Genomic DNA, 72089 nt, shown 5'->3' with positions numbered 1-72089 from the left:
GTCACAGTAGACCAGGTCTTTTAATACCATTTATATTTAAGGGATCAATCACAGGGCAAAACAAGGCAGTGGAATAAAATGAGGTTTATTTTGGATAAATCCTCAGAAACACACAAGAACACAAAATACAAAAATATACACACTTACGGGGGTCTGGGGAATGAGATTTACCTTTCCTAGGTGCAGGGACCCACTTCAAATAGGTTTACCCTGTCAATTCCTCTGCGTCAGGATATCAGAGTGCTGCACACAGCTGCCACTCTGACATGAACCTCCAGATGGTCACAGTCCAACTCCACACTCATTCCCAGAGTGGACTAGTGTTCTGATCAGCAGCGTTCCTTATATACCACCATGGCAGCTATCCTTTAACATTGAACAAGGGTAGCCAGCCAAGAGAAACAGTGCCTGGAGCTCAGACCTGGTAACTGATTCTATTAACTGGTGCCCTTCCTTTGTTCTGATCATATATTTTCTATAGAACAGTTCAGCTAAAAGGATTTACAGAAACTCCCTCCATAGAAATGACAGGCACATAACAATTTACATTTGCAGGGCTAACATGTTAATTCCATACATGCACATACACAGAGTCCGATCCCCAGTGTCAGTGTCACCACACAATAACAAACTTCAGTATCTAGCTGTGGGGAATTGCTAACACAGGCATAAATACAGACATAAGGTAGCATTCCTCGAGTTAAAGCGGCAATGCCGCATAAGCCGCCTAAGTTCTGTTACGCATCGCCCAGAGTTTATTCCAGTCCAGTTTTACAGTGCACACAGAGAGTTCAGTGGTGGATTAAAGCGAGGCAACGGCTGACAGAGATGGAGACAGAAGAATCGGAGATAGAGGGGTTTTGCATGGGGATTACCGGGACAGAGGAACCAGCGCACGAAGAGGAATGAAGGAAGACAAAGAAGTTCCGCTAGTCAAGAGGTTGGTGCAGCAACCGGAGAGAGCAGGAAGTAAAGGCCCTTTTTCTTCGTCCGCTATCATTGGCTGCTTTTGCCACCATTATTCATGTTTTGGCGGCAAGGGAGGCCGGTGACATTGGAGACCAGGAAGGATGATAAAAGGTAGCCTCAACCCCAAATTAAGCAACGGAGAATCGGGTAAGTGCCAGGCGTAGGGGGGAGGTAGAGCTGCCTGGTTCCTGGATGGTTTTAATGGAGACATGAAGAGACATTTGTGGTGTCCCTTTTGCCTAACAGAAGAGAGGTTCTCAGCCTAGTAGGGGAAACCGACTTATCACTAAATAGCTCTAGAGCTCAAAGGGGGAGGTACAGACATGAACGTTACGAGTTGGATTGGGGACTCAATGTCTAAATAGATTTAAGCGGTACCCCTGGGACTTAGCATGCAGATTTATGCAGGGATACCGGCTAGTCTTAAGCGAGGAGTTGGAGCTAAATAGGAAAGGAACAATGAATAACACGTAACAAAACTCAAATAGTTTTAGTTTAGGATTGAGAGATCAGTTAGATAATTTGAGGACATGAGAGGAATGTTGTTCAGGGTGAAAAGATATATGGGTGTGTAGCACTCCAAAAAATTGCAAATAAATGCAAATAAATGCAATACTTGCGCAATGCCGGAGCTCCTAGTTCAGGGATGGCAATCTGCAGCAATCCAGGTCTACAGCAACAAGAAAGATGATCCAGGGCTCCACGGGTTTCTTTAGGAAAGAATTTATTCAAAATACACAACGTTTCGGCCTCACTTAGGGCTTTGTCAAGTGACTTGACAAAGGCCTAAGTGAGGCCGAAACGTTGTGTATCTTGAATAAATTCTTTCCTAAAGAAACCCGTGGAGCCCTGGATCATCTTTCTTGTTCAGGGTGAAAACACAGGATAGTAGGTATTAAGCCCTAGGTAAACAAAACAAGAAGAAAGCGCAAGACCCTCATAGTGTAGTATATACAAATAGACAATTTATGATTAAGGTAATGAATGCACGTACAGAAAAAAAAAGAAGATAAAATGAGCACGTAGGTATAGTAACCAATGAAAGGACAGGCGCTCCCACTGCTGCTGCACCAGGGGTTTCCTCCTCGGATCGGGATCTCCTGGGCACTGCTTGTCTCCACTCCAGGTCACTCGATAACCAGCTAGGCACTGCACCGTCAAGGGAGAAAGGGTAGATCTCCCGCCGGCGAAACAGCGCTCTGTCGGAACATCAAGTGGTCAGGTGAGGAGACAAGCAGCCTTCCCAGCGGGAGATCTACCCTTTGTCCCTTGACGGTGCAGTGCCTAGCTGCGGTACTTCCCTTATACCCCACCACATGCGTCTCACTCTGTTAGAATTTTAAAAAAAAGGAGGAGGGCTGGTCTGGGTTGTGCAAAAATCACCACTGTGTAGTCAGCATTAAACTACACTGAGAGCAAGACTCTGTCACTCGAAAACTCTGCGGACTTAACAGTATATGCAGAAAACCAACCACTTAATTTCTATCAAGCAAAATAACTACTTAGCTACAAAAACACCTCACTATCTGGAGAAAACACAGGAGAAAAACGAGGAACCAGCTCCAGGCATCACAGACTGGCCTGCCGGCACTACAAGGAATAATACACAGAGAATAATACACTGCTGAGTGCACATTCAGAGTCCGACCCCCAGTGTCAGGGACATACATGTACATACTGTACAGAGTCCGATCCCCAGTGTCAGGGACATACATGTACATATAGAGTCCGATCTCCAGTGTCAGGGACATACATGTACATATAGAGTCCGATCCCCCGTGTCAGGGACATACATGTACATACACAAAGTCAGATCCCCAGTGTCAGGGACATACATGTACATACAGAGACCGATTCCCAGTGTCAGGGACATACATAGAGTCCGATCCCCATGTGTCAGGGACATACATGTACATACAGTGTCCGATGCCCAGTGTCAGGGACATACATGTACATACACAAAGTCCGATCCCCAGTGTCAGGGACATACATGTACATACAGAGACCGATCCCCAGTGTCTGGGACATACATGTACATACAGTGTCCGATGCCCAGTGTCAGGGACATACATGTACATACAGAGACTGATCCCCAGTGTCAGGGACATACATGTACATACAGAGACCGATCCCCAGTGTCTGGGACATACATGTACATACGCAAAGTCCAATCCCCAGTGTTAGGGACATACATGTACATACACAGAGTCCGATCCCCAGTGTCAGGACATAAATGTACATACACACAGGCCGATCCCCATGTGTCAAGGACATACATGTACATACAGAGACCGATCCCCAGTGTCAGGGACATACATGTACATACGCAAAGTCCAATCCCCAGTGTTAGGGACATACATGTACATACACAGAGTCCGATCCCCAGTGTCAGGACATAAATGTACATACACACAGGCCGATCCCCATGTGTCAGGGACATACATGTACACATACAGAGACCGATCCCCATGTGTCAGGGACATACATGTACATACAGAGACTGATCCCCAGTGTCAGGGACATACATGTACATACAGAGACCGATCCCCAGTGTCTGGGACATACATAGAGTCCGATCCCCATGTGTCAAGGACATACATGTACATACAGAGACCGATCCCCAGTGTCTGGGACATACATAGAGTCCGATCCCCATGTGTCAGGGACATACATGTACACACGGAGATCAATCCCCAGGGTCAGGGACATACACAAAGTCCGATCCCCAGTGTCAGAACATACATGTACATACACAGAGTCCGATCCCCATGTGTCAGGGACATACATGTACATACACAGAGTCCGATCCCCAGTGTCAGAACATACATGTACATACACAGGGTCCGATCCCCAGTGTCAGGGACATACATGTACATACACACAGGCCGATCCCCATGTGTCAGGGACATACATGTACATACAGAGACCGATCCCCATGTGTCAGGGACATACATGTACATACACAAAGTCCGATCCCCAGTGTCAGGGACATACATGTACATACAGAGACTGATCCCCAGTGTCAGGGACATACACAAAGTCCGATCCCCAGTGTCAGGGACATACATGTACATATAGAGTCCTATCCCCAGTGTCAGGGACATACATGTACATACAGAGACTGATCCCCAGTGTCAGGGACATACATGTACATACACAGAGTATTCTTAATCTAAAGCCACGTAAATGTGTAAGGAAATAATGCTATGTGTCCCTAAAATGGTGGGTCCTTGTTTTGCCTGTCGGAGGCACATACATTTTTGACACAAGCAAATCTCTCTGCAGTGACACAATAGCAAAACAATGCAGAAAAGTAACGTCTGAAGCATGAAATGTCCACTGATCAAAGGATCAAACGGACACTTAGATTGTAAGCTCTCCGGGGCAGGGATCTCCTCTCCTGTGTGATTCTGTTTGTTGCACTTGTATAACAATTCCTTATATTGTCTCTTCAGTAAAGCACAGCGTAGCTTGTATGCACTATACAAATAATAATATACATACACATAAACACTGTGTTTATGGGCTGCCCCAGATAACAGTCCCATTAATTCACATTTACAATAAAGACGAGACAGCCCCTCACACAATGGCAGTCACTCCAAGTATGTCACAAAGCAGCCCTGTCTGTACCTGGGAAAGGGGGGGGGGACGTCTCCTTTGTGGGGATCTCACTTCCACACCACAAGCCGTGTCCTCTCTACCTCACCTCCCTCCCACCGTGTCCTCTACCTCCCCCCTCCCTCCCACCGTGTCCTCTCTCCCTCACCTCCCTCCCACCGTGTCCTCTCTACCTCACCTCCCTCCCACCGTGTCCTCTCTACCTCACCTCCCTCCCACCGTGTCCTCTCCCTCACCTCCCCCCCCAACGTCCTCTCCCTCACCTCCCCCCCCCCAACGTCCTCTCTACCACCTTCCTCCCACCGTGTCCTCTCCCTCACCTCTCTCCCACCGTGTCCTCTCCCTCACCCCCCTCCCACTAGCCGTGTCCTCTCCCTCACCCCCCTCCCACTAGCCGTGTCCTCTCCCTCACCCCCCTCCCACTAGCCGTGTCCTCTCCCTCCCCCCCTCCCACTAGCCGTGTCCTCACCTCACTTGTGTCCCCTCCCCCTGCTAGCTGTGATCTTCTCTCTGTGCTCACGCCTCCCCCGCTTGCTCTGTGCAGACCACTTCTATCCCAAACTTTAGGTTATGTATCATTTCTTGTCATATTTAGAGCTGAGATTATCTGGGTCACGTAACAAGAAATGTCTAAGCAACTTCCCACCCGGCAAAGGTTATCCCATAAATAAGTGTCTGTAATGTAACCCAGCTAAACACACTATTCTTATGGTCACTATAACACTGCCATAGGAAGCGTGTTCACAGGAGAACCAAATGTGCAGCTCTGTCTTGTCTGATTTAACCCTACAGTGAGAGTTCAGCTGGTATTGAAGAGGTTAATCCAAGCCTAATGATGAATAAATATAATGTGCTTCAGCACTATATATAACTATGAGGCATCGGCGCCCACACTGAAACCACAACGTTCATCTTGTTCCCTGGCAGTCCTGTACTCCCGCCCACACTGAGACTGCAGGGGCCATCTTGGTGACTCCTGCCTATAAGGAGGCAGGACTTCCTCCAGGATGTTGCCAGAGCACAGTTCCTGTTGATCTTCACCCTGCCTTGTTTCCTGCCTGTGAGCCTGACCTTGCGCCTCCTCCTGGATCATTGTCTGTGACCCACAACCCAGCACTGGAAACCCTCAAAGATATTATCACAGATCTCCAACCGAGACTCAACGAGGACGACCTCCTGACACAGACTCTTCCTACACCACCTCTCCTTTCATACAAACAGCCTCCTAATCTCTCTATAGTCCAATAACCAGAAACCAACTCCCCCCGGGAGAGCAACACAACACAAGGCACATATCCTTGCAACAGTCCATGAGGCAAAATATGTAACAATATCTCCACAGTGGACACTACCCACACCCCACAAAATAACCAAATCTAAAGGACATACACGTGCCAATCCTCCAACGTAGTCTCCTCCATTCAATGCAGGAAATGTCCCAATACAGGATATGTAGGAGAAACGCTGACATTGCACAGCAGGATGAACACACACACACACACACACACACACACACACACACCCCCCCCTCCCCCCCCCCCAATAGAACATTTCTCACAGCCAGGTCACTCCATCTCTGACCTTGCTGTGCTGGTCATGAAAGGACAACTCAGAAATACACTAGAAAGAAGAACTTGGGATCTGAAATTCAGGCACTGTTTTGATTCCAATAATAATGGTTTGAATTGAGATTTGAGTTTTATGACACATTACAGCTAACATGCTCTCATATTTGAGACATGTATGTACTATTATCTGTACTCACATTGCTTCCATGTCCCAGTCATTGTGCATAGGTATGCATGTGTATATATGTACGTGTATCCCTACGTGTTTATGTATAGATAGATGGATAGCGATTTACACACACTTGTACTTTCTTTTATGTGCACTCACATGTTCATACTCTTCTAGCATATCACATGTACATACTGTAATAGCTTGTGTACAGTATACGTTTGCATATTTGTATGTTTTATGTATGTACAAGTTTACATGCATGTATGGTATATAGCTGTGTGTAAATATGTAAGTGCCTATGTGTGTACTGTACACATGCACATTTGCACTGTTCCCTGTTAACATTCTTTATAAAGATCAAACACGAATAATATACATAGAAAGGTGCCCTACCGAATGCAGTCGTGGTGTGAGAATGTGAAATGGGTATAGTGCAAGTAAAACCCTTTTATTATTAATTAAAAATATTTATATATAAAGGGATCAGGTATAGAGGTCCATAACCTGTCCCAAATAAATAAACCACACCCTGTTAAAGCTTCTGATTTAAATATGCATTAGCGGAGAATATGGCTCCTGAGTCTATCCAAGTATCCCCTGTAGTGTTATGGGGGTAGCTCCCCTCTAGAACCTACTCATAGCATAATTATTTACCCGCAGTTGAGTTGGTGTAATGGTATATTAATCCAAATGATTTTAACTAAAAAAATCAGAGTCTGCTCATATATAGTAATGAACAGTCTGACGCACTATATACACCAACATTTTACCACTGTATCGGGGAGGGGTGTGTAGAAGCAGCCATACCTCATTGTGTACAGGTCAATGGTAGTCTACGGACCTATTATCCCGCCTATGCAATCAGTAGAGACGAACATCACGGGCATTAGCTCATAATCATTAGGATACCGTGAAGTGTGATACCCGTCTGTATGAACATTTGGCATACAACATATATATGCACAACACAAATCCGGGGAGATAAATATATTCTGGACTATATCAAAAAATATTCTGTGGAGTCGAGGTACACTCTAAATGTGTTTTTACCCTCGAGGCGTGGTTCAAATGACCACATCAATTTATAGCCTCAGAGTGGATGTACAATGATATACTACTGGTCAATGTATAGTTGGTAAGCTCCTAATGTTAATATATCCCACTTAAGATCCACAGTATACAAATATATAGTTATTTGAGGAACACTCAAGGCGCGGTTCTACTGCCCACATCAATTTATCGTCTGAGAGTTAATATGGATCTGTTACATACTAATAGGGACCCTAGTGCACATCGTCCCTGCTAGTCACAGTATGTGGGAATGGTAGCAAGATATCATAGATATCACTGCAGTGCTTAATAAAGCAGTGTTGTTGCTTATTGTCCACTTAGTGTGTATGTGGATATCAAAAGGAAATCAACCTGCCTTATGAATAGATAGATAGTATGTCGCAAAGGCTTCCCTAACATATGGTTGTAATAAAACTATCAGCAGTTAGTTAGTTGGAACATAAATAGTTCAATTGTATGTTGCAGATATACTGTGTGCAATTGCTGTACGCATCTATGCAATTCTGTCACATTGCAAACAATTTGTTGCCAATACCAGCGTATATCAATTGTACCAAGAGTCAAGGTATATCTGCATCGTATAGTCTTAGACTGCACATAAACAGAGAGGTTTATACTTGTCTCGAGGCGCGGTTGAAGTAAAGCCGCATTTAGAAAAAAAGCCTCAAATATTCTGCCGTTTAAAGCGGGTGGCTGACCAACTTGCCTAATGCAAATAATGGTCGCTGTGCAGGAGAAACGGTTTATGCAGTGAATTTGGTATTTATTTAGCAACTAAATACCATATAGGGTCCCACAAATCTATCAAGTTAATACTCATTTCAACTTATCTTATAATTCACTCTGCCAGCGTTCATGCCGTCACTCAGCCAGCGTTCATGCCGTCTCTCAGCCAGCGTTCATGCCGTCTCTCTGCCAGCGTTCATGCCGTCACTCAGCCAGCGTTCATGCCGTCACTCAGCCAGCGTTCATGCCGTCACTCAGCCAGCGTTCATGCCGTCTCTCAGCCAGTGTTCATGCCATCTCTCTGCCAGCGTTCATGCCGTCTCAGCCAGCGTTCACGCCGTCACTCAGCCAGCGTTCACGCCGTCTCTCTGCCAGCGTTCATGCCGTCTCAGCCAGCGTTCATGCCGTCACTCAGCCAGCGTTCATGCCGTCTCTCAGCCAGCGTTCATGCCGTCTCTCTGCCAGCGTTCATGCCGTCACTCAGCCAGCGTTCATGCCGTCTCTCAGCCAGCGTTCATGCCATCTCTCTGCCAGCGTTCATGCCGTCTCAGCCAGCGTTCACGCCGTCACTCAGCCAGCGTTCACGCCGTCTCTCAGCCAGCGTTCATGCCGTCACTCAGCCAGCGTTCATGCCGTCACTCAGCCAGCGTTCATGCCGTCTCTCAGCCAGCGTTCATGCCGTCTCTCAGCCAGCGTTCATGCCGTCTCTCAGCCAGCGTTCATGCCGTCTCTCAGCCAGCGTTCATGCCGTCTCTCAGCCAGCGTTCATGCCGTCTCTCAGCCAGCGTTCCGGCCGTCTCTCAGCCAGCGTTCATGCCGTCACTCAGCCAGCGTTCATGCCGTCTCTCTGCCAGCGTTCATGCCGTCTCTCAGCCAGCGTTCATGCCGTCTCTCAGCCAGCGTTCATGCCGTCACTCAGCCAGCGTTCCGGCCGTCTCTCAGCCGGCGTTCATGCCGTCTCTCAGCCGGCGTTCATGCCGTCTCTCAGCCGGCGTTCATGCCGTCTCTCTGCCAGCGTTCATGCCGTCACTCAGCCAGCGTTCATGCCGTCTCTCTGCCAGCGTTCATGCCGTCTCTCAGCCAGCGTTCATGCCGTCTCTCTGCCAGCGTTCATGCCGTCACTCAGCCAGCGTTCATGCCGTCTCTCTGCCAGCGTTCATGCCGTCTCTCAGCCAGCGTTCATGCCGTCACTCAGCCAGCGTTCATGCCGTCTCTCAGCCAGAGTTCATGCCGTCTCTCAGCCAGCGTTCATGCCGTCTCTCTGCCAGCGTTCATGCCGTCTCTCTGCCAGCGTTCATGCCGTCTCTCAGCCAGCGTTCATGCCGTCTCTCAGCCAGCGTTCATGCCGTCTCTCAGCCAGCGTTCATGCCGTCTCTCAGCCAGCGTTCATGCCGTCACTCAGCCAGCGTTCATGCCGTCTCTCAGCCAGCGTTCATGCCGTCTCTCAGCCAGCGTTCATGCCGTCTCTCAGCCAGCGTTCATGCCGTCTCTCAGCCAGCGTTCATGCCGTCTCTCTGCCAGCGTTCATGCCGTCTCTCAGCCAGCGTTCATGCCGTCACTCAGCCAGCGTTCATGCCGTCTCTCAGCCAGCGTTCATTCCGTCTCTCAGCCAGCGTTCATGCCGTCACTCAGCCAGCGTTCATGCCGTCTCTCAGCCAGCGTTCATGCCGTCTCTCAGCCAGCGTTCATGCCGTCTCTCAGCCAGCGTTCATGCCGTCTCTCAGCCAGCGTTCATGCCGTCTCTCAGCCAGCGTTCATGCCGTCTCTCAGCCAGCGTTCCGGCCGTCTCTCAGCCAGCGTTCATGCCGTCACTCAGCCAGCGTTCATGCCGTCTCTCTGCCAGCGTTCATGCCGTCTCTCAGCCAGCGTTCATGCCGTCTCTCAGCCAGCGTTCATGCCGTCACTCAGCCAGCGTTCCGGCCGTCTCTCAGCCGGCGTTCATGCCGTCTCTCAGCCGGCGTTCATGCCGTCTCTCAGCCGGCGTTCATGCCGTCTCTCTGCCAGCGTTCATGCCGTCACTCAGCCAGCGTTCATGCCGTCTCTCTGCCAGCGTTCATGCCGTCTCTCAGCCAGCGTTCATGCCGTCTCTCTGCCAGCGTTCATGCCGTCACTCAGCCAGCGTTCATGCCGTCTCTCTGCCAGCGTTCATGCCGTCTCTCAGCCAGCGTTCATGCCGTCACTCAGCCAGCGTTCATGCCGTCTCTCAGCCAGAGTTCATGCCGTCTCTCAGCCAGCGTTCATGCCGTCTCTCTGCCAGCGTTCATGCCGTCTCTCTGCCAGCGTTCATGCCGTCTCTCAGCCAGCGTTCATGCCGTCTCTCAGCCAGCGTTCATGCCGTCTCTCAGCCAGCGTTCATGCCGTCTCTCAGCCAGCGTTCATGCCGTCACTCAGCCAGCGTTCATGCCGTCTCTCAGCCAGCGTTCATGCCGTCTCTCAGCCAGCGTTCATGCCGTCTCTCAGCCAGCGTTCATGCCGTCTCTCAGCCAGCGTTCATGCCGTCTCTCTGCCAGCGTTCATGCCGTCTCTCAGCCAGCGTTCATGCCGTCACTCAGCCAGCGTTCATGCCGTCTCTCAGCCAGCGTTCATGCCGTCTCTCAGCCAGCGTTCATGCCGTCTCTCAGCCAGCGTTCATGCCGTCTCTCAGCCAGCGTTCATGCCGTCTCTCAGCCAGCGTTCATGCCGTCTCTCAGCCAGCGTTCATGCCGTCTCTCAGCCAGCGTTCATGCCGTCTCTCAGCCAGCGTTCATGCCTTCTCTCAGCCAGCGTTCATGCCGTCTCTCAGCCAGCGTTCATTCCGTCTCTCAGCCAGCGTTCCGGCCGTCTCTCAGCCAGCGTTCATTCCGTCTCTCAGCCAGCGTTCATGCCGTCTCTCAGCCAGCGTTCATGCCGTCTCTCAGCCAGCGTTCATGCCGTCTCTCAGCCAGCGTTCATGCCGTCACTCAGCCAGCGTTCATGCCGTCTCTCAGCCAGTGTTCATGCCGTCTCTCAGCCAGCGTTCATGCCGTCACTCAGCCAGCGTTCATGCCGTCTCTCAGCCAGCGTTCATGCCGTCTCTCAGCCAGCGTTCATGCCGTCTCTCAGCCAGCGTTCATGCCGTCTCTCAGCCAGCGTTCATGCCGTCTCTCAGCCAGCGTTCATGCCGTCTCTCAGCCAGCGTTCATGCCGTCTCTCAGCCAGCGTTCATTCCGTCTCTCAGCCAGCGTTCCGGCCGTCTCTCAGCCAGCGTTCCTGACGTCTCTCTGCCAGCGTTCATGCCGTCTCTCAGCCAGCGTTCATGCCGTCTCTCTGCCAGCGTTCCGGCCGTCTCTCTGCCAGTGTTCATGCCGTCTCTCTGCCAGTGTTCATGCCGTCTCTCAGCCAGCGTTCATTCCGTCTCTCAGCCAGCGTTCCGGCCGTCTCTCAGCCAGCGTTCCTGACGTCTCTCTGCCAGCGTTCATGCCGTCTCTCAGCCAGCGTTCATGCCGTCTCTCTGCCAGCGTTCCGGCCGTCTCTCTGCCAGTGTTCATGCCGTCTCTCTGCCAGTGTTCATGCCGTCTCTCTGCCAGTGTTCATGCCGTCTCTCTGCCACTGCTTGAATCTCTCACAGGTGTCGCCACGTGATGACGTCACCACATCACTACCACCTGACGTACGTTTCACACCCACTCACGCTTTATATAGATCACCAGACATAAAATAGTTATAGTGGTTTTTAAATTGATAGATATTTTAAAGACACTCCCTGCCTTGTCCCCCTCACATCTCCTTAATGTCTAGCCTGCCTTTGATTATCAAAGAGAACAGTCTCCTACATAGGGGTGCCAGGTGGCTTGTCCAAAAATACTGGACAGAAAGGTGAAAGGTGCGACGTGCGAGAGAATCGTTGGCGAGGAAAAGTGTTATTTGTAAATGACCTGACTGTTACGTAATTTTTTTCTAAATTATTCACCAATTTATATTCTGTTTCGTAAAATGTCTGGGGAGGGGTATTGGGAGGGAGCGCCCTCCCGAGGATTTTTTTTTTTTAGGAAATAGAATATGAAATGGTGCAAATTGGTGCAGGCTGAGTGAAATTTAGAACAAATGATGTAATGGTCAGATTATTTATAAATAACTGACCTGCAGTCATACTGTACATGGCGAGCAATACTGATCTTACTGCTGCTCCCACAAATTCCAAGGTTGTTGCACCCCTCCTCATCCTCTCTCCCCTTATCTGCTCACCCTCCAACCACCTCGTCCTCTCACTCCCCTCCTCTCTATCTGGCCTTATCCTCTCACCCTTCCACACCCCTCGTCCTCTCACCACCTACCACCATCCTCATGCATGCGCATACATGTCCAGAGAGGTAATGCACCGGCATGCACATACATGTCCAGAGAGGTAATGCACCGGCATGCACATACATGTCCGGAGAGGTAATGAGCCGGCATGCACATACATGTCCGGAGAGGTAATGCGCCGGCATGCACATACGTGTCCAGAGAGGTAATGCACCGGCATGCACATACATGTCCGGAGAGGTAATGCGCTGGCATGCACATACATGTCCGGAGAGGTAATGCACCGGCATGCACATACATGTCCGGAGAGGTAATGCACCGGCATGCACATACATGTCCAGAGAGGTAATGCACCGGCATGCACATACATGTCCGGAGAGGTAATGCGCCGGCATGCACATACATGTCCGGAGAGGTAATGCGCCAGCATGCACATACATGTCCGGAGAGATAATGCGCCGGCATGCACATACATGTCCGGAGAGATAATGCACCGGCATGCACATACATGTCCGGAGAGGTAATGCGCCGGCATGCACATACATGTCCGGAGATGTAATGCGCCGGCATGCACATACATGTCCGGAGAGGTAATGCTCCGGCATGCACATACATGTCCGGAGAGATAATGCACCGGCATGCACATACATGTCCGGAGAGGTAATGCGCTGGCATGCACATACATGTCCGGAGAGGTAATGCACCGGCATGCACATACATGTCCGGAGAGGTAATGCACCGGCATGCACATACATGTCCGGAGAGATAATGCACCGGCATGCACATACATGTCCAGAGAGGTAATGCACCGGCATGCACATACATGTCCGGAGAGGTAATGCACCGGCATGCACATACATGTCCGGAGAGGTAATGCACCGGCATGCACATACATGTCCGGAGAGATAATGCACCGGCATGCACATACATGTACAGAGAAGTAATACCGGCATGCACATACATGTACAGAGAAGTAATACCGGCATACATGCATGTACAGAGACGTAATACCGGTATACACACACATGATCCCCCTCCCCCCGCACACATACATACATGTCCGGTATTAATCTCTCTTTTTACCGGACAGAGTAACCAAATACCAGGCGATCCGGTTCAATACCGGACGCCTGGCAATCCTACTTCTATAGTCTGTCTCTGCTGTTTGTTTTCTCACCGGCATACCTGCTTCTACCTCCTTATCTCACACTTCCTATCTACAGCCATAGTAACCAAATATCCCCCTTACATATTGTACATTATATTGTGTCTCTGTATTTCTGCCCGACCTGATGAAGGATCCGAGAGGTTAGAAAGCTTGTAACATTTCAACTACTTGTTGGTCCAATAAAAGGCATCATATCCCCTCCTCCCTCTCCCTCCTGTTACTACAAGCAATGTGTCATGGGTTCCTACAGCTAATAGGTATCACCGGATCTTGTATCTTTCTGTTATCTCTGTATATTTGCACCATTTAGAAAATGAGGGGTTAACCCCTTGTATGCTACAGACGTGAGGCACCACATGCTTGGGTTTCTGTATGGCGGAGCATGCACAGAGACCCAGACACAGCACCCACCTCTATGCCTGGGGTCACCCTGCTCTCTCTCAGCTGTAGTTCTGCACTGCAGATTGGGGGAGGGAAGAGGGCTCTGTGTCTCACTTCTATATCACACAGTGTGCCTCTAAAACTAGGACATTTGTATGGAGAATGAAAAATGTGTCTTGCTTCTGATGGACTAGGCATGTAAGGGGTTAATTTGTCTCTTAGTAAAAATATCTCTTATTGCGGTAATTATGCTTACATAGTCTGAAACTTCCAGTATATATCTCTCAATGTATTACTTCCTGGTAAAATATTTTATAAATAAATAATATAGTTTATTGTGCGTTTCAGCTTATTTCCTCTTTCTGCTTCAGCTCGGAAGACACTTCCTCTTTTACATGTCAGCCTCACACAGAGAAGCTATAGCCCATAACACACACAGGATGCTGCCCCTGTGGTAATGAAGGAGTTAAACTCCAACCAATACTCCCTCAATCTAATTACTTTCTAACTCTATTTAATAACTTTCCCAATCTTATCCTCACTGATTCCTAATGTTAATTCCCAATGTAAAATAACCCCCATTATCTCCCAGTCCCTGTGATACCAGGAGGAGTAACCCCCCCAGTGCCAGAGGCTCCCCCTCACTATCAGAGGCTCAGCCTCTCAGGCTCCTGTGTGTAAGGAAGCTCAGAGCAGCACTGGGATAATGTGCACAGGTCACACAAGGGAGGGGAAGGGAGGAGGAGGAAAGCACTTACCCAATAACACAGGCTGAAGATCTCTGTGCAGCAGGGAGTGGGCAATGTGAGGGGGGCACAGGAAAAGGGACTTAGAGGCTGCAGAGCCTGTTCCTCAGTGTGTCCCTCCCTCAGTGCCTGAGATGTGCACTTTATCCCCCCCTCACTGTGTGTGTACTTCCTATGGAGGGTGGGGGGAGCCCCTGTGATCTCTCAGTCCTTCCCTGTGGGAGTGACCTGGATTCCCCCCTCAGGATGTGGGACAGTCTGTGCTCAGGATCAGGTTGCATGCTGGGAGTGGGACAGCCCTTCCTATCACACTCTGTGCTGTATGTGTGAGCAGGTAGATGTGGTGTGACTGAAGCAGTGTGTATCTTTGTGCTATCACTGCTGTATCTGTAGCCTCAGGAGACAGGGAGGTCTGAGTATCAGTGTAATGTATCCAAGGCTGCTAAAGCACACAGGGCCTTTTTGAAGGAATTAGGCTGAGGCCCCAGTACCTCCGCTGCACGCGCGCCAGCGAGGCTGGCGGCGCTTGCAGCCGATTCCCCGGTCTGCAGGGAGCTGCAGACCAAAAGACAAGGGGGGCGTGACGGTGGAGGGACGGGGGCGCGGCCGTGACGTCATCCGGCAGGTTCGCCCTCATTGGCTGAACCGCCGGGGGGCGTGGCTTAGCGCTCCGTCGCGACTCCTGATCACAATTCTCAAGCGAGCAGGAGTCACTGTCAGCAGAGCGCAGCGCCCCCCCCTCGCAGCGGGCCCAGTCCCATTGTGCAGCAGCTATTGTCCCTGCAGCGTCCCCAACAGCGGGCACTGCAGTTGCCAGCGGGGACCTGGCCTTACACTGATAGGGTCCAGGAAAAGAAGTAGTGGCCCGTGGCTAGGCTACAATCTCCCCCTGGTTAACTCCAACGAACGCGCTTGGACTACAGTAGGCATAACATCCCATACTCTACAGCAACCTTGAATTAACATAAACACAAAATGCATTAACATCTGCATATACAGCAGGGCCCCGGGTATACAGCGGGTTCCGTTGCAGAGGCTCGCAGTATAGTGAAAATCGCCGGAAAGCGGATCCGGCGATTTTCAGTGCTGCGCATGTGCAAACCGGCATTTTCGCCGTTCTGCGCATGTGCAATCTATACGCTGCGCGCGCAACCTGAGGTCTGTGCGCGCAACATGCGGTCTGCGCATGCGTGCCGGGCGCACACGCCCATTCTGCGCATGCGCGATTTAAAATTCAACACGGCGGCCCCCTTCTCGGTGCCGCCGTATCAGCGGATCGCTGAAAAGCGGGGCCCTGCTGTACATTGTAATGCACAGTACAATAACAAATATCCAACCCCAACTGGAACCTGGATTTAATGTGGATGTACTAGGGCTACCTCAGTAGTAGTGGGCCGGATCAGCCAATAAGGCTCAAGGATTCTCGGCAGCCGCATTTAGATACATTTCGCGGGCTTGCAGTGAGGCTGTTGGAGCTGGGAGCTGGGTGAGTTAGGGTGTGTGTGTGCAGGGAGCAGTAGCCCCTGGCACTAGGCCTAGTTACCCCCGAGACCCCCAGATAACAGTTACCCTTTGCCCCAGTTTGTGGTTGCTTCAGGGACAGGCCTTCGAGAAGGAGTTCTGCCCCTTTAGCTGTTTGGGTTAAGTTAGGACACACTCAGTGTCGCGCAGCCTGATTACTGGGTCTGGGCTCAGACCCTCAGTTATATAGAGACTATCTTCTCGGAGGCAACGCCAAGCAGTGACTGCGGCCTGCCGGCTGCAGACGGATCCCCGTCAAGGTACAGACGTTGCGGAGCCGTGGTGATATTATCCACGCTGGAATTCACCCCACGCGTAGGAGAACGTCTCGCCGGATCAGACGGATCCACTCTATAAGTAGTGCACCAACACGTCAAGGGAAAGCGCTATCTCCAACACACGTGGGTGGGGTTTGGACATAAGGGACATCAAGGAGTTGGTGTCCAGCTCCCAGGTACTTTGGGGAAATATCAACGTTGATGTGTGCACCAGATGCACTGCTATGTATGTGATTATATGCATTATTCTTTGGGGTACAGGGTACCGAGTTTATTAGTAGTAGCAATACTAAAACAGTTATCATACACTGTGTGCGTGTCTTATTATTGTGGCTCCTGTAAGAGGACCATCCCACTCAGGTGGGAACCCTTACAGGTAGAGGCGCTGTGTCCGAATGATCAGGAAACCCCAGGCTCCCAGTGGCGGAGGTTCAGGTCTTCTGTGAGCCTATCAGGTAATGCACCACACCCGGTAACACAAGTATAGATTTCCCCACAGGATCCCTATCTGCGATTGGGGGGGGGGGGAAGGTGTTACACCAGTAAGGGGGAACCGGGAGACCGGGGAGCCAAAGGGGACCTGGCTACACTTAATAGAATTTATGTTGAAGTTAAACTTTAAAAAAGGCATCCTTTGTGGGGTTTTTCTCCTGCTGCTGTCTAGAAATATAAATGTATTGCATTTAAATGCTGATTTCCAATTCGTATTTGCGCACCCTTTTTCCTGCAGCATAGGCACTCACAAAGGACGTTGTGGTGACTGCCACGTGGCTGACTTTTGACAGATCACCAGTCCACACAGACCTCAGTTAAGTCCAGAAAATAATAAAATTAATTAAAAAAAATATATATGCTGCTTTCCCTTTTTTTCAACTGTCTTCCAAAACACACATACACATACATACACAGAAACATATACATACATATATGTACCTACATATACATACATACATACATACACACATACATATACACATACATACATACACACTGTGAGGATTCGCCATTCTGCTACTTCTGTCCCCTTAACCCTTACTCGCCTATCTGGTCCCCGTGGCACTCAAGAATGGAAACATAGCAGGGGCACTTACGTGCGGCGAGCGGTTACTGCGTGGGTTCCCTCAGCCCCTCCTGTTCCTGGGCGCAGGGCGCACTTCCGTTCCTCCGGCCGTGACGCGCGGTGCTCGTTCTCCGCTGGTTTCCGCCTCTGGTGTCTGCCCCCGCACTGGCAATGGCGTCATGGCGCGCGATGACGGGGCGCGCGATGACGGGTCGCCAAAGTAATGCACGGGTTGCACGCGGCGCGGGCACACACTCTGACGCTGTCACAATTGGATGTGCAATAGGACGCACCTGCATGATCCACCAGCCTATCAGGACCCGCAGCTCCACTGCCTGGTTGCCTCCCATTGGTGGGAGGTCCTTTAAATACACTCTCAGAACTCTCCTTCCTTGCCGAGCACAACTCCTGTTTGTGTGACGCTGAACCTCACTGCTTAGAGCCTGCCTGCCTTCTTGCTGCCTGACCCTACCTTGGAACCTACTTTGTGACTTTCTCCTACACTGATCATGGATTGGATACGACGACTCTACTGTCTCCTGCACTGACCCTGGCTTTGGTATTACAACTACTCTACCTTCTCCAACCCCAACTCTGGCTACGTACTTCAACGATCCACTACTCTACACCCTGGACCTGGCAAGTATATTAATGCTGTCTTCTATAACCCTGAATAGGTTCTTTGCTCAACCAATCAATCTGTGGATTATGGACCTGTAACCAGGGTAGGCCCAAGATCATTGCAATAGGAGTGTGAATGGCATACAAAGAAATATCTTCTACATGGTTAGCTGAATAATCTGGGTCTCTAATGAGATGAATGCAGGCTGAAGTGGTCTACCATTAATGGCCTCCAAAGCGATAGGGCTCTTCTTGTGGACTAACGGAATCTTGTGGTGTTCTGCTAAAACTCTGATCAATAAAGTTGTCCCCAGTAAGTTGCACGACTATCCTACTCTCTAGATGCGCCCTCGCGGTTGTGGTCGGTGTTATATACCAATCCCTACCTCAGCCCTGCGGTCGCACCTTGTTTGTGGTGACCTACACGTTACAGTATGCTCGGCCAAATAAACTTCGACCCTGCTGAGGTAGGAAGAGTCGTCCTGTCAAGTCTTGAAGATAAATGGGAATCTAATGACCAAAACCTGAGAAACCTCCGGGAGGACTTTAGAACTCTATCCCTCCATCTACAAGGGCCACTCACAGCTCCCATACAACCGGTCACAAGTAACCCCACCATGCCTACTTATCTGTTGGAACCCAGTCTCCCCACGCCCAATCGGTATGGGGGAAATCCTCACAAGTGTCTGGGTTTCCTTAACCAATATTTCATTCATTTTGAGATTAATTCTTCTCGCTTTTCTTCTCCCCGTTCCAAGGTAGCTTTCATAATCTCTCTCCTCATTGATGATGCTCTTGCCTGGGCTTCTTCCATATGGGAGCGAAGATCCGACCTCACCCAAAGAATTGGAGCTTTTACCAAAGAGTTCCGCAGGGTGTTCAATACACTAGGTAGGAAAGTATCTGCTGCTTCTGCTCTATTCTTTATTTCCCATGGTAACCACGCTGTTGCTCGTTACGCACTCGAGTTTAGGACTATCTCCGCGGAGATGGATTGGAACGAAGAATCTTTGTCTACTGCATTCTGGCAGGGATTATCAGAGACTGTGAAAGAGGAACTTGCTACTCATGATCGACCAACCGACTTGGAGGATCTCATTGCGGTCTGCATCAAGGGGAATTATCGCCTGCAGGAAAGAAAGACTGAGAGACGTCTTCATCGGGCGACCTCTTCCAGGATAAACCCCAACCAGGTGAGTCAGTTTGAAGTCCCTGTTCTAGATCCTCCCGAACCTATGTAATTGGGAGTCACTGCGCTCTCGCGCACTGAGAACCAACGCCGCAAAGATGCTGGACTTTGTCTGTATTGTGGGGGTCCTGGACATTTCGCTTTGTCTTGCCCCAACAAGGCGGGAAATGCAAGGTTCCTATGAGACCTAGGGGAGTCTCACTGGGAACGATCTCTCTTTCCCCTATAGCTACTTCTAAACCCACAATGATCCTTGTGCCTATCTCTTTGTCCGGCGAAGGATTTTCTGTCTCCACTTTGGCCTTTCTTGATTCAGGCGCTGGGGGCAACTTTATTGATCAGAGTTTTGCAGAACACCACAAGATTCCGTTAGTCAACAAGAAGAGCCCTATCGCTTTGGAGGCCATTAATGGTAGACCACTTCAGCCTGCATTCATCTCGTTAGAGACCCAGGTTATTCAGCTAACCATGTAGAAGATATTTCTTTGAATGCCATTCACACTCCTTCTATTGCAATGATCTTGGGCCTACCCTGGTTACAGGTCCATAATCCACGGATTGATTGGTTGAGCAAGGAACCTATTCAGTGGAGTCCATACTACGTTCAAAATTGTCTGGAAGGCTCAAATAGCGGGGGTAAATAGCATAAGGGGTACTCCCTCAGCCTGCTAGGATAGAAAGGAAATGCTTCTCCCTTTTTGTATTTGGAGCCTTGTGAAGTCTATCTTTCTTGTAGGGTAGCTTCTCCAAGAAGGGCCTCACTCCGCGAGCAGAGTCCAGGATGTTGAGACCTGTTAGGGATTGGTCTGTTCTTGCAGACTCCTGCAGCAGATCCCCGATCTCTCGTAACTTCGAGTAGTCTTTGGCTGTGATTCTAGAAAAGTCGTCGACTCTCTTGAAGTCCTCTCTTCGACTGCTTCGGGGCTACCATAGCACTCCTCTAGCCTTTCCCATACTAAGTCAAGACCTAATTGGGGGTGGTTCACATTTGCTGCCCTGAGCCTCTTCGCATGTTCCACGGATTCTTTCCCCAGCCATTTGGTGAGTAGGCTGAGTTCTTCCCTTGCGGAGAAGCCCAGACTCTTGATAGCATCCTTGAATGTGAACTTCTATATTCGGTAATTCTCAGGACGGTCGTCGAAGTTCGTAAGTCCTGTTTGCACCATGTCACGCCGGATCATGTACTTGCCTATGTCTGTTAGGCTTGATGCATCGGTGTGTTGGTCGCATTCTGATATGGTTGCCGGGAGGGGCCCTGCGGTCACCTCTTCCTTGGTGTGGCCGTGAGATGGCTGCTGGTTAGTTTGAGGATCTGTGTTTCTCCGCGTTGGCATACCTGGATTGCGAGCCTGTTGTAGTGCATCAGTCTGTGTGCTGGTATGTGGATCACTGTGGTGGCTGTCCCAGGTTGCGAGTACCCTTGCAGGAACAGCATCTTCTCCACGTGTGCCTAGCAAGTCTTCGGCATCAGTAATGTCACCCTCGTCGTGTTGAGATGACGCGCTGGTGTTTACGCTGAAGAGGCTCCTCACGTAGTCTTCGGTGCATTGGGTTGGATCCTCTGAGGCTATCCGACTGTACAGTTGCTCCCCGCCATCCTGTCGCGGCTGCTTCTAAGATTTCGGCTTGGGCTATGGCTGCGGCGGCGTCCTCTTCTTTGCTTAGAGCTTCTAGGTCCGCGTCCAATTCGGCCTTTCTACGCGCGGCGGCATTGGCTGCGGTAGCAGCAGTGGCGTGGTGTTCTGCTCCTCCTCTTCTATGCGCGCTCTCTCGGCCCTTAAGACTGCCACTTTCTGACCATATTCGGCCCTAGAGCGTGCGGCTTCTGCGGTGGCTCGCGCCTTGGTTGACACATTGGATTGCACTGATTTAGCTCACCTTGATGAGCGCCTGGATATGCTGGAGTGCTGTGATGCGGTCTCCAGTGCCAGGTCCTTTACGTGAAAGTGGCTGTCACGTGTCAGATCAATAGTAATCTGTAAGTCTCTTTCTTGCAGGCTTTCCCTGGTATTAGTCCTGGTCAGGTAGATGATATATGTCTCTGACAGCACTCGGTAGCACAAGTGGTTGCACCTTAATTGGGTTATGGCCTGCTCAAGCTGCTTATCATCATTGCCAAAACTTACGTTACACATTTCAAGTCCAATGTTTTCCCAGGCCTTTTCAACCTTGGCGTTGTGCCCGTCAATGTCAGCTTCATATTTTTCGCTGGCTTTTTGTGTCAGTGTAACTGTCCGCTTAGGCCTTGCACCTTCTTGCGCCTGTTGCAGTTCTGCAGCAGTCTCAGTGTCTGAGTGGTCACTCTCCTGCGTGGTGTCTGGTGAGGGTCTGAGTTCTGCCATACTGCAGGTGTATGTAGGCCTTCAGCCAGTGCGTTTGGCATGCGGTCTGTTACCTGCGTCAGCGATGAACGACTGTCTCAGGGCCTGTCGGTGTCCTGCAGCGGTCAGCGTAGGGGTAGCTGTACTTACAGGTGTCCGGTGGCTCTGACCCAAGTCCTGGTGGGTGTCCGGTGGCGTGGCCCTTGGTGTCTCTTGTTCACATACACACATTCGCCTAAATGTGATGCCACGCATATGCGTTTCAACAAGGTTCCAATGAGACATACATGCATGCGCATAAATGTGATAACACGCTCGGGAAGATTAAATGTCATCATAATGTTTTGCACCCCACACCCCCAAATAAAATTCACAGTATGCCACTACTAGTGTAGAATTAAAAAACTGCAGCAGTGATTATCAGAATATCAAAAATTGTTATGCAAGATGTCGAGAAACCAAAAAAGGGATTTTTTTTCAGACTTGAAATTCAAATTGACTGAGAAGTCATACACGCATGCGCATTAAATCAAAACAGTATTAAAACAATACATATATAATACTGTACATATACTGTAGAATAAATGCATATTGTATAGAATAAAAGATTATAACTTTTTATTTTGGGGGTTTCTTATAAGAGTCACAATATGGCACCAACCTCATAGAATACGTACATGACTAGTGTAGAATTAAAAAGCTATAGTAGTGATTGAATCTCAGAATAGCCAAAATTGTTATGCAAGCCCATGTCGAGAAACGGAAAAAAAAAGTTTTTTTTCAGACTTGAAATTCAAATTGAATGAGAAGTCATAAACGCATGCGCCTAAATGTGATGACACGCATAAGCGTGTCAACAATGTTCCATTGAGACATGCACACATGCGCATAAATGTGATAACATGCATATGCATTTCAACACAGTTCCAATGAGACAGATCTTTTTGTTCACTCCAGCGTACATCTGCGTTGCCCCAAAGGCGCACAGCCTGATTGGGCCCCCCAACACTGCTCCCCTCTGCACAGGACCAGCATGCTAAGGGCTAACATGTGCTTGATCTTTGTTGAATCGGCAACCCCACCCACTGGAATGTTAATGAGCCATGGGGACACAAAGGAAAGATCTTTTTGTTCACTCCAGCATACATCTGCGTTGCCCCAAAGGCGCACAGCCTTTGGCGCAGCCAAAGGGCGTGAGCCGTTTGCTGCCATTCGCTGATGTTAGTTGATGTTAAAGCTACTCTATTTCTATCTGAAACTCACAAGCCCTTTATCCCCTGTACCCAATTTTCCTACTTTATCTGTCCATGAAATGTCTGTGAAGTGACTGTATAACCCTGTTCTTTTATTGTAACCATGTATTTTTTATAACTCTGTGCCCAGGACATACTTGAAAATGAGAGGTATCTCTCAATGTATTACTTCCTGGTAAAACATTTTTATAAATAAAATAAATAAATAAACAAACATACAAGCATGTGCATAAATGTGATAACATTCATATGGGTTTCAACAAGGTTCCACTGAGACATACACGCATGCGCATAAAATATAAACAGTATGAAAAGAAGATCAAGCCTAGCAAAAGTATTGATTAATAAATAATACATATAGAAATGTGATGACGCATGTAGTATGCATTTCAACAAGGTTCCAATCCGCATGAGCGGAAAAAATATTTTATATTCGGAAGAAGACGCAACGTTATATTTTTGTAATACTGTACTTCTTTTCCCTTTAGTATCCTGTATGCAGTATGTGTCCTCATATTTTTTTATGTGTATGGCTAAGGAGCCTCAGACTACTGTATACAGTATGAACTCGTAACGTTAATCTCTGCTTCACATATAAATCTTCAAATTACAATTACTGTACACACACACAGACTTGCAGAACTGTACAGTTGTACTGTGTAGGTTGAATTGCTATTAGACTTTTAAGACAATAGCTCGCAATCGCCCACTTCAGTTTCTAGACGGTATTGCTGGCAACGCTAAAATGCAATTTTCTGCGCCCGATAGATGGATTCTGAGCCCGATAGAAACTCGAGTCAATTGCTATACGGTTGGAAAACATAGCTCGTCATGACTCGGTATTCAGAGCGGTACGCCGTGCGAGGCTTTAGAATAAAGGCTGACGCAGCTGTACATCTCATGTTGCTAACAGGGGGTCCTCTGGCGCGTTGCTCTGCTTGTGGCTCCACGGCGTTTAAAGCATATAAAATAAGGGAGAGAAGAGAGGGGACCACAGTAAGGGACCAACACAGTGGTTATACACAGCTCTTCGTTTGAATAAGGGGGGGGGGAGTAGGGGTGGTTAGAAGATCAGTGGAGGTTGAAAGATAATGCTGAATGAGAGGAGACACACTTACATCAAAATGTCTAATATCTTGAGTTGTTGTACTCTTCTCTTTATATGACTGTATTTGTTGAGGGTGAGGAAAAGCCTCCTGGTGTCCTCCTTAGCAAAAAATAAAAGGGAAAAAAAATAGTGCAATAAAATTTATTTATTACAGTAATCATCTGCCAACAGGGAAACAGCCAGGACAAACCACCCCAACCCAGGAAGGGACTCGTTGTGGAGTCTGGCAGCATCTCCTCTCTATGCCTGAAATTATCGGCCGCTTGTAAGTGTTAAATCTCTTTTTTCAACTGTTTATAAATTTTATTGCACTATTTTTTTTCCCTTTTATTTTTTGCTAAGGAGGATACCAGGAGGCTTTTCCTCACCCTCAACAAATACAGTCATATAAAGAGAAGAGTACAACAACTCAAGATATTAGACATTTTGATGTAAGTGTGTCTCCTCTCATTCAGCATTATCTTTCAACCTCCACTGATCTTCTAACCACCCCTGCTCCCCCCCCCCTTATTCAAACGAAGAGCTGTGTATAACCACTGTGTTGGTCCCTTACTGTGGTCCCCTCTCTTCTCTCCCTTATTTTATATGCTTTAAACGCCGTGGAGCCACAAGCAGAGCAACGCGCCAGAGGACCCCCTTTTTTCTACCAGTATCTACACAGAGGTTAGTGAATCACCTCTGAGAGACTCAGGCTGCGAAACTGCATTGTGCAAAGACTGAAGCTACATACTGAACAGTAGGATAACCCACTTTTGGCGCAACTTTTCTCTCTTTTATATCATGTTGCTAACACAAAGTCCAGTTCTCTGCGATCTTTTGTGCTTGACACATGGCTACTAGCAATGTGGTAACTCCTCAGTATGATATCCAACATTACTCTTACTTTGGTGCTGCCCCTCTTGGCTGCCAGTATCGCGGACCCTTCCCTCAGTTAGGCTCCCTGGGACCAGGTACACCCCCTTCAAGGCTTCTCGACTACCCGCCTCAGGACAACTTAGAACATAGAACAGGACTGTAGCTTCCATCTCAACCAAACACATCCTTAGGGCAAAACAGGCTGCAGTTTCCGGCAGATTAGAAAATCCCCTTTACTGGCAGATTAGAAAATCCCCTTTACTACCCCTATTCCCCTCTCATTCGCTTTCTTCAGAACTGGAGCTGAAACTGTACTTAATTCTCTGTGGTTTTTCTCTGCTGGCAAACCTGTCCTGTTCTGGGAGCATAAGCATCTCAGCAGCGCCTCCATGATGTAGCCCTTGTACCCCCTCCCCCCCCTAAGTGAGATTTGGGGTGGTATGCTCTTCTAGCTACTTCTCTCAGGGTGTTGTGCTGTACCTGTTGGTAAACAGGAGGACTGAGTACTCTGCGGTGGTGTGGGGAGAAACAGGACAGGTGTACAGGTTTACCTCAGTTCTTCAATGGTACAGCGCCTCCAGTCAGTATGGATCCTTGGTGATGGCAGGGATGGCCGATACTGACACCTTTGTTCTTTCTCTTTGGCAGACAGTGACTCACACATAATTTCTATTTTCTTGTCTTTATTGCATGCAGATCTTATTACAGAGACTTTACATCATTCCCTGCTTGCTGTGCCCTAACTCAGGCTTTAGGCCCAGGTCAGGCCTGTTGTGGACCCTCCTCCATCTCCTTGTGAGATAGAGGGCAGATGATGCTCACTCCACAGGGGGAGGAGAAAGAATGACACAGGGACCCAGAATTTAGGAAAGTGCCAATATTTATATCCGTGGAGGAGTGGCTGTAACTCTGACTCATAACAAGCCAGATAAGGATACTGATAGGCCCTTACATCCAGGGTGTGGTCCAATCAGTACCCATCCTTCAGGTTGGCACTGTCTGGCTGTTGCTAAGGCCCGTCCATTGGGTACTGATGACATATCCAAGACTGCAAAAGCACACAAGGCCTTGTTGAAGGATTAACCCCTCCACTGCCTGCACCTAACAGGACTTACACTGGAAAGGCCCAGGAAAGGAAGTAGTGTCCGGGAGGCTAGGCTACACCTGTCTACTTAAAACATGGCTTGCATGGGGCCACACTCAGCGGGTTACATATTGAAAATATAATTGTTAAAATAAGTTTTCTGTTTTTTTCCCTGTGGTCCAGTACTGAGACATCAGTGTATGCAGTCATCTATTCTGTTTAACTCAAGGAAGAAGAAATGCAACATGTGCTGTGTTGATGCATGTGTCCCTTGTCCAGAGAGACAAATGGCTTCTACCCTTTGTGAGTTTTCTGGTGTAGGAGGAGTCTTACATTGTGGGTAAATTGATCCCACAGTCTACTGAAGACAAAGGCTTCTACTCTGTATGGACCAGTGGGTGTGTAGATGATAAAATTATCTTAGAAGCTTTTCCTACAGTGTATACATACAAAAGGCTCCTCTTCTGTGTGCTAATGCTAGTACCTGGTAAGGTAATCTTTTTGTTCCCACATAGGATTCTCCCCTATGTAGACATAGTGCGTAAGGAGGCTCCACTTCATCTTAAAGTATTTTCTCCACAATCTCCACACATACAGGGGGAAAAGAAGAATAGCAATATATTAGCACCCAATAGAAAACAAAAAGCAAAAGTCGTCAAAATGTTCAAGGTCATTTATTGTGAAACATATTTCTTATACAAAGCCATTTCATTGTTAATAAAATGTAAAAAATAAAAACAAATACATTTTAGAATATTTTAATTTTAAGAATTAAACATTTTTTAATGACAATTATTTTATAATAAACAAACTACACCCACACTAAGGCCCCTTATCTTCACCATTTATAATTACACCCCCCTTTCTCCTGTACACATTAATAGGCCATGGGGAGGCGTGGGTTAATGGGCATGGGTGAGAGCTGAGAGAAATGTGGGGGAGGAGAGAAAGGGATTGAGTCATGGTGGAAGGGTTAAGAGGCATGGCAGAGGGGAAGTGGCTAAGGCCCCGGACATGTTCCCTGCGTGCTTGCGGAAGCGTGCTGACGCGCGCTCCCGCTCAGCACTGAGCCCCTACAGCCGCAATTAGAGCGGCTTTAGTAGGGGCTCACCTGCGCTTACGCGCGCTTGCGGAAGCGCAGGTCTTAGGGGAATTTAAAATTCCCCCGCTTGCCGGCGAGACAGGCCGGTCACGTGAGCGGTTCGCCCAATGAGGGCGAACCAGCTCCGTGACGTCACTGGCCCGCCCCCGGCCAGTGACGCGCCCACTCCCGGCCCGCCCCCTGACGGTCTGTCCCCCTTCTGCCCGATCCCTGCCCCCCTTCTGCCCGATTCCTGCCCCCCTTCTGCCCGATCCCTGTCCCCCTTCTGCCCGATCCCTGCCCCCCTTCTGCCCGATCCATGTCCCCCTTCTGCCCGATCCCTGCCCCCCTTCTGCCCGATCCCTGTCCCCCTTCTGTCCCGATCCATGTCTCCTGTGTGTGTGTGTGTGTGTCTGTGTATGTGTGTGTTTGTGCATTGTGTGTGTGTGCATTGTGCGTGCGTGTGTGTGTGTGTGTGTGCATGTGTGTGTGTGTGTGTATGCATGTGTGTGCTTATGCGTGTGTGTGTGTGTGTGTGTGTATGCATGTGTGTATGCGTGTGTGTGTGTGTGTGTGTGTGTATGCATGTGTGTATGCATGTGTGTGTATGTGTATGCATGTGTGTGTGTATGCATGTGTGTGTGTGCATGTGTATGCATGTGTGTGTATGCATGCGTGAGTGTATGCATGTGTGTGTGTGTGTGTGTGTGTGTGCCTGTGTGTGTGTGTGTGCCTTTGTGTGTGTGTGTGTGTGTGTGTGTGCGTGCGTGCGTGTGTGTGCGCGTGTGTGTGTGCGTGCGTGCGTGCGTGAATATATTTATCAAAGTTGCACAATGTTAATAAATAATTTATTCTCACAACATGTCTTTTTTTTTAATTTTTAAAATATTATATAATATACACACACACACACACACACATACTCACGCGCGCACGCACGCACACACACACACACACACACACATGTTCCCCAGTGACACACACACTGACAGCTACCAAGTGACACACACACACACAGTGATACCCGCCTCCCAAGCGCTTGCTGTCTCCTCTGTAAGGACAGCAAAAAGCTCCTGGTAGAGCGAGCGGCAGCAAGCGAGAGCGAGCAAGCGCCAAACATGGCCAAGGCCTTATAGGGAGGGGTGAGATTACCCGCTGGAGGATTATAATTATAATAATAATTGTTAGTTCTTGTATAGCGCTGCTACTTTTGCGTAGCGCTTTACTGAGACATTTTGCAGACGCAGCTGCAGAATGTGAAAGTCATAGAGCTTCCAGACTCGCTCCCGCTACACTCTACCATACCAACACTCTGTCCTCTCTCTGACACCCCTCTCCCCCACTCTGCTGATAGGAATGCCTTGATAAGAAATAATGGTAAGCATTGCGTTACTGGCCATTCTTATTACTGAAGTATTACTATGCTACCAGTATATTGACCAATCCAACTCTGAAAAATCAAATGGTTTATCTCGTGTATGAATCCTCTTGTGTGTAAGGAGGTGGATTATCTGTGAAAAGCTTTCCCCACACTCTGTACATGGAACTGGTTTCTCCCGTGTACGTATCCTGTGGTGGGTGAGGAGGTGGCTCATTTGAGAAGAGCTTTTCCCACACTATGTACATGTGAATAGTTTCTCCACTGTATGAAACCTCTGGTGTATGAGGAGACTACGCTTAGCTGTAAATTGTTTCCCACACTCTGTACATGTGAATGGTTTTTCTCCTGTATGAATCCTCTGGTGTATGAGGAGACTGCTCTTAGCTGTAAATTGTTTCCCACACTCTGTACATGTGAATGGTTTTTCTCCTGTATGAATCCTCTGGTGTATGAGGAGACTACTCTTAGCTGTAAATTGTTTCCCACACTCTGTACATGTGAATGGTTTTTCTCCTGTATGAGTCATGTGGTGTCTGAGGAGGTTGTTCTTAATACAGAATTGCATCCCGCACTCTGAACATGTGAATCGTTTCTCTCCTGTATGAATCCTCTGGTGTATGAGGAGACTACTCTTAGCTGTAAATTGTTTCCCACACTCTGTACATATGAATGGTTTCTCCCCTGTATGAATTTCCTGGTGCTTGAGGAGGTTGCTCTTAACTCTGCATTGTTTCCCACACTCTGAACATGTAAATGGTTTCTCCCCTGTATGAATCCGCTCATGGTTGACGAGCTCCTCCTTTGTAGAAAAGCTTTTACTACACTCTGTACATGTGAATGGTTTCTCCCCTGTATGAGTCCTCTGGTGTCTGAGGAGGTTATTCTTAATACTAAACTGTTTCCCACACTCTGAACATGTGAATGGTTTCTCCCCTGTATGAATCCTCTGGTGTCTGAGTAGGTTATTCTTAAAACTAAACTGTTTCCCACACTCTGAACATGTGTATGGTTTCTCCCCTGTGTGAGTCTTCTCATGGCTGAGAAGCTCTGCCTTTGTAGAAAAGCTTTTACTACACTCTGCACATGTGAATGGTTTCTCTCCTGTATGAATCATCTGGTGATTGAGGAGGCTCTGCTTAGTACTTAACTGTTTCCCACACACTGTACAAGTTAAAGGATTCTCTGCTGTCTGAATCATCTGGTGTTGAGGAAGTTTCCCTTTCAGTGAGAAACCGCTCCCACCATCTGTACATGTAATGGTTTGCTCCCTAGAGGGGACACAAAGGTGTGTGAGCAGGTCCCTGTCCAGTGAGAAGCTTTTGCCACACTGACAACAGAGAAAAGGCTGAGCACCACGGCTTCTTCTTAAATCTCTCTCATACCTTTTGCTGGACCCATATTTAGAGTCCGTCTCCGCTGTGTGCTGTACAAGGACTGTAAATTCACCATCATGTGGCACTGGTTCCTTGCACGTGCCTAAAATGTGGCAGGAATCATTGTTTTTTGGCACTTCTGGGCTGTGAGGAGTCAGACAGCTTCTGGATGTATCAGAGCTCAAGTTCTGTTCCTCATTCAGGCCGTTCTCTAACAGAAGTAAACAAAAAGACAGAACAAATGTTTTCAATCTGTAAATCAAATTACTGAACACAAATTACAAATCCAAAACACTGAAGAATTTACTTTCCAATACTTAATTAACGCAATGTTCTCTACACCCAGGGTTTTAAAATTGTGGCCCCTAATGACATTGGTGGTGGTCTCCAAAGGCCTGAAATGTATTTGTAGCAGCTCTCACAGTGAAATAAATTTGATACATATATATATCTTGTATTTATTACTGTATTCATTATTTAAAATATACTGGACACCTAACAAGCTCCTATTGAACCCCCAAAATAACCACAACATATATATTGCCATGCTCAGTAGCACTCCTCTGTGACATTCATATGCTTATATACAGTGGTTGACAAATCACCAAAAAATCTACTCGCCACACAAAAAAATCTACTCGCCACCTAGTACCAAACGTGTGCCGCTTGGGCCAATATTTACTCGCCCGGGGGTTAAATCCACTCGCCCGGGGCGAGCAAATGTATAGGTTTGTCGAACACTGCTTATATATATGTTGTGGTTATTTTGGGGGTTCAATAGGAGCTTGTTAGGTGTCCAGTATATTTTACAATTGTGTTTCAGCTAGTCCTGGCTGATTGGAGGTTGGCAACCTCCTACTTAATTTAAGCTCACCCCCTCCCACATTTAAATGGTTAAGGGCTCACTCCATAGCATCTTCCACACAGGGGAACTTGTTTGCTTGCAGGATGGTTGTGACATCTCTAATACAGAGTGCCTTTCCTGGTAATGTACAGGTTAATAAAGGCTTCAATCAGACTTAGAACTTTGCAACTAATATTGACAGATTTACTATAAATCATTCTTCCTGTTATTACACAGGTTATTAAGAATTTATATTAGCGTTAGGGACCCCTGAATTGTGGTCTGCCGTGACGTTGGCTCAGGGGCTTACAACAATTTTGGCCAAAAATGTCAAACTAAAAGACCATTTTACTTAATAGATATTTATACATATATATTTAGGCACTGTACCGTGTATGATTTTCACTGGATGTGCTAAAACTGAGCTTTGTCTGTGTTTTATGTGCTGTCTCTGGTTTTAAATTCATTATTTAAGCATACATGTACATCCTTAAAATAATTATTAAACATTGAAAATGTCCATGAGATGTAAAGTTAAGGAACTCCTGGCCTATCATATTAGTGCATTAATAATATCAACAATATATAGTGTAAAGATACTGTAGATGCCCATGTATGTATAACGGACAGACCCCCACCCAATCTCATATTGGCCCTTGTGGTCCAATCGGCCCCCATTACATGTCTGTGTGATGTGTGGTGCACCTGCTGGCTTACAGCACTCCTGAGTCTCCCACTGAAGTTATTGGGGAATTTCACCATGACAGGTGTCTGAGGTAGTGTTCTGAGTCCTACTCGCATTCGGTACAGCACCTCAGCCCCATCAGGATCCCTACGGCAGCAGGGAGGAGTATCTGATGGGGAACTCCTGGTGCATCTTCCTGTAGAATAACTCCAGACACACACAGGAAGGGTCTCTTGAACAAGGGCATCTTTAATGACATCTCCTTTGGCAGACTGCCCATCATATTGGCCGACACTCAGCCGCATATTCCGTGAAGGTACTCCATGCAGAAGGTTCCTTCTCTCTCCTAATTGAGTGGTTCTTCCACCTCTCCCCTAAGGGAGATCACCATCTGTGCCAGGTCCCTGAACACAGTGTATAGTACTCTGACCAGCAGGGCTTAATCTTGAACTAAACACCTCCTAAACAACGCTCCTCCTATTAGACTGACTAACTTTAGGTAATTCTGTGTAATATATAGACTCCAGAAAAGACACACCTCTGTGTCACTAACAGTGGACACAAAGTATGCTGTCACTTCCTTTGCTACATATGACACATCACTAGGGATTGAGAGCAAACCTCCATAATAACTACTGGCAACCCTGCCTTCTTACCAGGATTACTGCCAGCACTGTATACCAATTTTACACATGGCTACATATGGTTTTATATAATGCCCACAGTGTACTCAGCGCTTTACAGCAGAAACAATACCATACAGGGAATTATAATACAATAAGAACAACAAACAAAATCAGACAATAGGAACGGAAATCCCTGCCCTGGAGAGTTTACAATCTAAGTGATGCAGTGACTACAATGTCCATGTAATCTTCTGCCATAAGACCCACATAAACTAAACTCAATTGTTACATTTTGCGTCATATTTTGTCAGTCAAAAATACTATTCATATAATTCCCAAGCACGCGGCCTTGGTGTAATATTTGTCTCCTCTCTTTCCTTCTCCTCTCACATTCAGGCTGTTGATAAATCTGGCAGATTTTCTCTCGGCAACATTTCCACAGTCTGCCCTCTCCTAAAACTCTCCTGCATACCCTCATCTTCCCACTATGGAGACTTTCTCCTCTCTGGCCTTCCCTTCTTGCAACGCCACTCTACAAACTATTCAAAACGCCGTTACTAGAATTCCTTCCATTGGCAGGATGCCACCATGTGACTGCCAGTGTACGCATCACAGCGCTTTACGCGCCCACACACACAGCCACTGGGGCCTGCCACATAGAGGGCTGGGGTGTGTGGCGCGCATGCACCGCCGTCACCACCGGGAACTCAGCCTTAAACCTGTCTCCTTGCTGTGCAATTCCCTCACCTTCAGCCTTCACCAATCCACATTCCTACCAATATTCAAGTAATGCCTGAAATCTCATGTCATGTTTATTTCTAAAAAAAAATTTGCATCCATCAATATTGTTATCGACAACGACAAGGGTTTAAAATAAATAAGAAGAGCTACGACTGACCAGGAAGGGGTTATTTCAGACGAGGTTGGCGGCTCAAATCATGTTTTTATCAAAAGATGCAACCACACGACTCCTCCGTTACAGACTTAGGTTCTAAATGTAAACGGGTCACTAGAATATTTTAGCCCAAATTGGTAGGAGCGCAGGATTTGTTCTCCTGTTTCCCATATATGTAAGGCCAATCCTTTTACCCGCAGCAAACTCCTAAAGGGAGGAGCACAGTAACATGTACCGTCTTCCACAGAAGTTACTTCAGACAGAACACAGGAAAGGTTAACACAGATTCCCAGCAAGCTCAAACTCCCACACCCACCACAAAGTGAATATATATTTATGTCAACCAGAGCGCTATTGAGCGTGGCAATTGTATTTTACTCTATGTGTTTTGTCAATTGGATGCAGCGTTGGGCACCCCCTGTCTCTTGTTAAGAACACAGGAAAAGCTGCTGCTCAGGTTTTTGGGCCTCATGAGATTAAACGGTCAGATGACGAGCGCCTCTGCTTTATTAAGATCTAGAGTTATTGAAAATAATAAAATCCAGGTATGCCTTAGGCGCAGGGGTGAGCAAACTTTTTATGCCGAGCCCCCCTTTTCATCCATGAAATTTCTCGGGCCCCCCCCTGCCTGATGTAATCAATCACATGAAAAAAAAAAAAAACCTTTATTAAACGGTATACAATGTAAATACAAATACAGCTCAGCCCCGTTATAGAGCGGTCCTCGGGGGCCACCCGATCCGACCGCGCTATAACCGGGGTCGCGCTAATTTGTAAAAAAAATGGCCGCCGCGCGCCCGATCGGGAGGAGGGGTTAAGAGGTGGAGTGAGGCGCCGGCAGCCACCGTACTTCCCCCAGCATTCCCCTTGCACTTCCCCCAGCAGCCTCACTTCTACCAGCACCGATTTCCCCCTCCACCCTCCCCCCAGCCCGGCACTGATCCTCCCCCCCCCCACCAGCAGCCCCGCACCCCAACCCGGCACCGACCCCCCCCCCCCCCCCGCCAGCAGCCCCACACCCCAGCCCGGAACAGATGCCAGCAGTCCCGCACCCCAGCCTGCACCGATTTCCCCCCCCAACCAGCAGCCCCGCACCCCAGCCCGGTACCGATCCCCCCCAGCCCGGCACCGCACCAATCACCCCCCCAGCCCCGGTCCCCACAAGTAGCCCCACGATGCCCCAGCAGCTGACACCGGAGGTAGGGGGCTGCGAGTGTGCTGTGAGTGAGTGTGTGCTGTGTGCATTGAGTGTGTACTGTGTGCAGTGAGTGTATGCTGTGTGCAGTGAGAGTGTGCAGTGTGTGCAGTGTGCTGTGAGTGTGTGCAGTGTGCTGCAAGTGTGTGCAATGTGCTGTGATGTGTGTAATGTGCTGTGTGTGCGCAAAAAAACACATACACTCAATCACAACACACACACTCAATCACAACCAACACTCAATCACAACCAACACAGGCACAACACACACACTCAATCACAACCAAACACAGACAGACATACACTCAATCACAACCAAACACAGACACACACACACACACACACATACACACAGATAGACAGACACAACACAAATCATAAGTCACAGATTTCATCTGGGGGGGGGGGGAGGACGTACTACTGTAAGCCTGCTCCTACGGTCCCCCATGCTGCCGAAAACTGGGACGGGTAACACAGGAGGAGGAAGGGATGTCTGTGTGCAGGGAAGGAAAGCCCCGCTCCCTCTGACACAGACACAGAAGAGAGAAGCAGCCTCAGCACGGAGCTTCTGGCCGCCCGTGCACAGCTCTGCCCACCCCCAGGTTTCCCCGCACGCAGCCCGCGCCCCCCCCCTAAATAATCTTGCGCGCCCCCCCAGTTTGCGCATCGCTGCTGTATGTGATAAATCTATCTATCTGTGTGATCACCTATCAATAAAATTTCACAATGAAATGTTTCATGCTTTGGCTGCAAGGTTTCCAACTAGCTGTCCCTGGCCAGCTGAGAAATTCCACTTCCTGGTTAATGACAAGCATGGCTGTTGCATGTCACACATACGCACGCTCATATGACACAAGGCTGCATTGTGCATTACAATGCTTTGAATAACACATTGAACTTGTAAAAAAAAAAATGTTGAAACCGAAAAAAATATATTTTATTCCCCCCCTCAAAATAAGGAGAGAATAAATTGCGCGGCTTAGAGAAAACATAATGTGATGGATATTTATTTGCCATATTTAACTAAATTAAAAACTAAAAAAATCCCCAAATTTGTCAATGAAATTGCATACTATAGTACACTGCCGCGGTGCGCAAACTGGGGGTCGCGCGTGATTTTTCTGGGGGTCGCGATCGGTTGCAGACGCCCCGCGCTCTTCCCCATGGTATTCAAATTAAATGCTGGGGGATCGCGTGAGGCCTCTGCAACCTCTACTTACGAGATTAAGACGGCGTCGAGACGCGTCTCCATGGCAACACGGCATCAAATGATGCCACGGGGTCATGCGGCGTGACGTCACACGCTCGTAGCCATAGCAACGCGGCATCAAATGACGTGATATCACATGACCACGCTAGTCATTTGACACCGCACTTAGCGAAGAGGGGGTGGGCACGAGCACCGGGGGACACAAGGCAGGGGGGGACGCAGGAGCAGAAGATTGCGCACCCCTGGTGTACTGTATCTTTGATGTGCAATTTATGCCGGATAATTGGGGGGAAAATATTTTTTTTTGTTCTATTCAATATTAACATTATTAATAAGACTCAATTGCTCGCTAGTCGGGGGAAAGCACCTTGGGTATCTTTGCTATAGATAAACAGAAATATCACACGCACACGCACACGCACACACACAGATCACTTTTATTAAAATTTCAAACAGTTCAACACAGGAGAGTGGCTATAGCCCAGGGGCCCGTGCTCTTGGGGGGGGGGGGGCGCTCTCCTTTCCTCCCCCTTTCGGCAGCCCATCTGTCTCTCTTTAGATAGAGACAGGCTTGGGCAGGTAGGAGGAGATTGGAGGCATATATAGTATATATTGAGATTACTTTTTATTCTTGCACACTTTAATTGTCTGCTAATAAGCATTTGCATGTGCTAACCCTTTTCTTGGTCTTTCTTTCTCTCTTTTTGATGTCTTTCACAGAGTTAACTTTGTTTTAATGACATGTTATTTTAATTTTATGTATAAAATTGTATTTATTATGGATTATATTTAGGAGTGTTTTATTAAATATGTAATAAGTGTGTTTTTAAATGTTTCTAAAGATTTTCAATATGTTTTTAATTGTCTCTCTAATAGTTAATGTGGGGCTTACCATTTTTCTATATGGCCAAACAGTAATGTGCACTAAACCAATTGCTTATGTAAAGCATGAATGGACATAAATGTCTATATGGAGGTTCTTTGTACCTCATCCTTTCATAATAGGAATGTATCTATCAGATTTGTTTTGTGATCAGTTTAGTCTTATAGATGTCCTTAATTATTGATTAATATGTTTATATGGAGCTATTTGATCATTTTCAGTTCTATTTGCCTGCTAAGTGTACATCCATTAAACCCTATGCATTAATGTGCTGCAGGCAGTGGTTTCAATACGTGAATTTGAGCAAAAATTGAATATAGATATGTCCAGATTGTAACTTTCTTACATTGATTGATTTACAGCTTTTAATTAACCACAATGTGACCTACAGTAGGGTCTATATAACATGTAAGGACCCCGTGTGTAAATTTTATGAGCCTGACTAAGCCGAGTTATCGGCGAAACGCGTAGCTCCCTCCAGCCTGCTGTTTGTGACCCACGGGAGCCTCCGTAGTTAGTGTGAGGAGCCGCACGCAGTGTTTCCATCCCCCGGTTTGCAGGACGTGGTTACAGGGCTATCTGCTGCAGGACGCACTATCTTTTTACGGGAGCAAGCCTGGGATTTATACTATGTGAGTGATTTGTTGACTTATTTGTCACACTACAATAAATGTATTGAACCGTTGCTCATACAAGGTGCTTCACTCATCTTTTACCGCTGCACGTGGGAGTGACTGGGACGCTGTTGCCAAACGGAGGATTTCCTCTGCCAGAACCCTACCTACGAGTGACACCTGATTGGTGTGGACAGGTGGGACTCCTACAGATATCACTCTTAGTCCCCGTACTTACACTAGGCTGTGTAAGTATTGTGGACTTTATTTTATAGATCCCCCATCACCCCACCCCTTCTAGGAGGATTCTTCCTCCTTCCGGACCCAAATTCCTTTCGTAGTTTGGATTTGATTGTGTTAACCCCTTGCTCCCCCTGTTTCCTGTATTCATCTCTCTCTAATGGTCTTGGATGGTCCCTCCTGGGGTTGCAGCAGAAGGGATTCCCTAGGTCATTTCTCAATCCAAAGAGGGACCTTTTCCACTATTTATTGGTAACTCTGTATTTGCTCTTTTGTTGTATTGAGAGGTTGGGGACAGCGCCTGGGTTTTCTGTTCACCACTAGACACTTTGTAGGTTTCAATGTCAGTAATGCTTCCTTAATTCTGTTCAGCAACACTGCTACATGAACTAAGTGAGTTTCTCATGAATTACTAAAGATAGCAATATCATCCAGGTATGCCCTTGCGTTATCCCTGCATCCCTTCCAGTAACCTACAGTATTGACCAGGCATTGGATGAAGAATGCCCCGGTTACCTTCCCAAATGGCATCAATAAAAACTCATAGAGACCACTTGGAGTAATGAATGCTGACTTCTCCTGTGCCTCCTTGGTCAGAGGGATTTGCCAATACCCCTTGGACAAATCCATGGTTGTCAGATACTTTGCCCCAGCAAGCTCATCCCTGCGGGGCATGGGATAAGCATCTGACACCATCAGAGTATTGCATTGCTGGTAGTACACACAGTACCGGATGGTTCCATCCTTCTTAGGTACCAGGACTACCGGACAAGCCCAAGGGCTCTGAGACGGTACAATTACCCCTAGGGCCAGCATCTTCTCTACTTCCCTCTCTATACTGCCCTTCACCTCTGCTGATACACAATAGGCATGTTTATGTAGAGGTCTCTGATCACCAGTCTCCACTGGGTGATCTGTGATATATGTTCTGCCCAGCTTGTCCGTGAACAGAACATTATGCTGCTCTAACATAGCCTTTGCTTGTGCCCTTTGCTGCAACTGAGCGGAGACCCTATCTCTACCCGCTCTACAGTGCCCCCCTGCTTAGATTCCCCTAGGAGGTCAGGCAGAGCATTGCGTATCGTGTCCCCCATCGGTAGGCTACCGATAGCCATCCCTGATGCCACACTCTGTGCAAAATACTCCTTAAGCATATTGATATGATAAGTCCTATTTCTTCCTGTCTCTCCATCTAACCGTACAACATAGTTGCACTCATTCATCCTTGTGAGTACCGTGTACTGTCCAGACCAGGCAGCCATCAATTTGTTCTGACGAGTGGGCTTCAGAACAAGTACTTGCTGCCCAGTGATGAACTCTCTGCTACGGGCATGCTGGTCGTACCAAGTCTTCTGCTTGGTCTGAGCCTCCCTGAGATAAGCCTGTGCAACCCCATAAGCATTTCCATCTGGTCCCTGAGATCTACCACATACTTCCGCACAGAAGCATCTGTGTTGGTAGCTCCCCTTCCCATCCCTCACGGAATAAGTCAAGAGGTCCTCGGACACTGCAACCATAGAGCAGCTCGAAGGGAAAAAATCCAGAAGATTCATGTGGTACCTCTCGATATGCAACAAACAGCAAGTGCTGTAGTTGAATCTCCCAGTCCTTCCCTTCAGCCTCTATAAAAAGCTTGAAGCATCTGCTTCAGGGTCCCATTGAACCTCTCACATAAACCGTTTGTCTTGGGGTGGTAAGGGGTCGTGCACTGGTGCACGAATCCCAGAGAGACGGTAGCAATTCACTCATGAATTGCGACCTTTGATCTGCAGAATCTCACTAAAGAAACCTACTCTAGTGAAAATTACTATTAATGCTTTGGCTACTGCCCTCACATCGATGGTGGCCAGTGCCACAGCCTTGGGGTACCTGGTAGCAAAATCTACCACTGTGAGGATGTAACGCTTGCCAGACCAACTAGGGATCATCAGAGGTCCCACTATATCCATAGCTAACATCTGGAAGGGTTCCCCTATTGCAGGTAGTGGGTTCAGGGGTGCCTTCACACGATCACCTGCCTTACCTACTCACTGGCAGGCATCACAGGACGGGCAAAACTCTGCCACTGCCCCTGATGCCTCCGGCCAGTAGTAATGCTGCAACAGCCAGGCTCTCGTGCGTGGGACCCCCTCATGCCCCGCTAGTGATATGAACTAGGCTACCTGTAACAGTTGATGCCTATACTAGCTAAGTACCACTTACTGTCTTCTACCCGTCCAGACCCTATCTGGTGTGGTAGAACTCTGCTCTCTATACAAAAGCCCATGGTGCCATAAGAACCGGTCTGCGGTTAGTAACCACTATAGTAATTAAGGGGTTAACCCACCCTCCCCTAAGGGGTTAACCCACCCGCCCCCACTAACCACCCGGTAAGCCTAAATACCTATTCTTGGGGCAAATACCCCCTTCACCCACCCCTGCTACCCACAATGAAAAAAATACACACAACAGCCCTACTACCCACATCTTAGGTCCCCAATAAACCATTACAATATTTAATAAACACCAATACACAACCCACGCACTGCTTGTGCCCCCACATAAAATCAATATTTTTTTTTACACACAGGATTAATACCAAAGCCTGACGGGGGTCTACAGTGGTCCCATGGGTGTCCGCAGGCCCCACAGTGCACCGCGGGGGGTGCCCACAGGTGTCTGGGGGCCCTCAGATGGTCCCTGCCAGGCTCCGTGGGCCTCCAGGTGGTCGCCGCAGGTGTCTGGGGGTCCCCAGATCATCCCCACGGGTGTCTGGGGGCCCTCAGGAGGTTCCCACGGGGGTCCCTCAGGTGGTTCCCACAGGGTCTGGGGGCCCTCAGGTGGTCCCTGTGGCTCCCCACAGCTGTGGGTTCGCCGGTTCTTCCCCGCAGGTGTCCCCCATGGGTCCACAGGTGGTACCCGTGGGCTTCCGGGGGTCATCTGGTGGTCCCCATGGGCGTCATGGGGTCCTCCTGAGGTCCCCGTGTGTCCCCGCTGGCCTGCGGTACCAATCTTGTATTTAAAAAAAATAAAACATGTCCTAAATTTCAATAAACCCCCCCCCCCCACCAAAACCCATACAGTACAGCAGGCCTGCGCAACTCGTAAAGTGAGAAGGGCCGAACTGCTCCAAGGAAAAAAAATTGGGCCTCACGGGTAAAATCATCATCATCACCATCATCTCTCCTCCAGCACCTCATCATCATCATCATCATCCTCATATCTCCCCCAGCACCCTTCATCATCATCCTCATATCCCCCCAGAATCCCTCACTATCAACCTTTGCGATACTCCCCATCTACCTCTCATACCCCCATCTCTCCCCCTCACCCACACACATAATACTCCCCCTCCACATCAAACACACAATACCCCCCTGTACAGCACACACATCACACCCCCCTGCACCTCACATACTTCTCCCCCACTGCACCTCACATCGCTCTCCCCCCTTGCACCTCAAATCACTCTCCCCTTGCACCTCAAATCACCCCCATGCACCTCAAATCACCCTCCCTTGTACCTCAAAACACCCCCATACACCTCAAATCACCCCCCATACACCTCAAATCACCCCATGCACCTCAAATCACCCCCCTTGCACCTCAAATCACCCCCCCTGCACCTCAAATCACCCCCCTTGCACCTTCAATGACGCCCCCCTGCACCTCCAATCACCCCCTGCACCTCCCATCAGCCCCCTGCACCTCCCATCACCCATCACCCTCCCCCCTGCACCTCACATCACCCATCACCCTCTCCCCCCCTGCACCTCACATCACCCACAGGGCCGATAACAGAAATCATGGGGCCCGGGACAAATGAAAGGAGCAGGCCCCCCCCTCCCGAACCCATAGCGCACCTACTACGAAAAAATATCTTTTAGCGCGCAACTTTTACTTAACTGTTTTCTTATTGTGATACAGAAAAAACCATTACAATGCAACCTGTTTATTTTTTATATTTTCAACAAAAGACAGGGGACTGCTTGCCTGGGTGGGGCGGTGGGTGGGTGAATGGCGGTGGGTGGGTGAATGGCGGTGGGTGGGTGAATGGCGGTGAGTGGATGAATGGCGGTGGGTGGGTCTGAGACAGTGACTGGGTGGGTGGGTGACAGTGACTGGGTGGGTGACAGTGACTAGGTGGGTGACAATGACTAGGTGGGAGAGAGTGACTGGGTGACAGTGACTGGGTGACAGTGACTGGGTGACAGTATGACAGTGACTGGGAGACAGTGACTTGGTGGGTGACAGTGACTGGGTGGGTGACAGTGACTGGGTGGGTGACAGTGACTGGGTGGGTGACAGTGACTGGGTGACAGTGACTGGGTGACAGTGACTGGGTGACTGGGTGACAGTGACTGGGTGACAGGGTGACAGTGACTGGGTGACAGGGTAGGGTGACAGGGTAGGGTGACAGTGACTGTGTGACAGGGTGACAGTGACTGGGTGACAGGGTGACAGTGACTGGGTGACAGGGACTAGGTGACTCTGGGTGACTGGGTGATGGTGACAGTGACTGGGAGACAGTGACTGGGTGACAGTGACTGGGTGGGTGACAGTGGCTGGGTGACAGTGACTGGGTGACAGTGACTGGGTGACAGTGACTGGGTGACAGTGACTGGGTGACAGTGTGACTGGGTGACAGTGACTGGGTGACATGGTGACAGTGACTGGGTGACAGTGACTGGGTGACAGTGACTGGGTGGATGACAGTGACTGGGTGGATGACAGTGACAGTGACTGGGTGACTGGGTGACAGTGACTGGGTGACAGTGACTGGGTTACAGGGTAGGGTGACAGTGACTGGGTGACAGGGTAGGGTGACAGTGACTGGGTGACAGGGTAGGGTGATAGTGACTGGGTGACAGGGTAGGGTGACAGTGACTGGCTGACAGGGTGACAGTGACTGGGTGGATGACAGGGTGACAGTGACAGGGTGACAGTGACAGGGTGACAGTGACTGGGTGACAGTGACTGGGTGACAGTGACAGTGACTGGGTGACAGGGTGACAGTGACTGGGTGACATGGTGACAGTGACTGGGTGACAGGGTGACAGTGACTGGGTGACAGTGACTGGGTGACAGGGTGACAGTGACTGGGTGACGGTGACAGGGTGACAGGGACTAGGTGACTCTGGGTGACTGGGTGACTGGGTGATGGTGATAGTGACTGGGAGACAGTGACTGGGTGACAGCCCCCTGCACCTCCCATCAGCCCCCTGCACCTCCCATCACCCATCACCCTCCCCCCTGCACCTCACATCACCCATCACCCTCTCCCCCCCTGCACCTCACATCACCCACAGGGCCGATAACAGAAATCATGGGGCCCGGGACAAATGAAAGGAGCAGCCCCCCCCCGAACCCATAGCGCACCTACTACGAAAAAATATCTTTTAGCGCGCAACTTTTACTTAACTGTTTTTTTATTGTGATACAGAAAAAAACATTACAATGCAACCTGTTTATTTTTTATATTTTCAACAAAAGACAGGTGACTGCCTGCCTGGGTGGGGCGGTGGGTGGGTGAATGGCGGTGGGTGGGTGAATGGCGGTGGGTGGGTCTGAGACAGTGACTGGGTGGGTGGGTGACAGTGACTGGGTGACAGTGATTGGGTGGGTGACTAGGTGGGTGACAATGACTAGGTGGGAGAGAGTGACTGGGTGACAGTGACTGGGTGACAGTGACTGGGTGACAGTGACTGGGTGACAGTGACTGGGTGACAGTATGACAGTGACTGGGAGACAGTGACTGGGTGGGTGACAGTGACTGGGTGGGTGACAGTGACTGGGTGGGTGACAGTGACTGGGTGGGTGACAGTGACTGGGTGGGTGACAGTGACTGGGTGACAGTGACTGGGTGACAGTGGCTGGGTGACAGTGACTGGGTGACAGTGACTGGGTGACAGTGACTGGGTGACAGTGACTGGGTGACAGGGTGACAGTGACTGGGTGACAGGGTAGGGTGACAGGGTAGGGTGACAGTGACTGGGTGACAGGGTGACAGTGACTGGGTGACAGTGACTGGGTGACAGGGTGACAGTGACTGGGTGACAGGGACTAGGTGACTCTGGGTGACTGGGTGATGGTGACAGTGACTGGGAGACAGTGACTGGGTGACAGTGACTGGGTGGGTGACAGTGACTGGCTGGGTGACAGTGGCTGGGTGACAGTGACTGGGTGGGTGACAGTGACTGGGTGACAGTGACTGGGTGACAGTGACTGGGTGACAGTGACTGGGTGACAGTGTGACTGGGTGACAGTGACTGGGTGACATGGTGACAGTGACTGGGTGACAGTGACTGGGTGACAGTGACTGGGTGGATGACAGTGACTGGGTGGATGACAGTGACAGTGACTGGGTGACTGAGTGACAGTGACTGGGTGACAGTGATTGGGTTACAGGGTTGGGTGACAGTGACTGGGTGACAGGGTAGGGTGACAGTGACTGGGTGACAGGGTAGGGTGATAGTGACTGGGTGACAGGGTAGGGTGACAGTGACTGGCTGACAGGGTGACAGTGACTGGGTGGATGACAGGGTGACAGTGACTGGGTGACAGGGTGACAGTGACAGGGTGATAGTGACCGGGTGACAGTGACTGGTTGACAGTGACTGGGTGACAGGGTGACAGTGACTGGGTGACAGGGTGACAGTGACTGGGTGACAGGGTGACAGTGACTGGGTGACAGTGACTGGGTGACAGGGTGACAGGGTGACAGGGTGACAGGGTGACAGTGACTGGGTGACAGTGACTGGGTGACAGTGACTGGGTGACAGTGACTGGGTGACGGTGACAGGGACTAGGTGACTCTGGGGGACTGGGTGACTGGGTGACGGTGATAGTGACTGGGAGACAGTGACTGGGTGACAGCCCCCTGCACCTCCCATCACCCATCACCCTCCCCCCTGCACCTCACATCACCCATCACCCTCTCCCCCCCTGCACCTCACATCACCCACAGGGCCGATAACAGAAATCATGGGGCCCGGGACAAATGAAAGGAGCAGCCCCCCCCCCGAACCCATAGCGCACCTACTACGAAAAAATATCTTTTAGCGCGCAACTTTTACTTAACTGTTTTCTTATTGTGATACAGAAAAAACCATTACAATGCAGCCTGTTTATTTTTTATATTTTCAACAAAAGACAGGTGACTGCTTGCCTGGGTGGGGCGGTGGGTGGGTGAATGGCGGTGGGTGGGTGAATGGCGGTGGGTGGGTCTGAGACAGTGACTGGGTGGGTGGGTGACAGTGACTGGGTGGGTGACAGTGACTAGGTGGGTGACAATGACTAGGTGTGAGAGAGTGACTGGGTGACAGTGACTGGGTGACAGTGACTGAGTGACAGTGACTGGGTGACAGTGACTGGGTGACAGTGACTGGGTGACAGTGACAGGGTGACAGGATGACAGTGACTGGGTGGGTGACAGTGACTGGGTGGGTGACAGTGACTGGGTGGGTGACAGTGACTGGGTGGGTGACAGTGACTGGGTGACAGTGACTGGGTGACAGTGACTGGGTGACAGGGTGACAGTGACTGGGTGACAGGGTAGGGTGACAGTGACTGGGTGACAGGGTAGGGTGATAGTGACTGGGTGACAGGGTAGGGTGACAGTGACTGGGTGACAGGGTGACAGTGACTGGGTGGGTGACAGTGACTGGGTGGGTGACAGTGACTGGGTGACAGTGACTGGGTGACAGGGTGACAGTGACTGGGTGACAGGGTAGGGTGACAGTGACTGGGTGACAGGGTAGGGTGATAGTGACTGGGTGACAGGGTAGGGTGACAGTGACTGGGTGACAGGGTGACAGGGTGACAGTGACTGGGTGACAGGGTGACAGTGACTGGGTGATAGTGACTGGGTGACAGTGACTGGGTGACAGTGACTGGGTGACAGTGACAGTGACTGGGTGACAGGGTGACAGTGACTGGGTGACAGTGACTGGGTGACTGGGTGACAGTGACTGGGTGACAGTGACTGGGTGACAGGGTGACAGTGACTGGGTGACAGGGTGACAGTGACTGGGTGACAGTGACTGGGTGACAGTGACTGGGTGACAGTGACTGGGTGACAGTGACTGGGTGACAGTGTGACTGGGTGACAGTGACTGGGTGACAGTGTGACTGGGTGACAGTGACTGGGTGACATGGTGACAGTGACTGGGTGACAGTGACTGGGTGACAGTGACTGGGTGGATGACAGTGACTGGGTGGATGACAGTGACAGTGACTGGGTGACTGGGTGACAGTGACTGGGTGACAGTGACTGGGTTACAGGGTAGGGTGACAGTGACTGGGTGACAGGGTAGGGTGACAGTGACTGGGTGACAGGGTAGGGTGATAGTGACTGGGTGACAGGGTAGGGTGACAGTGACTGGCTGACAGGGTGACAGTGACTGGATGGATGACAGGGTGACAGTGACTGGGTGACAGGGTGACAGTGACAGGGTGACAGTGACTGGGTGACAGTGACTGGGTGACAGTGACAGGGTGACAGTGTGACAGTGACTGGGTGACAGGGTGACAGTGACTGGGTGACAGTGACTGGGTGACAGTGTGACAGTGACTGGGTGACAGTGTGACAGTGACTGGGTGACAGTGTGACAGTGACTGGGTGACAGTGACTGGGTGACAGTGACTGGGTGACAGGGTGACAGTGACTGCGTGATGGTAACAGGGACTAGGTGACTCTGGGTGACTGGGTGACTGGGTGACGGTGATAGTGACTGGGAGACAGTGACTGGGTGACAGCCCCCTGCACCTCCCATCAGCCCCCTGCACCTCCCATCACCCATCACCCTCCCCCCTGCACCTCCCATCACCCATCAGCCTCCCCCCTGCACCTCACATCACCCATCACCCTCTCCCCCCCTGCACCTCACATCACCCACAGGGCCGATAACAGAAATCATGGGGCCCGGGACAAATGAAAGGAGCAGGCCCCCCCCCCGAACCCATAGCGCACCTACTACGAAAAAAGATCTTTTAGCGCGCAACTTTTACTTAACTGTTTTCTTATTGTGATACAGAAAAAACCATTACAATGCAGCCTGTTTATTTTTTATATTTTCAACAAAAGACAGGTGACTGCCTGCCTGGGTGGGGCGGTGGGTGGGTGAATGGCGGTGGGTGGGTGAATGGCGGTGGGTGGGTCTGAGACAGTGACTGGGTGGGTGGGTGACAGTGACTGGGTGGGTGACAGTGACTAGGTGGGTGACAATGACTAGGTGTGAGAGAGTGACTGGGTGACAGTGACTGGGTGACAGTGACAGGGTGACAGGATGACAGTGACAGGGTGGCAGGATGACAGTGACAGGGTGACAGGATGACAGTGACTGGGTGGGTGACAGTAACTGGGTGGGTGACAGTGACTGGGTGGGTGACACTGACTGGGTGGGTGACAGTGACTGGGTGACAGTGACTGGTTGACAGTGACTGGGTGACAGGGTGACAGTGACTGGGTGACAGGGTAGGGTGACAGTGACTGGGTGACAGGGTAGGGTGATAGTGACTGGGTGACAGGGTAGGGTGACAGTGACTGGGTGGGTGACAGTGACTGGGTGGGTGACAGTGACTGGGTGACAGTGACTGGGTGACAGTGACTGGGTGACAGGATGACAGTGACTGGGTGACAGGGTAGGGTGACAGTGACTGGGTGACAGGGTAGAGTGATAGTGACTGGGTGACAGGGTAGGGTGACAGTGACTGGGTGACAGGGTGACAGGGTGACAGGGTGACAGTGACTGGGTGACAGGGTGACAGTGACTGGGTGACAGTGACTGGGTGACAGTGACTGGGTGACAGTGACAGTGACTGGGTGACAGGGTGACAGTGACTGGGTGACAGTGACTGGGTGACAGTGACTGGGTGACAGGGTGACAGTGACTGGGTGACAGTGACTGGGTGACAGTGACTGGGTGACAGGGTGACAGTGACTGGGTGACGGTGACAGGGTGACAGGGACTAGGTGACTCTGGGTGACTGGGTGACTGGGTGACGGTGACAGTGACTGGGAGACAGTGACTGGGTGACAGTGACTGGGTGGGTGACAGTGACTGGGTGACAGTGACTGGGTGACAGTGACTGGGTGGGTGACAGTGACTGGGTGACAGTGACTGGGTGGCAGTGACTGGGTGACAGTGACTGGGTGGATGACAGTGACTGGGTGGGTGAAAGGGTGACAGTGACTGGGTGACAGTGACTGGATGACAGGGTGACTGGGTGACAGTGACTGGGTGACATGGTGACAGTGACAGTGACTGGGTGACAGTGACTGGGTGGATGACAGTGACTGGGTGGATGACAGTGACTGGGTGGATGACAGTGACTGGGTGGATGACAGGGTGACAGTGACTGGGTGACAGGGTGACAGTGACTGGGTGACAGTGACTGGGTGACAGTGACTGGGTGACAGGGTGACAGTGACTGGGTGACAGTGACTGCATGACAGGGTGACAGTGACTGGGTGGGTGACAGTGACTGGGTGAGAGGGTGACAGTGGGTGGGTGACAGTGACTGGGTGACAGGGTGACAGTGACTGGGTGACAGGGTGACAGTGACTGGGTGACAGGGTGACAGTGACTGGGTGACAGTGACTGGGTGACAGTGACTGGGTGGGTGGGTGACAGTGACTGGGTGGGAGAGTGTGACTGGGTGACAAGGTGACAGTGACTGGGTAACAGGGACTGGGTGGGTGGGTGGGTGGTTGACGGTGACTGGGTGGGTGACAGTGACTGGGTGGGTGACAGTGACTGGGTGACAGTGACTGGGTGGGTGACAGTGACTGGGTGGGAGAGTGTGACTGGGTGGGAGAGTGTGACTGGGTGACAGTGACTGGGTGACAGGGTGACAGTGGGTGGGTGACAGTGACTGGGTGACTGGGTGACAGTGACTGGATGGGTGGGTGACAGTGACTGGGTGGGTGACAGTGACTTGACAGTGACTGGGTGGGTGACAGTGACTGGGTGCTTGACAGTGACTTGACAGTGACTGGGTGGGTGACAGTGACTGGGTGACATGGTGACAGTGACAGTGACTGGGTGACAGTGACTGGGTGGATGACAGTGACTGGGTGGATGACAGTGACTGGGTGACAGTGACTGGGTGGATGACAGTGACTGGGTGGATGACAGTGACTGGGTGGATGACAGGGTGACAGTGACTGGGTGACAGGGTGACAGTGACTGGGTGACAGTGACTGGGTGACAGTGACTGGGTGACAGGGTGACAGTGACTGGGTGACAGTGACTGCATGACAGGGTGACAGTGACTGGGTGGGTGACAGTGACTGGGTGAGAGGGTGACAGTGGGTGGGTGACAGGGACTGGGTGACAGGGTGACAGTGACTGGGTGACAGTGACTGCATGACAGGGTGACAGTGACTGGGTGGGTGACAGTGACTGGGTGAGAGGGTGACAGTGGGTGGGTGACAGGGACTGGGTGACAGGGTGACAGTGACTGGGTGACAGGGTGACAGTGACTGGGTGACAGTGACTGGGTGACAGTGACTGGGTGGGTGGGTGACAGTGACTGGGTGGGAGAGTGTGACTGGGTGACAAGGTGACAGTGACTGGGTAACAGGGACTGGGTGGGTGGGTGGGTGGTTGACGGTGACTGGGTGGGTGACAGTGACTGGGTGGGTGACAGTGACTGGGTGACAGTGACTGGGTGGGTGACAGTGACTGGGTGGGAGAGTGTGACTGGGTGGGAGAGTGTGACTGGGTGACAGTGACTGGGTGACAGGGTGACAGTGGGTGGGTGACAGTGACTGGGTGACTGGGTGACAGTGACTGGATGGGTGGGTGACAGTGACTGGGTGGGTGACAGTGACTTGACAGTGACTGGGTGGGTGACAGTGACTGGGTGCTTGACAGTGAGTGGGTGACAGTGACTTACCATGACTGGGTGGGTGCAGCTTGCCGCCGGACGCATTTCCCTCCTGCCCGGGACCGCGGGGAATTGCTACCATTTTTTTTTTTTTAAATTTACCTAATTAACTGGCGCCCGGCCAGAGTCATCGCGGGCCGCACAGGAGGCCAGGCCGCGGGCCGCACAGAGAGGCCAGGCCGCGGGCCGCACAGGAGGCCAGGCCGCGGGCCGCACAGGAGGCCAGGCCGCGGGCCGCACAGAGAGGCCAGGCCGCGGGCCGCACAGAGAGGCCAGGCCGCGGGCCGCACAGAGAGGCCAGGCCGCGGGCCGCACAGAGAGGCCAGGCCGCGGGCCGCACAGAGAGGCCAGGCCGCGGGCCGCACAGAGATTCCAGGCCGCGGGCCGCACAAAGAGGCCAGGCCGCGGGCCGCACAGAGAGGCCAGGCCGCGGGCCGCACAGGAGGCCAGGCCGCGGCCCGCACAGAGAGGCCAGGCCGCGGGCCGCACAGAGAGGCCAGGCCGCGGGCCCCACAGGAGGCCAGGCCGCGGGCCGCACAGAGAGGCCAGGCCGCGGGCCGCACAGAGAGGCCAGGCCGCGGGCCGCACAGAGAGGCCAGGCCGCGGGCCGCACAGAGAGGCCAGGCCGCGGGCCGCACAGAGAGGCCAGGCCGCGGGCCGCACAGGAGGCCAGGCCGCGGGCCGCACAGGAGGCCAGGCCGCGGGCCGCACAGAGAGGCCAGGCCGCGGGCCGCACAGGAGGCCAGGCCGCGGGCCGCACAGAGAGGCCAGGCCGCGGGCCGCACAGAGAGGCCAGGCCGCGGGCCGCACAGAGAGGCCAGGCCGCGGGCCGCACAGAGAGGCCAGGCCGCGGGCCGCACAGGAGGCCAGGCCGCGGGCCGCACAGAGAGGCCAGGCCGCGGGCCGCACAGGAGGCCAGGCCGCGGGCCGCACAGAGAGGCCAGGCCGCGGGCCGCACAGAGAGGCCAGGCCGCGGGCCGCACAGAGAGGCCAGGCCGCGGGCCGCACAGAGAGGCCAGGCCGCGGGCCGCACAGAGAGGCCAGGCCGCGGGCCGCACAGAGAGGCCAGGCCGCGGGCCGCACAGGAGGCCAGGCCGCGGGCCGCACAGAGAGGCCAGGCCGCGGGCCGCACAGGAGGCCAGGCCGCGGGCCGCACAGAGAGGCCAGGCCGCGGGCCGCACAGAGAGGCCAGGCCGCGGGCCGCACAGAGAGGCCAGGCCGCGGGCCGCACAGAGAGGCCAGGCCGCGGGCCGCACAGAGAGGCCAGGCCGCGGGCCGCACAGAGAGGCCAGGCCGCGGGCCGCACAGAGAGGCCAGGCCGCGGGCCGCATGTTGTGCAGGCCTGCTGTAGGGGGTTCGATTGTCTTCTGTACTTACTTGGAGCTTTACATTCACAATAGGAAGATGACATATAAAGAAGATATTTATGTTATTAATAATATTAATGTGAGTATATCGATATGATTATTCTGAAATTGATGAAAGTGTGTACATATCACACAAGCCATTAATATATAAAGTGACTGGGTGACAGTGACTGGGTGGGTGACAGTGACTGGGTGACAGTGACTGGGTGGCAGTGACTGGGTGACAGTGACTGGGTGGATGACAGTGACTGGGTGGGTGAAAGGGTGACAGTGACTGGGTGACAGTGACTGGATGACAGGGTAACTGGGTGACAGTGACTGGGTGACATGGTGACAGTGACAGTGACTGGGTGACAGTGACTGGGTGGATGACAGTGACTGGGTGGATGACAGTGACTGGGTGACAGTGACTGGGTGGATGACAGTGACTGGGTGGATGACAGTGACTGGGTGGATGACAGGGTGACAGTGACTGGGTGACAGGGTGACAGTGACTGGGTGACAGTGACTGGGTGACAGTGACTGGGTGACAGGGTGACAGTGACTGGGTGACAGTGACTGCATGACAGGGTGACAGTGACTGGGTGGGTGACAGTGACTGGGTGAGAGGGTGACAGTGGGTGGGTGACAGGGACTGGGTGACAGGGTGACAGTGACTGGGTGACAGGGTGACAGTGACTGGGTGACAGTGACTGGGTGACAGTGACTGGGTGGGTGGGTGACAGTGACTGGGTGGGAGAGTGTGACTGGGTGACAAGGTGACAGTGACTGGGTAACAGGGACTGGGTGGGTGGGTGGGTGGTTGACGGTGACTGGGTGGGTGACAGTGACTGGGTGGGTGACAGTGACTGGGTGACAGTGACTGGGTGGGTGACAGTGACTGGGTGGGAGAGTGTGACTGGGTGGGAGAGTGTGACTGGGTGACAGTGACTGGGTGACAGGGTGACAGTGGGTGGGTGACAGTGACTGGGTGACTGGGTGACAGTGACTGGATGGGTGACAGTGACTTGACAGTGACTGGGTGGGTGACAGTGACTGGGTGCTTGACAGTGAGTGGGTGACAGTGACTTACCATGACTGGGTGGGTGCAGCTTGCCGCCGGACGCATTTCCCTCCTGCCCGGGACCGCGGGGAATTGCTACCATTTTTTTTTTTTTAAATTTACCTAATTAACTGGCGCCCGGCCAGAGTCATCGCGGGCCGCACAGGAGGCCAGGCCGCGGGCCGCACAGAGAGGCCAGGCCGCGGGCCGCACAGGAGGCCAGGCCGCGGGCCGCACAGGAGGCCAGGCCGCGGGCCGCACAGAGAGGCCAGGCCGCGGGCCGCACAGAGAGGCCAGGCCGCGGGCCGCACAGAGAGGCCAGGCCGCGGGCCGCACAGAGAGGCCAGGCCGCGGGCCGCACAGAGAGGCCAGGCCGCGGGCCGCACAGAGATTCCAGGCCGCGGGCCGCACAAAGAGGCCAGGCCGCGGGCCGCACAGAGAGGCCAGGCCGCGGGCCGCACAGGAGGCCAGGCCGCGGCCCGCACAGAGAGGCCAGGCCGCGGGCCGCACAGAGAGGCCAGGCCGCGGGCCCCACAGGAGGCCAGGCCGCGGGCCGCACAGAGAGGCCAGGCCGCGGGCCGCACAGAGAGGCCAGGCCGCGGGCCGCACAGAGAGGCCAGGCCGCGGGCCGCACAGAGAGGCCAGGCCGCGGGCCGCACAGAGAGGCCAGGCCGCGGGCCGCACAGGAGGCCAGGCCGCGGGCCGCACAGGAGGCCAGGCCGCGGGCCGCACAGAGAGGCCAGGCCGCGGGCCGCACAGGAGGCCAGGCCGCGGGCCGCACAGAGAGGCCAGGCCGCGGGCCGCACAGAGAGGCCAGGCCGCGGGCCGCACAGAGAGGCCAGGCCGCGGGCCGCACAGAGAGGCCAGGCCGCGGGCCGCACAGGAGGCCAGGCCGCGGGCCGCACAGAGAGGCCAGGCCGCGGGCCGCACAGGAGGCCAGGCCGCGGGCCGCACAGAGAGGCCAGGCCGCGGGCCGCACAGAGAGGCCAGGCCGCGGGCCGCACAGAGAGGCCAGGCCGCGGGCCGCACAGAGAGGCCAGGCCGCGGGCCGCACAGAGAGGCCAGGCCGCGGGCCGCACAGAGAGGCCAGGCCGCGGGCCGCACAGAGAGGCCAGGCCGCGGGCCGCACAGGAGGCCAGGCCGCGGGCCGCACAGAGAGGCCAGGCCGCGGGCCGCACAGAGAGGCCAGGCCGCGGGCCGCACAGAGAGGCCAGGCCGCGGGCCGCACAGAGAGGCCAGGCCGCGGGCCGCACAGAGAGGCCAGGCCGCGGGCCGCACAGAGAGGCCAGGCCGCGGGCCGCACAGAGAGGCCAGGCCGCGGGCCGCATGTTGTGCAGGCCTGCTGTAGGGGGTTCGATTGTCTTCTGTACTTACTTGGAGCTTTACATTCACAATAGGAAGATGACATATAAAGAAGATATTTATGTTATTAATAATATTAATGTGAGTATATCGATATGATTATTCTGAAATTGATGAAAGTGTGTACATATCACACAAGCCATTAATATATAAAGTGACTGGGTGACAGTGACTGGGTGGGTGACAGTGACTGGGTGACAGTGACTGGGTGGCAGTGACTGGGTGACAGTGACTGGGTGGATGACAGTGACTGGGTGGGTGAAAGGGTGACAGTGACTGGGTGACAGTGACTGGATGACAGGGTAACTGGGTGACAGTGACTGGGTGACATGGTGACAGTGACAGTGACTGGGTGACAGTGACTGGGTGGATGACAGTGACTGGGTGGATGACAGTGACTGGGTGACAGTGACTGGGTGGATGACAGTGACTGGGTGGATGACAGTGACTGGGTGGATGACAGGGTGACAGTGACTGGGTGACAGGGTGACAGTGACTGGGTGACAGTGACTGGGTGACAGTGACTGGGTGACAGGGTGACAGTGACTGGGTGACAGTGACTGCATGACAGGGTGACAGTGACTGGGTGGGTGACAGTGACTGGGTGAGAGGGTGACAGTGGGTGGGTGACAGGGACTGGGTGACAGGGTGACAGTGACTGGGTGACAGGGTGACAGTGACTGGGTGACAGTGACTGGGTGACAGTGACTGGGTGGGTGGGTGACAGTGACTGGGTGGGAGAGTGTGACTGGGTGACAAGGTGACAGTGACTGGGTAACAGGGACTGGGTGGGTGGGTGGGTGGTTGACGGTGACTGGGTGGGTGACAGTGACTGGGTGGGTGACAGTGACTGGGTGACAGTGACTGGGTGGGTGACAGTGACTGGGTGGGAGAGTGTGACTGGGTGGGAGAGTGTGACTGGGTGACAGTGACTGGGTGACAGGGTGACAGTGGGTGGGTGACAGTGACTGGGTGACTGGGTGACAGTGACTGGATGGGTGACAGTGACTTGACAGTGACTGGGTGGGTGACAGTGACTGGGTGCTTGACAGTGAGTGGGTGACAGTGACTTACCATGACTGGGTGGGTGCAGCTTGCCGCCGGACGCATTTCCCTCCTGCCCGGGACCGCGGGGAATTGCTACCATTTTTTTTTTTTTAAATTTACCTAATTAACTGGCGCCCGGCCAGAGTCATCGCGGGCCGCACAGGAGGCCAGGCCGCGGGCCGCACAGAGAGGCCAGGCCGCGGGCCGCACAGAGAGGCCAGGCCGCGGGCCGCACAGAGAGGCCAGGCCGCGGGCCGCACAGAGATTCCAGGCCGCGGGCCGCACAAAGAGGCCAGGCCGCGGGCCGCACAGAGAGGCCAGGCCGCGGGCCGCACAGGAGGCCAGGCCGCGGGCCGCACAGAGAGGCCAGGCCGCGGGCCGCACAGGAGGCCAGGCCGCGGCCCGCACAGAGAGGCCAGGCCGCGGGCCGCACAGAGAGGCCAGGCCGCGGGCCCCACAGGAGGCCAGGCCGCGGGCCGCACAGAGAGGCCAGGCCGCGGGCCGCACAGAGAGGCCAGGCCGCGGGCCGCACAGAGAGGCCAGGCCGCGGGCCGCACAGAGAGGCCAGGCCGCGGGCCGCACAGGAGGCCAGGCCGCGGGCCGCACAGGAGGCCAGGCCGCGGGCCGCACAGAGAGGCCAGGCCGCGGGCCGCACAGGAGGCCAGGCCGCGGGCCGCACAGAGAGGCCAGGCCGCGGGCCGCACAGAGAGGCCAGGCCGCGGGCCGCACAGAGAGGCCAGGCCACGGGCCGCACAGAGAGGCCAGGCCACGGGCCGCACAGAGAGGCCAGGCCACGGGCCGCACAGAGAGGCCAGGCCGCGGGCCGCACAGGAGGCCAGGCCGCGGGCCGCACAGAGAGGCCAGGCCGCGGGCCGCACAGAGAGGCCAGGCCGCGGGCCGCACAGAGAGGCCAGGCCGCGGGCCGCACAGAGAGGCCAGGCCGCGGGCCGCACAGGAGGCCAGGCCGCGGGCCGCACAGAGAGGCCAGGCCGCGGGCCGCACAGAGAGGCCAGGCCGCGGGCCGCACAGAGAGGCCAGGCCGCGGGCCGCACAGAGAGGCCAGGCCGCGGGCCGCACAGAGAGGCCAGGCCGCGGGCCGCACAGAGAGGCCAGGCCGCGGGCCGCACAGAGAGGCCAGGCCGCGGGCCGCACAGAGAGGCCAGGCCGCGGGCCGCACAGAGAGGCCAGGCCGCGGGCCGCACAGAGAGGCCAGGCCGCGGGCCGCACAGAGAGGCCAGGCCGCGGGCCGCACAGAGAGGCCAGGCCGCGGGCCGCACAGAGAGGCCAGGCCGCGGGCCGCACAGAGAGGCCAGGCCGCGGGCCGCATGTTGTGCAGGCCTGCTGTAGGGGGTTCGATTGTCTTCTGTACTTACTTGGAGCTTTACATTCACAATAGGAAGATGACATATAAAGAAGATATTTATGTTATTAATAATATTAATGTGAGTATATCGATATGATTATTCTGAAATTGATGAAAGTGTGTACATATCACACAAGCCATTAATTTATAATACTAAGCAAATATAAAATGTACACAATTTTGTTTTTAATATAAACAAATCCATATATACAGTATGTACACACTAATTTCCCGGAACAGACATAACCTAACCAAACGAAAAAACATACACATGGGAAATTCTATATATAGTATAAAAGTAATTCCTCAATGATTCATAATCTAAATTTTAATACATGAAACCTAGATAATTTCAGAGAAATATGTATTCAAAAACTGATTAGCATAAATTGTATATATTTACTAGTTCCATGATGATCCGTAGAACAAAATGTCCAAATATTTAATGGGGCCTGGAGAAAAATATTTCATCCATAATCCATCATCCATAATTATACCTTAACGCTGCAGTTCAGTCAATATCCTGCATGTGTGGTTTTTTTTAATAAATCAGTTCTGTAGTAAGAAAAAATTCTTTTAGCATTTTCTGTTTTTAAAAAAAACAACTTTGAAAGACCAATTTTCTTGTATTCTATTTTAACAACCATTTACTAAGGCACTGCCCATTCATGTCCTGTCACAAGCCCTGGCACACCCCTTTGTCAGCACTGCCCTCCCTCTTGCACATGTCAGTGCAGGAGTGCTCATGCATATTCATGAGCTTCCACTGACGGACTGAAGCAGAATATAAACAGATGCCTTCACTAATTATGTCACCAAATTTCGCCGATCAATACATGGAGAACTAATTGACCTGCAGCTATACAGTTCTTTAGGTAATTAGAGATTGCCCACATGAAACTATTGAAGTAAAAAAATAAATAAAAAAATTAAAATAAAAAAAAGACTGAACTTAGCTTTAACTCCATAGAAAATATATAACAATTCATGCAATGCACAAATGACCCAAACAACCCCTCAAAAAAATACCATAATGAAACAATCTATGGGTCAAAAGAGTATATGACTGAAGATTAAAAATATGAACTAATGAACTTGATAGAGATGCAGTGTTTGCAGTGTAGTGACACAAAAACTAATGCGTGAATATTGTATATAAGTATACAAGCGTATATAACAGTGTCTTGAACACACATAGGTGCTATTAAATCAATAAAACCTGTGTTGTAACACCTGAGAGTCTGCTGTTGTTTAGAAGTGCTCTTTGACAAAGTGCCTTCGGCACGAAACGCGTCAGAGGAGCGTGCTGTTTGGTGTATATCTTTAGGCATCATGCCTGAACAAATCTGATTGCATTTTAACCCGCCTCCAGTCCGGATTTTTTTTGCAGTGCTTACTCCTATTTTTTTCATATTCTCTACACATCGTGGGAGTGACGCACGCCCCCAGGAATGGATTTAACTAAGAAAAACAAGATAATCATCAATACCAGTGACTTCATTCCCTTTATTTACTATTGCTGGGAAGTGGCTAGAGTGTGAAAGGACATTGTGCAGTTGCAGGAGGATCACATAGGAGGAGGGTAAGGGATTGCGGGTGTTTCAGGGGGTGCTTCACATTAGCATTTATCTCTTTCCCCTGTTCCCCCCTCCTCCATCCCCTATTTTACTCTGTCACCTGTTTGGATACACCACGTACATGGTGCCACGGTACAGCTGCATATGGAATATTACATTATCCGTTCTATTCTTATTGATTATTCATCATATACTGTACACATTTGATCACATCATACAGAGGAGTTTTAGAAGCCCCCGGGGGAGTCCATCCCCATCTGTCAATGTTTAGAAGTGCTACTAAAGGGAGAAACATAGCGCACAACTCTCATGGTGTAGTAAATAAAATATATGGTGCTATAATGCAGCACTTGCAATCATTATTGTAGAAGTTGAATATTGTTCCATTACATTTTTAGAATCACTAGGGATACATTTTTAATATTTTATTCATTGTATTAAAATGTATGAGTTTTTAACGATTGTGTTCTAAGATTAGTTCAGCTGTGGGTCGTCCTTGTGGTTGGTCGAGCACACCCCCCTTGCTCAACCAATCGCAGGAATCCACAGTACAAGTTGCACTCAAATTAAGAATCAGGATTCCCTGAAGAAGTAGATTCTATCTACGAAACGCGTAGGAATTGAGTGCAAGCTCTGTTATGTTGGGACTCCAGACACACTGTTACTGCTGTGTATGTCTGTGGCATTCAGAACTTCTGATCGTTCACCAGGTAGTCGCAATCTAGTGGCGCGACCGGTGATCTCATTAGCCATCGTGTAGACCCAGTGAGTGTAATTGGCTTTGGCCGTCAGTGTGGAAGGATCTCTACATTCTGTTCGAGCCACGAGAGGAGCCGTTCGAGCGCGGACTGACACCAGGATTAAAGAACAAACAGCCCACTCAGAGGACGCTGATTACCATCAAACCGGTCGCAGTATTTAGGAACCATCGCTCGGTGCGGGGACTAGCTGCATTGCCACTGTGGTAACATGTACCAAACATGTCATGCCTGTATGAATATAACTGATGTACGTGCATAACTCACCTGCTGCATTATAGCACAATATATTTTATTTACTACACCATGAGAGTTGTGCGCTGTTTTTCTTCTTTTTATATTATCTTCTTACCTGCTGATGGTTCTATAAGAAAACAAGATTAGTTTGGGTTTCATAACTGCAAAATAATGAGATATGCCCTCCTTGCAGATTTCAAAGACACCAACATATCTCCTCTACAGTACTTACTTAACAAGCGTGGATCCATGCTGGCAGTGGGCAGTGGGCCGTGCTGCTCTGGAGGTGCTGGCAGTGGGCCGTGCTGCTCTGGAGGTGCTGGCAGTGGGCCGTGCTGCTCTGGAGGTGCTCGTAGTGGGCAGTGCTGCTCTGGAGGTGTTGGCAGTGGGCAGTGCTGCTCTGGAGTTGCTGGAAGTGGGCCGTGCTGTGCTAGAGGTGCTGGCAGTGGGCAGTGCTGCTCTGGAGGTGCTGGCAGTGGGCAGTGTTGCTCTGGAGGTGATGGCAGTGGGCAGTGCTGCTCTGGAGGTGATGGCAGTGGGCAGTGCTGCTCTGGAGGTGATGGCAGTGGGCAGTGCTGCTCTGGAGGTGATGGCAGTGGGCAGTGCTGCTCTGGAGGTGCTGGCAGTGGGCAGTGCTGCACTGGAGGTGCTGGCAGCGGGTAGTGCTGCTCTAGAGGTACTGGCAGTGCTGATCTGGAGGGGCTGGCAGTGGGCAGTGTTGCTCTGGGGGTGCTGTTAGTGGACAGTGCTGCTATGGAGGTGCTGGTAGTGGGCAGTGCTGCTCTGGAGGTGCTGGCAGTGGGCCGTGCTGCTCTGGAGGTGATGGCAGTGGGCAGTGCTGCTCTGGAGGTGATGGCAGTGGGCAGTGCTGCTCTGGAGGTGATGGCAGTGGGCAGTGCTGCTCTGGAGGTGATGGCAGTGGGCAGTGCTGCTCTGGAGGTGATGGCAGTGGGCAGTGCTGCTCTGGAGGTGCTGGCAGTGGGAAGTGCTGCTCTGGAGGTGATGGCAGTGGGCAGTGCTGTTCTGGAGGTGTTGGCAGTGGGCAGTGCTGCTCTGGAGGTGCTGGCAGCGGGCAGTGCTGCTCTGGAAGTGCTGGCAGTGGGCAGTGCTCCTCTGGAGGTGCTGACCAGAGTTTACTTGATCTATATTTGTTGGATGACAGCTGTGCCTGTATGAAAGAGAAAACAGAATTGGAATGATCAATTTTATTGGACAAATATACAGCATTTAGTATGAGCTTTCAAACTTAAGATTATTAACCGCAAAGGATTCGGAGACAACAGGGGCACCAAAAACATTTTTTTTTAAACCCATACGGTCCATCCTCAAACAGGAACTTAATTTAATGGCTAGGAAGCAGGACCCGAGGTATCTCTATGGCAATTCTGTTACAAACAGAACTTCAGAGGGCCTTCCTGGAATTTAAACAGGATATCGCTGCCCTAGGCCAGAGAACCGATGCAGTGGACCATAAACTGGATGAGCCCATTAAAGCCCAAAAGAAAGGAAAAACCGGAAGTACTCCAAAAACAGGTCTGTGAGATCTTGGAGAAACAGGAGGATTCCGAGAACCGGGAAAGGAGAAACAATATCAGAATCAGAGGCATCCCCAAGTCAATTATGGATTCAGAAGAGTTTGTTTCCAAATGGTTAAACCAAGTCCTACCTGACCAAACTGAGGAGGCTTTACAACTAGACTACTGTCACAGGGCTCTATGACCGTGCCCACTGGCCTCGGAACCTCAAAGAGATATCATCCTCCGATTCCACTACTTCAAAACCAAGGAGACCTTCACACGCGCGACGAGGGGTCCTCCGATCTGGCTTTTGAAAATATCCCTCTAATGGTCTCCCAAGTTCAATCACCATCGACACTGGCTAGGCGGAGAAGCTGCCTGCCGATCCTGACTAGGCTAAGGGCAGCGAGAGTAAAATACCTCTGGCTCTTCCCATTCAGGTTAGTGGTGGTCAAAGAAGGCAATACCACCGCTACGAGAGACCTGGACGAGGGCCCGGCTTTCTTCCGGTGACAATGCCTTAAAATTCCAGCCCAGAGAGATGTCGCAGAAAAATAACAGCCTCAAGTCAGTGTATCCTGGCTAGGCCCGGTGACCATAGCCGGATCTGGGGCACTGATCTTCCGTTCGCGCTCCGGCACGAACCTACCTTTCAATTGCTACACGGACTGCTCTTTGGGCAATTCCCCTCATTTCACCACAAATAGACCTGCCCGAGTCCAGAATAATCACAGAAGGATTACGTCAAACTTGTATGTGACAGGGCTTAGCATCCCTCCCTTCGAGGAATTTATGGCCGACCTCCACTGTCTCAGGTACCTCCTTCCATCCCACAATGAATAAAGCACCCCAAGAACAGGACCTCACACTCTTTATGGAATCTCTGCTTTGGTGGGGGAGGAATGTGGCTGGACGAGATGGGAGGTGGATTCCTTTAATCCATAAGGAAGGGAAGGACCCCTTCTGTTGTACTAGTCTAATAAATGTAGATATAAAGATTCTCTCTAAGATACTGGCTAATAGACTAAACATGATTCTCCCCTCTCTGATTACTCCAGAACATGTGGGTTTTATCCAGAAAAGATAGGCCGCAGACAATACTGAAGAGTGATTAATATGGTGGCCATAGCAAAGAAAAATAACATCCCCTCACTGCTGTTGGGACTTGACGCTGAGAAGGCCTTTGATAGTTAGACTGACCCTATATAATATCTACCATGATGGCCTTTGGGTTCAGAGGGGGCTTTCTGAAAGCAGCCCTGTCTCTTTACAAAGGCCCAATGGCCAAAGTAATTTGCCAAGGTATCTCATCAGACAGGCTTGATATTAGAATGGCACTAGACAAGGATGCCCACTATCTCCGTTGATTTTCACCCTCTTTATAGAGCCTCTGGCAGCAAATATTAGGAACAACCCAGATGTCTCTGGCATTCAGATTGGAGACCAGTCCCACAAACTTGCCATATTTGCGGATGATATCCTCGAAGTCACGGACCTCACTTCCAAACCTATTCAATATATTAACCAGTTTTCCATAGCAGATCAGGTTTCAAAATCAACAACTCCAAATCAGAAGCCATAAATATAAACCTTAAAAAGGATGTGGTGAACCTACTTTCCATACATTTTGACTTCAAGTGAACTTCAAGTTGAAACCACAATCAATCAAATATCTAGGGGTGTCCATCACAAATGATTACCAAACCCTATATGCAGCAAACTACCCCAAAGTTATCAAAAAGGGATCTCAGCAGGTGGAATGTATATGGGATATTGTAGATAGGTAGAATCCATTCAATAAAAATGAATTTGCTCCTGAGTTTGCCATCTCTCTTCCAAACCTTGCCTATCCCCCTAAGATTGAAGGAATTAAATTATCTCCAATCCCACATTATCAAATGTATATGCAATAAGAAGAGGCCCCGGATTAATAAACATATCCGGCCACTCAGGCAGGTGGCCTAGCACTCCCATGCCTCCTATCATACTATAGAGCAGCCCATTAAGCACAGATGACCCTCTGGCATTTCCCTCAGGGTTTTAGGAGATGGGTGATCTTGAAGCAGAGCTGTTTCACCCAATAGAATTAAATAAGATAATATGGCTACCTTTGATAGCCCGCTCTCAATCCAAAGCTATCCTGCCCACGATTTCCCACTCTATTTGGTTCTGGTCGGAGCTCCGTCTGAAATACAACCTAACCTCACAAAAATCCATTATGAGCCCTTTATGGGGCAAACCTGAGTTTCTCATGGGTTTCTCAGATATAGCTTCCTCTCAGTGGAGGAGGGAGGGAGTAGAAAGAATCCTTGATATACTTATTGATGATAAACAGATCTTCTTTGAAAAATTACATCTAGAAAAGGGAATCCTGAATATTGATTTTTTTCTGATTTCTACAACTAAGGGTATACAGTTGCTGTAGATCCCCCGCTCCCCCCTTACACATTTTGAATCTCTATTCCTGGGCCACTCAGGCCAGGTAAAATAGGTCTCTCAACTATACACACACGTACTTAATCCCCCCAGTTAACAATGGGAAATGTAAATATATGGCCATGTGGGAGTCGGACTGGTAGGAGGTCTTGGATGCGGAGGACTGGGAGGAGATATGGAAGGCTGATTATAAATGCTCCATTTGCACCACTATAAAAGAAAATTCCTATAAGGTCCTCATGAGGTGGTACCCAACAACCATGGTGATTTCCAAGTTTGTCCCTGGTTACCCCCGTATCTGTCCCAAGTGTTGCAGTGAAAATGCCTCATTGCTACGTGGTGGTCTTGTCCATAAATAAGACCAAAGATTAAAGATTGGCTCCAAAGAATTTTACAAATTACAGTCCCAACTAGATCCTGGGTTGTTCCAAATTAAATAGACCTCTCTCAGAACCGAAAATAAACTTATTACAAATACAGTATAGTCGTTGCCACGAGAATTGAGATAGCAGCCCTCTGGAAGCAGAAAGATCTTCTGACACTTCACAAAATTAAAAATAGCGTTTGGTATCCCTGTTACATAGAAAAACTAACCTGTCTGATAAATAATCATAACTCCTGAACAACATTTCAGAAGCTTTGGGAACCATGGTTTTCCTACACAGCCATACCAGGTCTTAACTCACTATCCTCACTTATCTGAACATCTCGGGCCTCCATCCTAGTCACGCCAAGGTTACCGCCCCTGGCTCTACCCCGTGATGGACGTCAACTGGAGTTGGAGAAAACAGACTAAATCTTGTTCTCCCCCTCCTCCCTCGTTAGTTTTTATCGTTCAATGGTGCAGCGCCTCCATCTGTAGTAAGCCCCAGGGATGCGGGGTGGAATCCCTACCACAGAACTCCCCTTCCTCAGGGATGAGAGATTCCAGTCTCACACAAGGATTATCTTTAAAATCAGCAGTCTCTTTTTTTGATATTGTTTTGTATGTTTTTTTACTTATTTATTTTGTGAGTTAGGGGTCCCCCGGGTGCGAGCCGTGGCTTGTACTGAGCAGTCTTTTATTTTTCTCTGGACTGCCTTTGACCCGCGATCCTCTCCGATGCTCTCACGGGGATGTCATCCCTCTCTCGTGGCTGGCCATCAGGTAGGTGCTCGGGCTGGAAGGGTTCCGCTGGGAGGCCCAGGACTTTGGCAAGGTGCTCCATGTCCTCGGGGTGTCGTAGTGTAAGATATTTGCCCTTGTGGGAGACCACCAGTTTGAAGGGGAACCCCCATTTGTATGTTATCCCTTTCTCACGGAGTAGCAGTGTCAAGGGGCGGAGGGCTTTGCGGCGGTCCACAGTCCGCTTTGACAGGTCATTATAGACCTGCAGCTGCTCACCTCAGAACGCGATCGTGTTCCTCCCTCTGCTTGCCACGATCAGCCTTTCTTTGGTTGTATAGCTGTGCAGGCGCACGATCGCGTCCCGCCGGCGGTTAGGGTCCTCAGCGCGTGGGCCCAGGGCTCTATGGGCCCTATCCATCTCCAGGTCCCGCGGTTCAAGCTCAGGGCACAGGAGGAGGAAGAACTCCGACAGGTGCAGCGCCTCCATCTGTAGTAAGCCCCAGGGATGCGGGGTGGAATCCCTACCACAGAACTCCCCTTCCTCAAGGATGAGAGATTCCAGTCTCACACAAGGATTATCTTTAAAAGCAGCAGTCTCTTTATTCTCTTGAGCAGCAGCCGACAGGTACAGTTGATGCACAGTCCACTAACTGTTCTCCCTTGTGATGTCCCTGCCGCCACTCTGGACCAAAGGCATCCAGAGTGGTGCTAGCTCTTCTCTCACCCCCTAAGCAGGGTGAGAGGTATTTGGTCCACCTCACTAACTACAGCTATATCAGCTCTACTCATGAGCTGATCACTCCTCTCCTCACTAACACACTATCACTACTATAGACAGGGAAAGAAAAAAGAAACTCTTTCTCTGGTCCCAAGGTTGGTTCCAGATGAAAAAAGGCTGCATACCCATAGGAGATCAGGCTTGGACTCTGTATTTGGGACCACAAAAAGCAAACTTCATGGACACTAAGTATTTTAATTGATTGTAATAATTGTTTTAATGTTTTGCTGTGTAAATCCCTTGTAACTCTTTTTCTCCCTTTGTGTGTTATTAATACACAAGGAGGCTGATAAGTAAGAGCGCTGGTGGACACATTTGGAGGTAGAGGGGCTCACACCCACCTGCTCACAATTGTGTTATACTTAATTCACATCACTTTACTACACTATCACTACTGTCAGACTGACAGAACACTCTAAATAGGAAATGCACTGCTCTTTTATGATCTCAGCAGGCACCGCCCCTGTGTCTCTTGCTTTGACACAGGGTCAGGTGACCTACCTCCACCACTCAGGGCAAGTGCTTGAAGTGGGGGAAACCCATGATAACTCCTGGCAACCTGCCCTTACCAGGGATTCTACCAGGAGGAGGATAGAACTATAGCCCCATTTCTTACCAGGGCTACATACATGTATATTCTCCTATTCTATGTAAATTCTGTTGGAAATTTTCAATAAACATGGAGTACAAAAAAATAAAAAATAAAAAGAGAGTCAGATCAACAGCTAAAAGACCAACAATGTCCTCTTAGGGTAACATAGTCACATACTGTACAGGTCTCTAGTATGAATGAAAAGCAGATGCATCTGGTGCTTCCGTTTGGCATCAGAGACTTTGATAAATGCTCCCGATACTCTCCCAGGTCCAGCAGTTCTGCTCCATACTGACACAGTCTCCCTTTCCTATTTCATACGGTGAGAAGTGGGTAATGCAGAGGAAACAGTACAGTAACTTCCCCCACCTGTCCCCACTTCTCACCATATTACATAGGGGGGTTTGCTCCCTCACACTCTCATTCTTTTCTTCCTCAGTCACCTCCAGCTTCTCACATTCAGCGCCTTTGTACCAGACAGGAACATCCTGCAATTCCCCAGAACAAGGTGAGGGTCCCATTTTGATGAAGGCTGCTGGGTGCTGCCAACACGTTGGTTCTCTTTGCCTTAATAAAATTGTTGTACAACAATTGTTCTAGATATATTATTATGATATTATTATGAAGGATATACAATTGTGAAGTGTTATTTATACTTGTGTAACCAGGTCCCCTCTGCGTTCCTGCTGCCCCGCGACCCCCCCCCCCCTCATTTCCTCCAGCTGCCTGGGGTCACTCGATAGACCCGCCGGCACTTCTGGAGGGTGGGGGGCCAGTGCAGGGAGCGTTTTGATGTTCCGGCGGCTCCCGAGCAGGGCGCCGCCATCTTGCGCTAGGTCGCGCATGCGCAGTAAGTCCTGGTGGCCCTGGAGAGTGGCGCATGCGCAGGAAGATACGCGCAAACCCTAGCCTACCAGGGAGGCTCTTGAAATGGGACTACAAGTCCCATGAGCCTCAGGAGCGGCTCCATGATGCCAGGGAGCCAATAGGGCTGCAGGAGCTCCCTGCTTTGCAGAGAATTAGATCCTTTTCGCGTGCTGGGGACCACGCTAGTCAGTCTGGACCAGGAAGAGCTAGGGGAAGGAGGTGAGTGCAGGGGTCTGTGACCCACTGCATTAGGCCAGCAACTCCCCAGGCCCCAGATATGTCCTGAGCCCCTCCCAGCTTGTGATGCTATAGGGACAGGCCCTAGGTTAGGGACCCTGTCACATTAGTGCCAGTGTTAGATAGGGACACAGCAGACGCTGCGCTCCCAGGGAAGAGACTTGGGCTCAAGTCTGTGCCCAAAGAGACAGAGACTATCTCCAGTGTGGGATCGCCCCTGGCGGACCCTCGTGCAAGGAAGCACCGGATCACAGACGGAATCACCAAGCGGCCGATCCTTTCCGAAGTTGCTTGCAGGCCCGAGTGCAGGAGCACTCGGCAGGTACCTTCATAAGTGCACCAACAAATCACCTATCCATATTTATATTCTCACATAGTGGCAGCGCTGACCACGGGACAAAGGGGTTAACTGTGGACATGGTGTGGGGCACACGGTGGTGGGTGGAAGGTACACTCCTAGTGGAGTGAAAGACACTTTGGACTGCGCTATATACAGTATACGTGGAGTTACCCCCTAGGCGAAGTAGTATTATAAAGTGCGTATTATTCCTGCATATATATATAAACTGGTTATATACATCTCCGTGTATGTGGTTACTGTGTACTGTATGTGGGTCCTGTGTGGGCAACCTTCTACATTCCTAGAACCCTGCACAGGTGGAGGCGCTGCGAACCAGATCGATCCGAAGGACTCACCCCAGGTTCCCAACAAGCGGAGGCTCAGGCCTCTTGTGAACCTACAGGTATATGCACCACACCTGGTAACACATAGGTTTCCATCCGCACACACTATATCTGTGATTGGGATAGAGGGAATACCCGTTACACTTGATAACATGTGTTTAATAATGTTTGTTTTAGACAAATCCTGGCTCTGTCATATAGGTGTATTTACATCTTGTATTGCATTTTGCATTGTCACTTTTTTCTTTTTTATATACACAAAGTTATATATATGTTGGTGTCTTTTTTAGTATAAATGTTTATGGTAGAATTATTAATGTGGTTTTTTATTGGTACATGTTTATATTCTTTTTTTCTGTATATTTTTTCACTACAAATTAGGCAACTCAGATTTGCAATTTGACACCTTTCTCAGGTGTGTTAATTGATTCATACTGTGAATCAGCTGTGATAGCTGTGAGTTGTCCTACTGTATATCAGTGTCTTGCTACTGTATATCCTGACAGATCACTCTTTGATAAAGCGCCCTGTGCGTGAAACATGTTAGAGGATCTGCCAGGACTTTTGTCTATATGTTTTAATCTAATACATTTTTGATATTGGCCTTTTGTCTACCTGTGCTTCGGATTTTCTATTTTTGAACACATTCCACTGGCTGCTGTTTGCCCGGATGCACGCTGCGCTAGAGACACACAGACAAGCATTATGAACCCAAGTGTTCCTGTTCCCTGGCAGTGAAGCAGCGGTCCAGCCAGGAGCTTGGCTGTATAGACGCTGGTCTGACCTCCCTCTGGTTCCAGCAATCATCCCCCCACCACTGCGGTCAAACTGCTGATGCAAGCGGAGCATACCCGGAGTTGCACTGGGTTACCACAACCGGAAAATCTATGGTCATACTCCACGGAAGGGGATAGTATTCCACACGGTAGAGACTGCAGCATCTGAGCGGTGGGCCTCCCTCCTCCCCCATCTGCCGTTGGTCTCCAGTCAGTAATCATGAGTAAGGATGGCGACATGATTGTGCTTCTAACGAACTAGCCAGTTGCCACAGATATCACACTTTTAAGGAAATGTGATACAGCTTGTAAGGAAGCCTCAATACACATGTATGCAGATTACACAATCCTATAGGCACACAGCCATAGCCTCTCCGACCTTCAACACATATTTCAGTCTGACTTTTTGAGACTCGAAAACTGGATTTCCCAAAACAAACTGTTTTTAAACACTGACAAGACTGTAACACTGGTATTTGGGACCAAGACTAAATTTTTAAAACTTCCAGTGACTGAGCTCCTGATTAGAACCAACGCTAACACCACCCTAACACCGGTCACTAGTTTTAAATACCTGGGCTTATGGTTTGACTCCCACTTAACATTCGGGATGCACATTGATCCCCTGACAACCAAAACCTATGCCAAACTAGGGGTACTTTACAGGAACAAATCCTCCCTAAGTCTCCTGGTCAGAAAGCGTATCGCACAACAGATGCTAATGCCAATTATTGACTATGGAGACATAGTATATGGCTCAGCACCTCAAATCCACCTTAGCAAACTTGACACCCTCTACAATTCAATTTGTCGTTTTGTTCATCAATGCAACTACAACACACATCACTGCGAAATGCTCAAAGAACTAGATTGGTCATCACTCGAGTCTAGGCGCAAAGTTCACCTTTCCTGTCTTGCCTTTAAATTCATTATGGGCAAGCTACCCAGCTACCTGAACAAGCTCCTCACCCCTACCACTTGTAGCACTTATCATCTGAGATCAGACTCCAAAAGACTGTTCATGGTCCCAAGGCTCAACAAAGTATTCGTCCGTTCCTCCTTCTCTTACTGTGCACCCCAAAACTGGAACAACCTACCAGAGACTCTCAAATCCACCACCAGTTTAATTTCTTTCAAATCTAAGGCTGTCACACATTTTAATCTGGTCTGTAACTGTTTCATACGCCCATAATATATATTTTCTTTAACTGTGCATGCAATGTCTTGTATATAATGTATACCCTGTTCACTTATGTAACTGTATTTGTAACCATGTATTATTTGTCTTAACTCTGTGCCCAGGACATACTTGAAAACGAGAGGTAACTCTCAATGTATTACTTCCTTGTAAAATATTTTATAAATAAATAAATATTGTTGTGCATTATCAACAGGGCAAGAAGAATGAACTCTTCATACTTTACATTGGGTCTTTAGCTAAACTTATATGCTGTTCATATGAGCTCCGGATCACAGACCTGCTACTTTTTGCATGTGACAGACACATACTGTACTGACGTTAAAATAACTCTACAAACACAGCTACATGAAAGTTGCAAGAACTGCACAAAGTTTAGTGCTAAATTGACCTTCCCTAAAGACAAAGCTGTTTTACAGATGTAGCCTAACTGTCGGCAGCGGAACAAAATGCAGAAAGCCGGGGTCTGATCGCGCCCCCCCTCCCCCATGGCCACAAGAACAGCAAGGCTTGCTGCCCGGGAATAATAACACTGCGGGTGTCCATGCTTTGAATGGGACCCCGGCAGCATTATTCCTTTGCCTGATGGAGAAGAATACCGGTACTCACCTTTTAGATGAGCTGCGCAGATGTCTCTGTCCCCGTCTCTCTGTCTGCAGCCATGTCCCCGCAGCGCTGAAGGTAAGAAGCAGGGCGTGGCAACCCCTGGATGGTGTAGATGCCCTTATATGGGTCTCTACCTCATGAGGGCGGCGGCTATATTGCCATATTTGTTATATACATCACTAAGGGGCTGGACATGAGAGACTAAACACACACAGGCCTCCCCCCCTCCCATTGCGGGTAAAGAAAGACTCCCTGGTGAAGCCCTCACACCGGTCTGTCCCCTGTTACCTCTCGGGTTTCCTCTCCTAACACCAGTGTGGCTCTGTCACTGGAAACCCCGCTGTTAGGAGAACTTACTGTTTGCTTTCAAACACAATCCCCTGGCTCCCTCATTGAGTAGGACTGGTGGCTAGTGATCACACCGTAATGGGCATATACATATATTTCATATAAACAGCTAATTAGTTCACAGATGGAACACTATTTTACGTTGATATTCTGCTTATCATGTAGCTTGAGGCGAGAAACCACAAGATGTTTAGAACAGCGAGTTCTGAGGGCAAGCAGGAAATAGAGCTGCACGAAGCATAGTGCAAGGAAGCTGTGACCACAGGAGGAAAAACCCAACACGTAGGGTGAATTACAGGTCGTACGTTCTTATGCCGAGACAGAGAAATATAGCCGAAAAAATGCAAAGACTAGTCTTTTTTCCACCAAACACAGAAAATACTACAAATCAGAAGTGTTACTGTTCCCCCCCCAGGACTAATCCCCTACAATGGTGATATAGATAAGAAGCGACCATAGTTGTGTTTAATCTTTGTGATGGGGGCAGGTCTGCACAGACTTCTCATAGTGAGGGGTGAGCAGAGACATGGGTGGCTTAGAGTAACTTAATTAACCGGTCTCATTCCCTTTGTACAATATAAGTAGCCCCCTTTCCATATGTCTAAGGGAACTATATGTGCTGCTGTACCTGTTTGCTAACAGGAGACCTACAGTATGTCTCCACCTTTGGCAGCCTGAGGTGAGCTCTGTCTCCTTGCATGCAGCGCCTCTACCTATGAGGGATCCCAGCGTTGGCGGGATAACCCCTCACAGGAACCGATATACAGTATTAACTAATACACCACACAATGTATATAACTAAGGTTTACTGTGCACGCATACTAACACAGATAATATATAATAACAGTACCCACAGTATGAACCCAGTGCCCCAAACGTGGTGGTTCCCCAAGGTACTGAGGGTGCTGTGGCACCAATACCCCTGGTGTCCTGTCCCAGCAATTCCCACCCAAATGTGAGTTAGCGCTACCTCCTGTAGATGTAGGTGCACGTGGGGTACCTGCCTGGATACTCCTGTACCCAGGTGCTGCTTGGCTTAGTGGTCCCACGCAGGAACGGGTCCCATGCAGCGGGGCCTCCAACACTAATCCCCTCTCTCCTAAAGGGTCCTGACCCTCCTCGCAGTGTGAGCTCCAACCGGGGGGGTTTCACACAATGTCTCTGGATCCTGTGACCTGGTCCCAGGCCGCAGGGCACCACATGGCCGTCCGGTCACCCTACAACACTCCTCTACTATGGCTCAGAGCCTAGGTTCAAGATCTAGGCCTAGGCCAGGAAGCACTGCTCCCTGGACACTACCTTCTTCTTTGCCTCCTACTGCCTCGCGGGCTTTCCGCGCACAGAGGATATCCTGTTGCTCGCATCCCATTCGCTGGTACAGTCCCATGTACTGAAGTCCCTCTCTCTAGGGATTCTGGGACTTGTAGTCCCGCGTCTGCGGAGCCATCCTAAGATGGCCGCCGCACTCCTCACACTGCGCATGTGAGAAAAAAGGTACAGCAGCACGCATAGGCATAGGGAAAGGGGGCTTCATATACACTATAAGAAGTCTGTGCAGACCTGCCCCCATCACAAAGATTAAACACAGCTATGGTCGCTTCTTATCTATATCACCATTGTAGGGGATTAGTCCTGGGGGGGAAACAGTAACGCTTCTGATTTGTAGTACTTTCAGTGTTCGGTGTATTGAGGTAAAAAGAAAAGTCCAATGTGGTACAAATAGCTATTAGATCCCCAATCCTATTACATAATATATCTGGTAGATGCAATAAGTGAGAGCACTCTGCCATGTAACACCTTCTCCAGCCATTGTCACTTGTCCTTTTGTAATCCGTGGTTAAAGAAAAATGTCCAGCTGTACACGTCACAGTGACTGAGGGAGGTCCTGTCACAGACATACCATGATACAGTGTCACTGTGTACAGAAGCTCACAGCTAACATGCTGCAGCAGATCAGAAGCTGCAGTTACAGAGGTCATGTAACAGCACAAAGGGTTAACGCAATATTTCTACAAAGCAGAAAACTTCAGCACAATTTCACAGGCACGTGATCCGGAGAGAGACCTTATTTCTAGAAGTTTGCACAACAGGACAGGTTTATGTGAGGCAGCAGAGTATTGGGGAACAGTGTCTGTAATACTTCAAAATAACGACAGTTTGGGATCTTACACAAGCTTTTTATGCTATTTACGTTTATTTTTGAGCCGCCTGCTTCAGATCAGATCTCTACAAACCAGGGCCAGGTGTCAGTAAAGGAGAATTGTCCAGAAGTTGTTATTATTTCTCCATGTTCTTTCCTCAGCGCGTCTCATTCCTATTCCCTTTATATAATTTGTGTCGGTCACATTGAGTGAAACAAATGTAGCCCTTTTTCTGACACTCTAAAGAGACTACGGTGCTGTACACAACCTGTGGCTCCAGGAGAGCTGAGCCTCCGCTAGCTGGGAGCCTGGGGTAACACTTATTAGCGCAGCGCCTCCACTTACCCAGGATTCCCGTTACGTAAAATTCCCCTGGGCAAGAAACATAACAAAACATAGGCGTGCAACAAGTTTTACTGTATGCAATAATGACCTTATTACTTTATCATGGACATCAACCCATAACATATAAACATGCAACCTTATACTATACACTTATCACTTTATTATTAACTCAGTTAACTGGTAATGACTTTGTAACACAAGTGGCTCTGCCACACTCCTACAGAGTATTGTGCCACGCTCCTAAGGAGTATGTCTCTGTTCCGGCACCGCGTGCCCCACCCACCGTGTCCTTATTTAATATACAAGACTGTTTGTGTACTTAGGCCTTTGGCCACTCACTAGTGTCCCCAAAGAGTTACGCCTATGGCGGGATCAGAGCCTGTTGTCCGGTGTTGGTGCACTTGCTGTAAATATCTTCCGGTCACGGCAGTGACCGGTAACAACTTCAAAAAGGGTCAGACGCATCTGACACGTGGCCTCCAGATATCACAGTGTCCAGCCGTCTGGTCCCAGATGACTGCAACCACCGCAACTCTGTGCTTTGTCCCTAACTGGTACTCAGTAAGGTGACAGTTCACTTCCACTATAGGGCGTCCCTGCAGCACAGCAGCCTACTGTGGGCACTTCTAATTCATTGCCTCCTACTTGAGGTATGGGAAGCAGATGGTTCCTATGCCACACCTTTACCCGACATTCAGAGTCCTTGATACGATAAACCGGGAGGCCAGGCATCTGTGATTCCACTTCATACACCCCCTCCCTCCACCGATCTGCCAGTTTGTGTTTTCCGGGGATACCCAGATTACGGAGAAGGACTGCATCCCCCAGAC

At 50.5% G+C, this 72089-nt stretch overlaps 2 protein-coding genes across 7 annotated transcripts in view; both read right to left on the bottom strand.

Annotated features, from left to right (window-relative positions):
- LOC142488411 (uncharacterized) overlaps window positions 1-15028 on the bottom strand; it is a 50171-nt gene extending 35143 nt beyond the window's left edge. For 2 of the 6 annotated variants that reach the window (XM_075588913.1, XM_075588912.1), the window contains exon 1: window positions 2006-4696. Coding sequence is in view for 1 of the 6 variants with exons in the window: in XM_075588908.1 (XP_075445023.1) it covers window positions 5980-6011 (32 nt within the window). In the remaining 5 variants the exon portion in view is untranslated. Of the gene's footprint in view, window positions 1-171; window positions 1676-1963; window positions 4697-5979; window positions 6027-14697 lie in introns of those variants that run through there. The other 4 variants (XM_075588911.1, XM_075588914.1, XM_075588908.1 and 1 more) reach the window with 4 other exon arrangements.
- A 12387-nt stretch (window positions 15029-27415) lies between these two features.
- Window positions 27416-58759, bottom strand: LOC142488410 (uncharacterized). The gene is made up of 2 exons (XM_075588906.1): window positions 57859-58759; window positions 27416-30021 (listed from the first exon to the last, which is right to left on the bottom strand). Exons 1-2 carry the CDS (start codon window positions 57875-57877, stop codon window positions 28673-28675), a joined length of 1368 nt encoding a protein of 455 aa, XP_075445021.1. The 5' UTR covers window positions 57878-58759; the 3' UTR covers window positions 27416-28672.
- Between the last annotated feature and the right edge of the window lie 13330 nt (window positions 58760-72089).

This window comes from Ascaphus truei, chromosome 2 (genome assembly GCF_040206685.1).
Source record: "Ascaphus truei isolate aAscTru1 chromosome 2, aAscTru1.hap1, whole genome shotgun sequence".
NCBI lineage: Eukaryota > Metazoa > Chordata > Amphibia > Anura > Ascaphidae > Ascaphus > Ascaphus truei.
Note: the sequence above shows the minus strand (reverse complement) of the source record. Positions and strands in the feature narration are given on the sequence as shown.